This window comes from Malania oleifera, chromosome 5 (genome assembly GCF_029873635.1).
Source record: "Malania oleifera isolate guangnan ecotype guangnan chromosome 5, ASM2987363v1, whole genome shotgun sequence".
NCBI lineage: Eukaryota > Viridiplantae > Streptophyta > Magnoliopsida > Santalales > Ximeniaceae > Malania > Malania oleifera.
The window spans coordinates 16,527,706-16,599,794 of record NC_080421.1 but is presented as its reverse complement, the minus strand read 5'-3'; positions in this window follow the sequence as shown (position 1 = coordinate 16,599,794).

Below are 72,089 nucleotides of genomic sequence, written 5' to 3'. Positions count from 1 at the left end.
GAAAAAAGTTCAATGTACATGCGCAGAGTACACACAGAATTGAACTACCATCACATTGCAATCCTTCCTCCAGTGAGTGATGGCCATTGGCCATTTTTTTCTCATGTCAATCTTTGAAAATCTGCAAGAGTATCTCTCTCTCTCTCTCTCTCTCTCTCTCTCTCTCTCTCTCTCTCTTAAGCTAAACATATAGCCTATGGGGTTGCATGTATGGCCTACGGCTCCAAATGCGCCACATTAACATATCCAAGAGTATCTCTCTCTCTCTCTCTCTCTCTCTCTCTCATATTCTTCTTTCCCATCTTAAGCAAAACACATAGCCTATTGGCTTGCATATATGGCCTACGGCTCCAAATGCGCCACATAATTAACATATCCAAGAGTTGTACTGCGGCCCTGCATGATTGCTGCAATGGAAGAAAAGATGAAGTTCCCCACATAGAAACCCATTGTGCATCATTGCATTTACCTGCCCCACTGTGATTATATATATACATATTAATTCTTTTCCACATTAAAAAATGAGGCACCAAAGTGCTATCCACACTCCCACCATATACCTTCACTTTATAGTGGCAAATGTTGATACATAATCTTTTTTAAGAGATATTTTAAAAAAAGGACAGTCTGCTATATAAAGTTCCTGCAGGGTTCGAGAAAGGGATGGAACAAAAAAATAAATATTTTCCAGCAATTAATTTGATAATTAATTATAAAATTAATTGACCCTTTTAAATTCGTAAGATAAGAGAAATAACTATATTTTTTACACGACTATAGAAATTAATATAAGAAAGAATGAGATATTTTGAAAGTTAAGTAGAGGACCATTTTAGTACAAGTTATAATAAATGATATCTTTTATGAGATCTTCTTTTTTATTTTTTTGGTTTTATTAGTGGGCCTCGGCCACATCACCAAAGTAGCCCATTTACCATGCATCACATACCCCTTCTCAATTTCTTCTGAGATTTGAGATTCGGACTTACTCCAACATAAAAGTTTCAAATTTTAAGTTTGTAAATGTTTGAGATGTTACATTGGGATTATTGCTTGCACTTTACCCATTTGGAATGTTTTAAAAAATAAGTGCTTATTACAAAAGATACGTAAGTACTTATTTCAATAAGTGATGTTTGATTTATACTAAAATAAGTACTTATTTCACAACGTACTTTTCTAAACTACTTTTTTGAAAAAGAAAAAATAAATATTTTTTGAAAAGGTTTTCTCTTTTTTGAAAAACTTATTTGAAAAAGTATTTATAATGAGTAATCTCATACTACTTTTCGATAAAAAATTTTCTAATAAGCACTTTTTTTTAGAAAATTGATTTTTTGTAAATAATTCCAAATGATCCCACCATCTTCTACTAAGGGGCCATTTGGTAAAGTTAAATATTAAGTGTTGAACACTAAATTCAAATATATTTTTGTAAACTAATTCTGAATTGAACTTGAAATCGGTCACTGAATCTAAAATCTGAATTATTTTAACTGTTTGGTATCTAACATATGAATATATATTGGTTTTTAATTTAAACCTTCTTAATGCTCAAGAGTATAAATATTTGATAAAAGTAATAAGCAATTGCGAAAGGCTAAAGTTTAACATAAATAAATTTTTCTTGCCATATATTTAATTAATAATTATAAATAAAAATATAATTATTTCTATACCAAAATGAAATTTACAATTTTAATTTTAATCACTTGGATATTGAGACTTTTGTCATTTTAGTTTTTTATAAGAGATAAAATTAGAAAATGAACTTCTAAATTTAAATTAGACATATTTCCATATCTGGTTCTATGAGAGAAATTTTAGAGGTAACCTCTACTCAGAGGTCATTTAGATCAAATAAACATCCCCTAATACTTTCTCCATAAAATCACAACAATACTATATCACTAATATACAAAGCTGCAAATCAAAATCCTACATTTTTCATAAATTAAATTAAATTTCATTTAGTAATTTTTTTTTAAAAATAAAAGATAATTAGTGGCTTAATCACATGCACTCGATTAATGGTGAATCTCTCCCTTTCCCTAATGTCTATGTTTGGACCTACGAGAAATATATAAATATATATATAAGTAAAAAGTGAAGTAAATTAAGTTGGTACAAGTTAACAATTATTATTAATAAGAAAGTTTTGCCACATGCAAAACATGTAAACAATTAATGTTACTAGCTATATATTAAAAAAATATATGTTGAAGACTCTTTAATTTTTTTTAATTATCTTAATTAATCTCCTACTCATTTCACCCAGAAGCTAATCTATAGGGAATTCATATATATATATAGCCAAAAGTCAATAAAGCACATATCTGGCATTCCATATACCAGTAAGGGGAATTTAAGAGAGAAGGAAGGCATGATACATATCCACTGCTGCAGGCTCGCGAGTGAGAACAACTTGATCATTGGCCATGACGTTTCATCTTCTTCTTTTTTTATAAAAAAAATTGTATTATTTTTTTTTTAATATCCTTATGCCACAAAGTGTATATATATATATATATATATATATATATATATATATATATATGTGTGTGTGTGTGTGTGTGTGTGTGTGTGTGTGTGTAACCGATCGAGTTCGGTCAGTTCAGTTTAGTTCGATTACATATTTGGATAATTTTGGGTATGAAAGAGGAATAAACAAACATGCAGAAATTCTCAGAATATAAAAAAACTTGTGAGAAACAAGAAAGAGACAAGCACACACACGTCAAAGAAAAATTTCATGCACGCATAAGACAATATTTACGTGGTTCGTCAATTTTGTCTACGTCCACGGAGTTGTAGAGATTTTCACTATTATCAGGGAAGTATACCAAGCACAACAATTATAGAGTTTCTCCAACTCTCAACAAGAAACAAGGTGCACACACCAAGCGAACACCTTTGGATCGTGCTCACAAGAGTCTCACACTCTCTCCACGCTCCTAGACCACTCTAAGCCGCTCACAACACATAGACGAACATTAGAAATATATATCTTAGGGTTTACAAGATCATAACTTTCGAAATAGGAAAGTTTTGCCGAAATCTCGCATAGAAGATCGTCGCCGTCGACCTAGTCGTACTCTTGTTCCCCATGGTCGCAACTTGGTCAAGCCTCGCGAGAAATCAGGAATCTTGAACTTTAGCATCCTTGACCTAGTCGCACCATTAAGTCTTGTTGGTCGAGATGATAGTTGAGCCTCTTGGGATTTTGTCCTTCAAAATATCTCAGAATCTCGACTTAGTCGCCTTTCAGGGTCTTCCTGATCGAGCACTTGGGCGAGACTCTCATTATTTTTGGCTAGACCTGGGCCGTCGCTCCATGGATTATAAACATAACTAGGCTCCACAAAGCCCAACAGGGTATTCATTTTTTGGTTTGGGTATGGGAAATTTTAATTCGGTTAACCAAATTATCCGAATTACTAATTAATTAAAAATTAAAAATAAATTAATAATATTAAATATAATTTATATATTATATATTATATAATTATTTGATTTTCTTAAATTATTTATTAAATCGATGTCATTCTCCAAATTTAACTCTTAATATTAAAAGAAAGGGTAAACATTAATTTTATAATTAATTTTAAAATTTGCAATCATATTTTGTTTTTATAATTAATTTTAAATTATTTTTGTCAAATTTGGTTAACCGAATTACCCAAAAAGTTGGTTTGGTCGGGTACAGTTCGGTTATAACACTTAATTTGGTTGGTTTGGTTTGAGATTACTATTAACCAAAAATTTCGATTAATTAACCAAATTTGACCAAACCGACCATTTGCACATCCCTATGCATGCGTATGTGTGTGTGTGCACGGGTATGTGTATGTGTATATGTATTTATTTTTTATAGACATAGTGAGCAAGAAAGGTCCGATCATGCCCCCGGGCATATGGTCAGGTGGTAAGGACTTGTCCCAAAAGGCCCCTTACAATGGTGAATCTAGGATTCGAAACCTGGCGCTTGCACCGCACATCCGGATTTACCTCTTATGTGTTGCTTGTAGGCACGGTTGGCGTAGGCATGAGATTAGTCTAATATGTAAGCCCAGGAAACTTAGTGAAAATTAAAAAAAAAAAAAAAAAAAAAAGAAGGTCCGATCATCTCAACTCAGTGAATAACAATTTTGGTATGAAAATATATTAGTATAAGGAATGGTGAGAAGTGACTTCAACCATCCTTGGATGAACTATATATGAGTGAAAAACACAAGGAGAGCAAGTGAACATGATAAACGCACGAGAAATTAGAAAGTCTAATAGAGCCACTTGGTGAATCAAGGTGATTCTAATATATTAGTCAGCACAGAGGAATTACTAAGGCCTAAATGCCCTGATCAAAATATGCATCATCAACAAGGATCCTATAAAAGAATTAAGTACAGCTCAAAATAGGTGGAAAGGGCTAAGGAATTTTTTAAATTTCTTCTAATATTTTATTTTAATTTTTTTTTTTTGGAATTTTAGATATTTTTCAAAAAAAAAAAAATGTTATAGTTTTTTTTTTTGGATTTTGTAAAATTTTAAAGAATTTTCCTAACTCTTAATATTTTTATAAATTTCTTAGTGATTTCTTATATTTTGTCATTTTCTAAGATTTTTTTTTAAAAAAAATTTATGAATTTTAATTAAGTTTTTTAAATTTGAATTTATTTAAAAAGGAAAACAAAAAAAGGGACCCATGATAAGCTTAGTAGGTAATTGCAATAAGATAATGTCATTAGCTAACATCACTGTGATATCCATCCAGAGCTAATAAGGAGGTGACATGGCTTAGGTTTGACCATTCAAAACTCAACGATTGGACTATTTTACGTGGCTCAGATCTGACCATTCAAAATTAATGGCTTGATTTGTGTCACATGACTCAATTCTAGTCATTCAAAAGGAATAAATACCCAGAGGATGCCATATGACAAAGGCGTCCTCCTCTAACACATAATGACATTGGCAAATGCAAAAATGGTGACGATGGACTGCACATGTCAATGTTTCATAAGATAACCGATTTAGCCATTCGATGATTGATCAAACCAATCACCATGTCTAACCTAAACCAAGCCTAGTTGAGGGAAATTTTATTCTCTCATTTTTGTTTTTAGCCTCACAAGTACTCCTCTTTGAAACCCTTGCAACACTCCTTTATGCACTTTCCATAACCACTATCCACAAGGCTTAAATCAACACTATTGGTAAGTTGTTATTTCTATATGTTGGCACAAATAGACTAATCATTATACTTGGATTTTCATGAATGAACTAAAAATTTTTAGTCCAATAAAATTTCAAAGGATGCGGTCTCGGTTTTCCACATTGATATAGGTGAATTTATCAACTATGTAACTATAATGTAAACACATTTGTGTATAAGCTATAGATTCATTAAGAGATAAACTCATCCTCACGAACATTACATTTGCATTGTTATAAAACCATAAGAATGAATAACACACATAATAGTACTCGACAAACTACTCATCATGACTTTTTATTATTCATCGTTGAACCTAATTCATGGGATCCTTTATGAAATAGGTTAGATTACTATCATTAATATATAGTTTATGTTAAGGTCTTTGTACACTTCCCCTAGATGTTTCTTATTGTCGCTGCCACAAAATAAATGACGTACATAGATTGATCTTTAACCACGATCACTTGTAAGAATTCAAATGATAATGACTTGAAAGACCCTAGGTGTACTCCAAGAGATCACTCTGATGCTTAAGTTAAGGATTGTGGGAGGTTTGGATTACAACAGTAAGAGATAATGGGTGAGAATGAGATGCTTACATCCTCTCGAAGTACCCCTTTTATAGTAGTGGAGGTCATACCTATATTAAATTTAGTATTTATGAGGTGCATTGTTGTAGCTCCCCCGAACCAAGTGGGGCCCAGAGTGCTATTCTCCATACATATATCTCTGATACTATCATTATAACGACCTGAACCCGAAGTGGGGTCCCGGGTATACCGGTCCATAGCTCAATTTAAAAACATGCAGTGAAAGATAATTAAATCTCAAACTACATTACCAGAGTACAATAACCACCACCACAGTCACATAAGTACCTCCAAGTACCAATATTACATCCCAAGGAAATAAAAACTTAACAAACCTAGTGTCACGCAAGCACTTACAATAAATCATAAAATCTAAACCCAGCCCCGATGCTCGCTAGGCTCGATTCCTTGTAGGTCCTGAAATGTGATAAAATTATTGGGGTGAGACACTTCTCAGTAAGACGGAGATTATCATCAGTGTGTGGCTAACATGAGTTTTAGTGTAAACAAAAATATATCCATTAATTAACTTAAAATGAAATAGCATTTAAAAACTTTTCTCACACCTATATAACTTAAAAATACATACTTTCTTCTCAAAACATACTTTGGTTCCATAAATAGCTCTGTTTATGTAAATCAACATATATGCATAGAAGAACCTCCCTGATTGGACAATATCATGTATAACCCCCATGATCAGGTTGTGTGGTCTGAAAACTAGACTTAGCCTTGGCTGGCCTACCACCAAGTTAAGTCAAAATACCTCGTCTGTAAGTTTGATTTGCCTACCCAACCTGGTCTAGACTCTAGGGGGGGAACACAACCCTTCTCTGGCCAAATCGACTATCCAATTACCAACACTCTTATAATAGTGTGACTATACCGACATATCTCACTAGCTACGGTACCAAGCTTCCTTTACATATCTAGTCCATCGGGATTCTTAAACCATATAATGCAATTTATAAAATAAAACAGTAACATGATCTCATCTTCACAATTTATTATAAAACCGTCATATTCACAAATCGGTATAAAACCTGTCATATTCATAAATTGGTATAAAATCGTCATATCATAACTCGGTATGAAACCGTCATATCATAAATCCACATCATTCTCAACATTTCCTGAGATCAGTATAAAACCATACTTTTATTGTATATCATCATAAAAATATTCTAGCAGGTTTATTTATGCAGTAAAATAATCATTTCTCATGCCACACAATTTGAGTGATAATTCATAATAAATTAACTGCCAGGGAAAATATATTTTACTGAAAACAAGGGTATGATCATCTCCATAATTTTATTTAACTCATTATATAGGTTTTACAGGAATAATGAGACGATTACCCTACTTACTTTAGTTTTCCCCATATATATATATATATATAATAAACAAAAATTTCATTTTCATATGCCTGATTCATTCAAAAAATCATATATAACATTTCTATATCCAAATACTCCAGTTTAATCGATTCATATTTCAAAATAACTGACATAATCTATTCCCTTTACCTGTTCCTAAAAATCTGCCTATAACATTCCCTGGAACAAACCCTAGCTTCCTTATCCCTTGATGAGGAAAAAAAAGTCGGAAAGCCGGGAGGAGGGAGAGAGGCGATCAGAGAGCAAGAAAGAGCTCAAGAGCGCTTTAGTGAGGGAGAAACATGAGAAAATGTAGAGAGAGAGAGCGAGAGAGAGAGAGAGAGAGAGAGAGAGAGAGAGAGAGAGAGAGAGAGAGAGAGAGAACTGAAACCCTAAGAAAGAGAGAGTTTTTCTAAAAAGAATGAGCTAGAATGATAGGAGTGAGGTTTTTGTCTTGTAGCCCAGAGGCAGAGATTTTGTAGTGACTGGAAGAATAATGGTATTTAAATAATACAAAGGGATGGAATGGAAACAAAAACAGAAGGAGACAGCAGGCTTCATCGACGATGTTGCACTTTGGGTGTAATAACCTAGGAATTTAATCAAGGACTCGTCGACGAATACAGGAGATTCATCGACGAGGGTATGTTTCATCGACGAGAATATACCGAAAGACTGTTTTCTAAATTCTGAAATTCGTCGACAAGGAGATGGTGTTCGTCGAAGAAACTTCTTCGTGATCTTGTCGACGAGATGACGTGACTCATCGACTTAGGCCATAGTATAAATAGCGTTAAACGAGGATTTTTACACAGAAATTCAGCAGAATTCTTTCTCTCTCTCTCTCTCTCTCTCTCTCTCTCTCTCTCTCTCTCTCTCTCTCTCTCCTCCCTACGATTCCTCATCCCTCTCTCTTTGATTTCGGCCCCGTCATTCACCGGATCGACGATTTGAAACCACCACAATGCTCCTGGGGAAGTTCTCCCTAAGTCTGCCGGAGCAAATCATTGGTGGGACAAAATTGAATTTCGTCCCAGATTCAGGGTAAGACTTTTTTGTTAAAATTTGACTTTCCATCAATTGTACGAAATGCAGTAGACGTAGAAATAGTGATATTTTGTTTTGGGATATTTGATTTTTAGGGTATTGAGTGAGAAGCTCTGCTGGTGTAGGACCCGATATAGTAGGGAATTTTAGCAGAAATTAGGTAAGGGAAATATGTTATGCTAGGCAAGCTTGCTTTGATTCAGTATAAATTATATGTTCTTCAGTAAATTATTATTCACATTATTTATGCAGTTTCATAGCCTGATAATATTAAGGTTTAATAGTGTGGCATGAGTTTATTATTAGCCCAGTACACAGTTTCCATAATTTTCAGAATACCATGATTTTCAGTATACGTACATAAACATGAAATTTACAGTATTTTCTAGAAGATTAAGATGTACCTATTTCAAAACCATAACGTTCAGTTTATACAGTTAGTTAGGAAATTCTATTACTAAGTTGTGCAGACATTTCAGATAACCAGTATTTATAGTTTTTTCAGCTCAGAATATATAATGTTATGGTTATTTCAGCTATTGCAAAATCATGGTAAAAACAGTATTTTAGAAATATCAATTATGTATATAGTATCAGACCCTAATGGACCATATTTAGCAACAGAGCATGGTACCGTAGCTATATTCAGTTCAGAGTGCAACCCCTATTCAGATAATAGGTGGTATTTAGAAGTCGATCGTGCCTATGTTATGGACAGGCTCCCCATCAGATATGGGTTGAGGGGGCCAATCTTACTGTCAGAGTTCAGTTGACTTACCCTAGTCGACTAGCCAAGTTAGGTCCCGCCTTCGGGCCGCACAACCCTGTCATGAGGGGTTAAATCATGACTTTCAGTTATTCATCTTGGGAATTTTCTTAGCTATTATACATACGTATGATCAAATTTACAGAAAATAGTCTTACCTATAGATATTAGCAGTATTATGGAAATAATATTCAGAAAAATCAATTTATGTTAAGCAACTTAGGTATGATTTATTTTGCAGCAGGGTAACATGTTTTATTTAGTTGTGTTATTTCTGGTGTTTTTCTAAATTAGATCTTACAAGCATGTTGTAAGGACCTGACATTAAACTGGGGTTTTTTGTATTTTTTTTATACTATAACATTTATAATGCTATGATACCATACTGGATTAAACCCAATCATCAACCTAAGTAGCGAGAAGCAAAAATCAAATAAATATAACCATATATAATTATATACAATACCAGAGTGCTAAAATGTTTCCCAATATATACATCTATGACTGTTTCCTCAGAATACCCTCAACTAGCTAAGATTATACCAAAATACTTCCAAAAATACTCACTCTGATATCAGGGCAATACTGAGGCCCCTCTATCTGCGAGCCTACCTAGATCACCTGAAAAATGTTAAAGTAATTGGGATGAGCCAACGCTCAGTAAGACGAAATATGCTATGGTTAGTGTGTGGCAAATGAGTTACAATGCTATGAAAATTTGTTACTATAAAAATCATGTATAACTGAACCTGTAAATACAGTACAAGTAATAGAAACCACCCCTATTTTCATGTTGCTTAACATATCTGTATTTTAGGTTTCTACTCAAAATACTTCTGATATAAATAAGTATATTTTCTATCTCTGTAAATCTGTATATACCTAATAGTAACTGAAAACTTCCCTGTGGATAACTGTATGTCATGATTTAACCCCTCATGATAGGGTTGTGCGGCCCATAGGAGGGATCTACACTGGTTGGCTGACCAGGGTAAACCACTATACTCCCTCGGTCTGATGTACCCGTCCAACTCATATCTGATGGGGAGCTTATCCACGTCAGGGCACTATACGATCGACTTACTACCACGTATTATCTGAAACGGTGTTTGCACTCTGACCTGAATATCTATAGCGAAGCATTCGTCGACGAAGTCGGCTGCCTCCTTCTGTTAATGTTTTAATTTCTTTTCCTCTTTATTATTTAAATACCATTATTATTCAGGTCGTTACATTCTCCCCTCCCTATAATATTTCATCCTCGAAATTTACTATCTATATTTCCTTCTATCATCCTATAAAGGCAAATGGTCTACTTATTTTGTTTTTGAATTGTAAGATTGAAACTTGTGATTAGAAATTTGGAGGGTTACTAGTTCATAGTGAGGAGGAAACCTAGGTATTTTAGTATGAGAGGGTAGTGAATTTCACGATTAGTTAGTTAATGGTATTAGTCGTGTGTTGGCAGTAGGATTCTAAGAAATCATTCACTGTTCTATTTTTAGGATGGAACTCGAGAACAATAATGCAAATGCTGGAGGGAGTAGCCATATGGGGGCATCCAGCTCAGGTGCCAGTGATTCAGATCAGGTCCTGCGTAGTATTGCTTAGCAGGTCATGGCTGAGATAGCATTGAATTCTTGGGAGCAAGGTTGCTCATTGGTATACCAGGGCTACATGATAGAGTAGTCCCTTGGCCTATTTAAGAAATGCATATCTAATTATGGAAGAGAACTGGATGCATGAGATTGAGAAAATGCTGGCAGTGCTATGCAGCACTGATGAGCAAAGAGTTTTATATGCCACGTTTAAGCTGATAGGAGCAGTTGAGCTATGGTGATCAGTAGTGAAGCTCCTGGAAGAGTAGAGACCAGTACCAATAGCCTTGACTTGGGGACGGTTTAAGGAGATCTTCTTCGATCGCTACTTCCCCGCCTCTGTTAGAGATGTTAAGATGGAGGAGTTTCTAAATCTGACTTAAGATCATTTGAAAGTGCCACAGTATGCTGCTAAGTTCATGGAGTTGTCTCGTTTTCCCCATTTATGATCTCCGATGAGTTTAGGAAGGTGCAGAGGTTTGAGATAGGGCTGATGAAGGAAACATATGAGTAGGTGGTAGTGTTGCATATACGAGACTTCTTAGAGCTGGTGGGTAAAGCCACCATAGCCGAGGCGAGTCGATAGAGGGGTACTGAAGGACAGAGTCAGAGGGAAAGGCATGCGCCTACTAGTTTTCGGGTGAGCTCTAGTCAGGGTCCATGGAGGAGGAACAACAACAATATAGGCCAGAGACTAGTGGTGGAAAATTGAGCTTAACTGGGTGATTTGTCATGCCCTCCATGCCCCAAGTGTAACAAAAGGCATGTGGGTGTATGACGGCGGGAAATGAGGACGTGTTATCAGTGTAGTAGACCTGACCACCTTGCACAGGAATGTCGTGCATAGCCGATCAATGCCACCTCCATTAGTCAGTTTTGTGGAGATGGTCAGGCACCCCAAGGCAGCCAGCAAAGGAACACCGCCCCAGCTCGGGTCTATACTCTTGTGAAGGGAGAAGCAAAAAAGGCAAATGACATGGTGACAGGTAATATTTCATTTTTATCAAATAAAGCTATTGTATTGATTGATTTAGGGGCGACACATTCACTTATAGCTAGGAAGGATTATCAAGTCATATGGGGTGAAAACTTAGCCATTCGTTGTTAATCTACCTGTGGCCATGCCAACGGGGACCATGACAATGTGTAGAAGTATTTCTAAGGCTTATTCGATCAGCGTACAGGGGAGAACACTGCTGGTTGATCTTGTGTTTTTTACGTGCACAGTTTTAACGTAATTCTAGAGATGGATTGGCAAACATCTAGCTATGTCAGTATGGATTGTTATAAAAAGGAAGTAGTATTTAGACCTCTCGGGGAGTAGGAGTACAAATTCATGGGGTCGTATATACGTGCTTCGCCATCGATCTTATCAGCCATAATGCTAAAAGGCTACTCCTGGATGGGAGTAAAGGGTATATAGCTTGTGTAAGAGAGCGCCATAGGGTAATTTAAAACTTGAGGATATCCCAATAGTAAGAGAATTTCTTGATGTGCCCAAAGGAATTGTGGGGCTTACCTCCCAGGCGTGAGGTGGAGATTGCTATCGACCTATCTCTAGGAATGACACCAATTTTTAAGGCTACATACAGAATGACTCCATCAGCGTTGAAAGAATTAAAAGAACAGATATAGGATTTGTTGGACAAGGAGTTTATATGCTCGAGTATATTATAGTGGGGTGCACCGATGTTGTTTTTTAAAGAAGGACGGGTCAATGAGAATGTGCATCAACTACCGAGAGATAAATAAAGTGACAATTAAGAACAAGTAACCACTTCCTCATTTAGACGATTTGTTTGACCAACTTTAGGAAACACAGGTTTCCTTAAGATTGATCTTCGATTTGGGTACCATGAGGTGAGGGTTAAGGCAGAGAATGTACCTAAAACAGCGTTTTAAACTCGGTATGGCCATTATGTGTACAATCCTCAAAATTCTTACCATTTTTTATTTATATATATATCCATACCTAAGCAGCGGAAACATAAATCATACAACCATCCACATATATATACTATACAATACCAAAATCCAATGTATATTAACCATAACCATACAAAACCAACCCTTCTAGCATCATCTACCCAGAAATATACACAACTCTATCAAAACTCACCCTATAACCAGGGTAATCAAAGTACTCTCTATCCGCGAGCCTGATCTGCTCGCCTAGCTGGCTCACTTGAAAAATGTTAAAGTAATGGGGTGAGTCGACGCTCAGTAAGTGGAAATATACTATTACTAGTGTGTGGCAACTAAGTTAAGGATGCTTTTAAATAATAACTGAACTGTAATGCAACAAATAATCTGTAAAGCATATCTTTCTTTCTCAATTTAAAATATACTGTATCGTCAGTATTTTCTACTTTTCATACTGATAATATCATACTATACTTCTCATATACTATAAAATTGTATACATATACATGATTTGACCCCTCATGACAAGGTTGTGTGGCCCGTAGGCGGGACTTCATCTGGTCGGCCCTCCAGATAAGTCAATATACTCTACACTACCTCAGTCCGGCCAAATTGCATCCACTCCTAGGCTCAAGACTGGCTACTACCTCGTCAAACCAGCCCCCTCCACCCAGTGAATTGGGGAGCTACATACTCTCCGAGCACGACTAACGGTACCCACACACTATCTGAGATATGTGGTTGCACTCTATCAGTGTATAGCAACGGTACCGTGCTCTACAATCTATATCTGTACTGTATCTGTCAGTAATCTTTCCACAGGGGTTTGATACTATATACATGTACACAGATATACTCTTTTACTGTTTTCATCATGTTTCCAAAATTACCATAACTTTATCTTTCTGTACTGTAAATACTGTAATCTTTGTATACTGTATCTGTAGCATCTTGATGCTGCCTCTGTATCTTTGTCTGTATACTCTATCTATATACTCTGTCTGTATACTCTGTATGTTATGGTAATAGGTAACATGGCATGCTATAACTCTGTATATACTATTTTGTATAAAGCTGCAATATAAATACTGATCCGAGTAAAACTGTATGCATATATATGTATGTATATATATATATATATATATATATATATATATATTTGTTTCATGAAACTATTCATATAAGAGCTCTATATGCATGTACATTTCTCTGTATACTCTCTGTGGATATAAATTTGTATCTGTATATTCTGTGTAATCCCATATACTGGAAAAACTATATAAACTGTATATACTGTCTATATCTGTGTATTCAGTATAGTATGATACATTATAAAAGCTATATAAATTTCTTCATCACATGAAAATCTACTCAGGCCACACAAGCATTTACACTCATATTTTGCGAATACTCTATAATAATTGGTATAAATACGTGTCCATCAAATCTTTGATAACATTATGAAAACTCCTAGCATAACATATTTCCCTTACCTTAACTTTGAAAAGCCCCTATAAAACTCTGACTTTATACCCACAGGGTTCCTAACTCAACATCTCGAAACAAAATCCCCCAGAACAAAATATCAGTATTTTCTTACCTACAACATTTCTTATAACCGAGGGAGAGGCAAATACTGAATAAAATGTCTTACCTTGAGATTGGGACAAAATCCAACCCAACTTTTCCAACGATCAGCTCCGATAGACTTGCAAAGAACTTCGCCAGGAGCGTCATGGTAGTCTCAGATCTTCGATCCGGTGAGAAACAGGCCCGGAAATGAAGAGAGAAGTAAGAGAGGGACGTAGAGTGAGAGAGGATAGAGAGAGAGAGGAGCACTGGAAATGGATAAAAATCAGAGTTTTAGCTATTTATAGGACTGGATTCGTCGACAAGACACCTCACCTCGTTGACGAGTCCTTCAATAATTCCGTCGACAAACTTCCTCCCTCGTTGACAAATTTCAGGCTAACCCAAAAACCCCTCTCAATATTTTCTCGTCAATGAAACATGGCTTCGTCGATGAAGTTCCTTATGCACTCATCGACGAACTCCTTGTGTTCATCGACGAGAACCTGTGGAAAATTTTTCAAGTTATTTTTCCGAAAGGCAATGTCGTGGACGAAAACTCCTGCCTCCTTTCATTTCTGTTTCCATTTTACTCTCTCTTAATATTTAAATATCATTATTTTTCGGGTCGTTACATTATGAATTTTTGGTTATCCCTTTTGGATTGACTAATGCCCTTGCTGCATTCATGGACCTCTTGAGCAAAGTATTTCATGAATATTTGGATCAGTTCGTGGTGGTGTTGATTTTCGATATTTGGGTATATTCAAAAAGTCATGAGGAGCACGAGGATCATTTAGGGATGATGCTTCAGGTGTTGAGGGAAAGGAGATTGTATGCCAAGTTCAGAAATAACAATTTTAAATGCTAATATAAGAAGATAGATTTTATACAGAATTGTGAACATGTCAGATTTTATACGGACTTAGGAAAATGAGATCATATTACAGTGTTGTTATTATAAATTGTATTGTATGGTGCTGTATGGCAAGAGTTATGATATAATGGTTGTGTGCCACAATGGTTGTGTGCTGAGTTATGATATGACGGTTGTGTTCTGGGGTATGATATGATGACTATATGCCTAGATCTGATATGACGGCTGTATGTTGGGTTATGATATGTCGACTTTATGTTAAGACACGACATGATAAGTTTTATCTGATTATGTGAATATGACAGTTTGATGCTTTTTAAGGATATGTTAGACTCTACATTGATTTGGGAAATGTGAGATGACTATAGGAACTGTTGTGTGAAGATTCAGTATAGAAACTCTATGTGAAGTCTATTCTGATCCCGATGGGAAAATATGCTTAGTATAAAAACTCTGTGTGAAGTCTATACTAATGTCGATGAGAAGTTATGCTCAGCATAGATACTCTGTGTGAAGTTTATGCTGATGCGTCATGCATTTATATATATACCTTACTTATGGTAGAGGTAACCATTCTCACTTATGTAATTACACGTATATATACGTGTAATTACATAAGTGAGAATGGTTACCTCTACCATAAGTAAGGGTAACTAATAAACTTGGGACAGAATCGCTATGTGGGTAACTTCCAACTCTTTCTAGAGTCAAGTAAACATTTCAGTGATTCCTAGAGGAGATTATGATAAGAGTAGGTCAGCAAATTTCGAGAACGAAATTTTTATAAGGAGGGGAGAATGTAACGCCTTAGAAAATTATATGTATAGAAGTGTAATATATATATATATATATATATATATATATATTATTAATTAATTAATTAATTAATTATTATTAAACTGAATTAATTAATTAAACATTATTAAATAGATAAAATGATAAATATACATATATATATATATATATATATATATATCTGAAGCTTCAAGAATTGAATTCTTGAAATCAAAGAAACATAAGACCCCCCCCCACCCCTCATTTCACGCCTTCTCTCTCTCTTTCTCTCTCTCTCTCTCCCCTAATGCCCTCACTTTCTCTCTCCTCAATTTCTCCAAAATCTTCGGCCAAATCGGCAATCAGACACCACCACGAGGTCTTAATTTTGATTCTTCGTAAGTTAATTAGAGCGGATTTTAAGTTTGAGCTTCTTAGACATCACTCCAAGGCTAAGGTAAGGAGTACAAATTCTGTTAGTTATTTTAGAAATTCACCCGATTAAATCATGGTATATATTTATTGGAATATTGTATATGGTTTTCTGAGTAATTTTATGGGTATGAAAATTATGGTTTATTTATTAAATTGTAGTATTTGATTAAATTGGATTTTTGGAAAATTTTGGAATTAAGTTAAACTGCAAGGATTTGATTAAATTAGATTTCTTGGAATATTTTAGAATTAGATTAAACTGTGGGGATTTGATTATATTTGTGTTTTTAAATATGTTAGAAATTAAATTTAAATATGAGAAGTGGATCATACCCGTGATTTTAGAATTTAACCGGTTAACGGGAACGTATGAGCTATAGTAATTATTCCGGGATTTAGCTGAATAAGATAAAATATATGAATACAGGGATTTGTTTGAACGCCACAAGCATTGTGTTAGGTTCCTTGCGAGTATATTTTCCGGTATCATGTAAGGGGAATACATTATGTCAACTTTTTAAAGATTTTGAACCGATTAAATTTGAGTATATTATACGCATACGACGTATTTGAATTTCTATATGATTTGGGCGTATAGAATGGTCATTTTCAAGTGTTATACATATTTGGGAATAACCAGGAGGGTGGTTCGTGTGCCTCCATTTTAGGAAAAATTGCATGTTTAAATTAAATAGAATTTTCGGTGTATTTGAATTTCTGTATGATTTGGGCGTATGGAATAGTCGTTTTTGAGTGTATTACATATTTAGGAATAACCAGGAGAGTGGTTTGTGTGCCTCCATTTTAGGAAAAATTGCATATTTAAATTAAATAGAATTTTCGGAAAACAATCGGACCAGATTTTAGAAATACGCGCTTTTTCCCGGCAGATTACTTAAATGGAAATTTTAACGTATAGTCGTGTGGCATGAGATTAATTAACAAATAATTTTATATGAATTTGTTGAAATTGTTATGGTATGAGATTGTAAGTATGTGGTGTAATACTAGTTTATGGATATATGTATATAGTGGGATTACGGTGAAATTATAAAATGACAGGTTTGATATGGATATGAGGATATGACAGTTTAATTCCATTAATCACGAAATGGTAAGTTAGCTTATGCATTTGATTACAAAAATTGAAGTAGTGATAATCAGTATAGAAACTCTGTGTGAAGTCTATACTGATGTCGAATGCCTGAGTGGCGAATAAATTGAGGTGGTGATGCTCAGTATATAAACTCTGTGTAAAGTCTATACTAATGTCGAAGGCCTGTGCGGCGTTTAAATTGAAGTTGTGATGCTTAGTATAGAAACTTTGTATGAAGTCTATACTGATTTCGAAGGCCTGTGTGGCATATAGAAGTGTTATGGAAGTGTAAATTTAATTATCTGTGATCTGTCATAAACCTTACGTTAGTAGATTTATTATAAACTATTTTACCTTGTGTGTGATATGTCATAAAACTTACGTTAGTAGACTTATCTAACTGCATCATATTAATTATACTGATGTTGTGTATATTCAGGGATAATATAAGAGACATAAAAATAATTGTCACAATAGAACTCATTTGTCACACACTGATAATAATGTATTTCGTCTTACTGAGAGGTGTCTCACCCCTTCTAGAATATTAACTTTTCAAGTCCTTGAGGAAGTTGAGCCTAGAAGCTCCTGGGCCGAACTTAATTGATCACACCGAGGGTGAGTGTGGGTAGGATACTATATGGTTTATGTTAGATGTTTTTGGATATTTGGGGTGGTCATATGTATTATTTTGGGACTAGTAGATGTCATGGTTGCTTATGGTATGACAATCATGGTATCAGGGCATGCATGTCTTACCTTGGACCGCACTGGGTGCTTTATGATATGACAACCATGGTATTAGGGCATGCATGTGTTGATGGTAGTTATGATATGACATTCCGGGTATTCATGTATATGATGTGTTAAAATTTTTTGGGGTCGTGGTAAGTGGTATTAGAGCATTTTTCTAATGGCATCATTAATCATGTTATTTGGTTGTTTTAGATTTTTGGGTCGTTACTTGTGATATCAAAGCCTAGGTTGATAGGTTCTGCAAACTATAGTAGATAATACTACCGGAGTATAGGAATGAGTTAAGGGAATGATAGGAATGGGGTTTTTGTCTTGTAGCCCAGAGGCAGAGATTTCGTGACGGCCTTCTATGGTTTTCCTGAGGCAAAGGTTTTAGGAAAATTATGGCATACTAACAATGATTTTGTTTCTGAACTGTAAGATCGAAACCTGAGATTAGAAATTTGGAGGCTTACTAGTTCATGGCGAGGAAGAAATCTAGGTATTTTAGTATGAGAGAGTAGTGAATTTCAAGATTAGTTAGTTAATGGTATTAGTCGTGTGCTGACAGTAGGATTCTAAGAAATCATTCACTATTCTATTTTCAAGATGGACCCCGGGAACAATAACGCAAACGCTGGAGGGAGTAGCCATATAGGGGCTTCCAGCTTAGGTTCCAGTGATTCAGATCAGGTCCTACGTAGTGTTGCTCAGTAGGTTATGGTTGAGATAGTACGGAGTTCCAGGGAGCGAGGTTGCTCGATGGTAGACCAGTGCTACACAATAGAACAGTTTACCTGAATGAATCCCCTAGCCTATTCAGGAAGTGCAGATCCAATTATGGCAAAGAACTGGATACAGGAGATTGAGAAAATACTGGCAGTGCTGCACTGCACTGATGAGCGTAGAGTTTTATATCCCACATTTAAGATGACAGGAGAAGTTGAGCGATGGTGGTCAATGGTGAAGCTCCTGGAAGAGTAGAGGCCAATACCAATAGCCCTGACTTGGGTACGGTTTAAAGAGATTCTTCGATCGCTACTTCCCTGCCTCTGTTAGAGATGCTAAGATGGAGGAGTTTCTAAATTTGATTCAAGGTCATTTGATAGTGCCACAATATGCTGCTAAGTTCGTGGAGCTGTCCCATTTTGCCCCATTTATGATCCCCGATGAGTTCAGGAGGGCACAGAGGTTTGAGATAGGGCTAAGGCAGGAAACATATGAGTAAGTGGCAATGTTGTAGATACGGGACTTCTCAGAGTTGGTGGATAAAGCCACCATAGCTGAGGTGAGTCGACAGAGGGGTACTGGAGAACAGAGTTAGAGGAAGAGGTCTGCGTCTCCTAGTTTTCAGGCGAGTTCTAGTTTGGGTCTGTGGAGGAGGAACAACAACAATATGGGCCCAAGACCAGTGGTGGAAAATCAAGCTAAATAGGGTGATCTATCACGCCCTCTATGCCCCAGGTGTAACAGGAGGCATGTGGGGGTATGCTGGCAGGAAACGAAGATGTGTTATTGGTGCAGTAGACGCGACCTCCTTGCACAGGAATGTTGTGCACAACTGATCAATGCCACCCCCATTGGCTAGTTTCGGGGAGATAGTCAGGCACCCCATGGCGGCTAGCAAAGGGAAACTGCCCCAACTCGGGTCTATGCTCTTACGATGGGAGAAGCAGAAAAGGAAAATGATGTGGTGACTGGTAATATTTTATTTCTATCAAATAAAGCTATTGTATCGATTAATTAAGGGGTGACACATTTAGTTATAGCTAGGAAGGATTATCAAGTCATATGGGGTGAAAACTCAGCCATTGGGTGTTGGTCTATTGGTGGCCATGCTAATGGGGACCGTGGTAGTTTGTAGAAGGATTTCTGAGGATTATCTAATCAGTATACAGGGAAGAACACTGCTAGCTAATCTTGTGGTGTTTGATGTGCACGATTTTAACGTAATTCTAGGGACAGACTAGCTAGCATCCAGCTATGCCAGTATGGACTGTTATAAAAAGGAAGTAGTATTTAGACCTCTTGGGGAGTAGGAGTACAGATTCAAGGGTCATACGTACGCGCTACGCCACTGATCTTATCAGCCATACGGCCTAAAAGGCTACTCCTGGATGGGAGTCAAAGGTACATAGTTTGTGTAAGGGAGAGCTAGAGGGTAATTTAAAACTTGAGGATATCTCGATAGTAAGGGAATTTCTTGATGTGTTCCCAGAGGATTGGGTTACCTCCCGGGCGTGAGGTGGAGTTTTCTATCAACCTATCTTTAGGAACGAAACCAATTTTTAGGGCTCCGTACAAAATGACTCCAGTAGAGTTGAAATAATTAAAGGAACAGTTACAGGAGTTGTTGGACAAGGAGTTTATTAGGCCAAGTGTATTGCCATGGGGTGTACTGGTATTGTTTGTTAAAAAAGGACGGGTCGATGAGAATGTTTATCGACTACCGAGAGATAAATAAAGTGACGATTAAGAAGAAATAATCGCTTCCTGGTTTAGACAATCTATTTGATCCACTTTGGGAAACATGGGTTTTCCCTAAGATTGACCTTCGATCTGAGTACCATCAGGTGAGGGTCAAGGCAGATGATGTACCTAAAACAGCGTTTCAAACTCATTATGGCCATTATGAATTTTTGGTTATGCCCTTTGGATTGACTAATGCCCCTGCTGCATTCATGGACCTCTTGAGTAGAGTATTTCATGAATATTTGGATCAGTTTGTGGTGGTGTTGATTTACGATATTCTGGTGTATTCAAACAGTCATGAGGAGAACGAGGATTATTTGGGGATGATACTTTAGGTGTTGAGGGAAAGGAGATTGTATGCCAAGTTCAGAAATAATAGTTTTAAATGCAAATATAATGAGATATATTTTATACAAAATTGTTAGCATGTTAGATTTTATACTGGCTTATGAAAATGAGTTCATGTTAAAATGTTGTTATTATAAATTGTATTGTATGGCAAGAGTTATGATATAACGGTTGTGTGTCGAGACGGTTGTGTGCCTCATTATGATATGATGGTTGTGTGCCGAGGTATGATATGATGACTATATGCCTAGATCTGATATGATGGTTGTATGCTAGGTTATGATATGACAACTTTATGTCGAGACACGACATGATAGGTTTTATATGATTATGTGAATATGACAGTTTGATGTTGTTTAAGGATATGTTAGACTCTGCATTGATTTGAAAAATGTGAGATGACTATGGGAACTGTTGTGTGAAGATTCAGTATAGAAACTCTGTGTGAAGTCTATAATGATCCCAATGGGAAAATATGCTCAATATAAAAACTCTGTGTAAAGTCTATATTGATGTCGATGAAAAGTTATGCTCAATATAAAAATTTTGTGTGAAGTCTATGCTGATGCTAATGGGAGAATATGCTCAGTATAGAGTTTATTTGTTTGCGTATAGAAGTGAAAATCATTTTTATTATTTGTATTGCATTTATATATATATGAATACTTGTGTGAGAATGGTTACCTCCGCCATAAGTAAGGGTAACTAATAAACTTGGGATGAAGTCGTTGTGTGTGTAACTATCGACTCTTTCTAAAGTTGGGTAAACATTTCAGTGATTCCTAGAGGAGGTTGTGATAAGAGTAGAATAAAAAATTTCGAGGACGAAATTTTTATAAGGAGGGGAGAATGTAACGCCCCAAAATATTATATGCATGGAAGTGTAAAAAAAAATATTAATTATTAATTATTATTAAACTGAATTAATTAATTAAAAATTATTAAATTAAATTTATTAAATAAATGAAATGATAGATATACATATATATATATATAAAATAGTACAACCTGAAGCTTCGGGAATTAAATTCTTGAAATCAAAGAAACAGAAGACCCCCCCTCATTTCACGCCCCCTCTCTCTCTCTTTCTCTCTCTCTCTCTCTCTTTGCTCTCGTCCTCACTTTCTCTCTCCTTTTTTTCCTAAATCTTTGGCCAAATCGATGATCAGACACCACCATGAGGTCCCGGCTTCGATTCTTAACAAGTTAATCGGAGCGTATTTTATGGTATATAATTACTAGAATATTGTATATGGGTTTTTGAGTAATTTTATGGGTATGAAAATTATGGTTTATTTATTAAGTTGTAGTATTTGATTAAATTAGATTTTTGGAAATATTTTGGAATTAAGTTAAACTGCATGGATTTGATTAAATTAGATTTATGAGAATATTTTGGAATTAGATTAAACTGCGGGAATTTGATTTTATTGATGTTTTTAAATATGTTAGAAATTAAATTTAAATATGGGAAATGGATCAAACCCGCGTTTTTAGAATTTAACCGGTTAACGAGAGCGTATGGGTGATAGTAATTATTTCGGGATTTAGATGACTAAGTTAGAATATATGAATGCAGAGATTTGTGCAAACACCGCAGGCATCGTGTTAGGTTCCTCGCGGATATATTTTCAATAATCAGGTAAGAGGAATACAGTATGTCAACTTTTTAAAAATTTTGAACCGATTAAATTTGAGTATAGTATATGTATATGCCGTATTTGAATTTCTGTATGATTTGGGCGTATGGAATGGTCGTTTTTGAGTGTTATACATATTTGGGAATAACCAGGAGGGTGGCTCATGTAGGGGTGAGTAGACGGTCAGTTCGGCCAAATTCGGTTATTTAACCAAATTAACCGAAATTTTCAGTTAATGAGAACTGTTAACCAAATTGACTGAATAGAGGGGCCTCACCAAACCGAACCCGACCAAATTACCTTTTCGGGTAATTCGGTTAATCGAATTTAACTGAATTAATTTAAAATTAATTAATAAAAACATAATATAATTGTAGATTTTTTTACCAAATACTAATTAACAAATTAACATATACTAATTAACATATTAACAAACTAACATATTAACAAATTAGCATATACTAATTAATATATTAACAAATTAACATATACTAATTTATATTTAAATTTTAATTAATTATTAAATTAGTTATTTCGGTTAACCAAATTAACGTTCCTCTTAACCGAATCGATTAACCGAACTTTGAAAAACCATAACCGAACCGACCGATCTTGCGTTCTTAACCGAACTGAACTGACCAATTTCGGTCGGTTAATTCGGTTAATTCGAGTTTCCTCGAATTATGCTCACCCCTAGGTTTGTGTGCCATCTTTTTAGGAAAAATTGCATGTCTAAATTAAATAGAATTTGTGGTGTATTTGAATTTCTATATGATCTGGGCGTATGGAATGGTCATTTTTGAGTGTATTACATATTTGGGAATAACCAGGAGAGTGGTTCATGTGCCTCTATTTTAGGAAAAATTGCATGTTTAAATTAAATAGAATTTTTGGAAAATAGTCGGACCAAATTTTAAAAATACACACTTTTTTTTCTGACAGATTACTTCAATGAAAATTTTAACGTATAACTGTATGACATGAGAATAAATAATTTTATACGAATTTGTTGAAATTGTTATGGTATGATATTGTGAGTATGTGGGGTAATACTAGTTTATGGATATATGTATATAGTGGGATTACTGTAAAATTATAAGATGACAGGTTTGATGTGGATATGGGGATATGACAGTTTAATTCCATTAATCACAAAATGGTAAGTTAGATTATGCATTTGATTATAAAAATTGAAGTGGTGATGCTCAGTATAGAAACTCTATGTAAAGTCTATACTGATGTCGAAGGGTTGAGTGACAAATAAATTGAAGTGGTGATGCTCAGTATGGAAACTCTTTGTGAAGTCTATACTAATGTCGAAGGCCTGAGTGACGAATAAATTGAAGTGGTGATGCTCAGTATAGAAACTCAGTGTGAAGTTTATACTGATGTTGAAGGCCTGTGTGGCGTTTAAATTGAAGTAGTGATGCTCAGTATAGAAACTCTATGTGAAGTCTATACTGATGTTAAAGGCCTATGTAGTGTATAAATCGAAAGAGAAGGCCTGTGTGGCATATAAAAATGCTATAGAAGTGTAAATTTAATTATCTATGATATGTCGTAAATCTTACATTAGTAGATTTATTATAAACTGCTTTATGTTGTATGTGATATGCCGTAAAACTTACGTTAGTATACCTATCTAATTGCATCATATTGATTATACTGATGTTGATTATATCTAACGATAATACAAGAGACATATATAAATAATTGTCACAATAGAACTCATCTGCTACACACTGATAATAATGTATTTTGTCTTACTAAGAAGTGTCTCACCCCACTCGGAATATTAACTTTTCAGGTCCTTGAGGTAGTCGAGCCTAGGAGCTCCAGGGCGGAACTTAATCGATCAAGCCGAGGGTGAGTGTGGGTAGGATACTGTATGGTTTATGTTAGAAATTTTTGGATATTTGGGATGGTCACATGTATTATTTTGGGACTGGTGGATGTCCTAGTTGGGTTAGTACTCTGGTAGGTATGGTTTCTAGAAAATATTTTCTTCCGTTGTTTGTTTAATTATGTTATGGATAGTGGTACCTTGGACCCCACTGGGTGCTTTATGATATGACAATCGTGGTATCAGAGCATGTATGTGTTGGTGGTAGTTATCATATGGCATTCCGAGTATTCATGTATATGATGTGTAAAAATTTTTCGAGGTCATGGTAAGTGGTATCAGAGCATTTATTTGATGGCGTCATTAATCATGTTATTTGGTTGTTTTAAATTTTTAAGTCGTTACTTTGGTAATCTGTTAACTAAGAAACAAGTCATACTCATCACCCCAGCCCAAAAATTCATAGCGAGCCCAGCATTCAACCTGAGACACCAAACCCTTTCAGCTAGGATTCAATTCATCCTTTCTGCCACACCATTTTGTTGTGGTGTCTTGCGTAATATAAAATGTCTCTTTATGCCATGTTGCTCGCAAAACTCCCTGAAGCTTGAATTCATGTACTCAGTTCCATTGTCTGTCTTGAGGAACTTAATCTTTCTCCCGGTCTGGTTTTCCACCTCAACTTTCCATAATTTAAACTTAGCAAATGTCTCTGACTTGTGCCGCATGAAGTACACCGAGACCTTTCGTAAGTGATCATTGATGAAATTCATGAAGTACACTTGTCCCCCTCATGACGCTACTCTCACCGGCCCCCAAACGTCCAAATGAATGTAGTCCAGTATTCCCTCCATCTTGTGTGTGGTTGTCATGAATTGAACCCTATTATGCTTCCTGAGCACATAGTACTTGTAGAAATCCAACTTACATGATTTGGCACCCTTCAAAATATTTCTCTTGTGAAGTTCTTTCATTCCACGCTCACCCTTATGCCCTAATCTCATATGCCATAAAACAGTACTGTCAGACTTAGACTCTATGGCTGCAGCTCCACCTATAATTGTAGTACCCAGTAGTGTATAGATATTTCCTAGTACTCTTAGTGTCATGTCCCGAACCCAAAAATGGGACCCAGGGTGTGATTAAGTAACCTAACATGTCGCTGTATCATACAACATTCGTGATACTACACAATATAAAGGTCCGACCCCGTAGGGTTCATGTACACCCTATCCATCATATCATACACAATATATACATAGCGGAAAATTCAACCTAATACATTCATAAAACCATACCAAAGTCTATACAACATCAGGATATAGTCGCATAATACAAAACATAAACCTCGGGTATCTACATAACCCAAAACGACAACCCGACCATAGTACAATACTTACACAAGTACTAGACAGCTAACCAACAACCACTCTCTTGAAAATCTAGGGTGCTAGTGTCAGCTACTCGAAGGACCTGAAAAACATTTGTATGATAGGGGTGAGACACCTCTCAGTAAGAGAGAAACAAGTTATATCAATGTGTGGCACATAACTGTTATTTCAACCGTAAAACATAAACATTTCATAATTCTAGTATTTTCACAATGCAGTTCCAGTATAGATCTCACCAAAACACCTTGGTCTAGTGTCGTCACACTCTTCGGCCAAAGCCAGCCGCACAACAAGGCGCCCTCGGTAATCTAGCGTAGCCTAATCCCCACAGTGTTCAACCAGTGCAAACATGGTACAAACTCATATCCTTCGGTGACCAATCGGAATCATAGGTTTTATTTCACACCCTCGGCCTCAAGCTGGATATCGCCGCCTACGGTATTATTCCGGCACACCTCATATCTCAACCTTTGGTTGTTAATCGGTGCGCTTTGATTGTCCTAGGCCTTTGGTTTTATCCCGACTCAGCATTTTCAAAAAACCTAGAACATTTTGGAACTCACATTCCTATATCTCATTTCAATTACTCACAAACTACGGTAGTTAATTGGCAAGCTTTTCCACAAAATACATCATCTACAGCCTACGGTAGTTAATCGACACACTTTTCCACAAAACATATCATTCAATAAATATCAGTTCATTCTCCACTTATTTGGGTAAACAAACAATCTCATATCAGGTATTCCAAAAATAAAATTTAAAATAATCAAAGGTACGATCATCTCTATATTATAGTTTAACCAAATATATAGTTTTCCAATAAAAACAGAGATGATACCCGAAATCCCCAATTTTCCCAAAAATTGTAAGCCCAAAAATCCCATAATTTTACTCGATAGATTTTTCCAAATAAGTAGCCAAAAAATTTGTATAGTCGTAAACCACAGTTTCACCGATTCAAATTACAAAATAACTTATACAAATAGAAATCCCTTACCCTTCCCCAAAAACCAAAACACGAAACTAATTAATCCAAAACAACGATACGGGATCCCCAAAACCTAAAAATCGAAGAACAATACATTAATATAATCCTACCTACTACAAATCCACCGAACCAAAAATGAAATCAGACCCTTATCTCAATTTTATGCTAAAACCCGAAAATCCTCGAAAAGAAATTCTGATCCGCTATAAACGTAGAGATTCTCCTCTTGATCCACGTGGTAACGTCGGATCGTCGATTCAGGAAATGGATAGCCCAAATCTTAGAGAGAGACAGAGAGTGAGAGAGAGTTGGTTCGAGTTCTAGAGAGAGAGAGAGAGAGAGAGTTTTGGTTTCTTCTCCATTAAGCAAGTGATTTAGATATTTATAAACCTTTGACCCGGCCAGCCTCGTTGATGAGACGGTGTCAAGCACAAGAAAGGAGTTCATCGAAGACGGAGTGGCCTCGTCGACGAGCCTGAGATTTTAGATTTCCCAAAATCTCTCGGCATCCTCTCCTCGACGAACCTCTGAATTTAGTCGCCGAGCTGTCAAAGGGACTTCATCGACGAGAGAAGGAGCCTCTTTGACAAGCCCTGCTGATTTTCCCTTCTTAAATTTCCTTCCCCTTTCTTATTTATTTAATTCAAAATTCTCAGGCCGGGTTCTTACACTCAGCCCTTTCATCACACTCAAAACTCCCTTACTCACCTTCATGACCCCACCTTCGGAATTGTAACTAAACTCGTTACAATTTAAGGTGCCTAATGAAATCATATTTTTCTTCAACTTCATTATGCACCTAACATCACATAATGTCCCCACTACACCATCATATATTTTGATTATGATATTCTCCATCCTGACAACTTTGCAGGCAGCATCGTTTCCCATCAAAACGAAACCAAAACTCACCAATCTTTAGGTGGTGAACCAGTCTTTATTAGGTGTTATATGGTAAGAGCATGCCGAGTCTAAGTTCCAAGAATTTGCTAGCTCATCTGACCCAGATGAAACCGAGAGCATGTCATCATCACCGCTCATAGAGTCTCCTTCTTCCACTACATTCGTTGTGTTTGATTATCCTTTTTTGTTTTCAACATTCTCCTTCTTCCTTTCTGAACAATTGGTTTTTATATGCCCCTTTTTCCCACACTTAAAAACACTGCACGTTCTTCCTCATCCTGGAATGGGACTAAGCCCTATTGTTACTCGGTCCACCCCAAAACTTGCTTGTCCCACGATCCTAGTTCCCCTTTGCCATGAGCCCTTCACCATGAGTATTTTCATCACTGACCTTCTTCCTTTGATGGAAACTCAATAAGGCACTCGTGATATCCTCCAACTCCAAAGTCTCTTTCCCCTATGTCAGAGTCGTAACCAGATTCGCATATGTAGGAGACATAGGTAGGGAATTTAGCAGCATTAACGCTTTGTCTTTATCCACAAACTTCACATCCACTTGCTTTAAATTGCTGATGATATGATTGAATAAGTTGATGTGTTGATTCAGATTTGAACCCTCTGCCATCTTAAGCCCATAGAGTCTTTGCTTAAGATACAATTTGTTTTATAAATACTTAAACATGTACCAGTTCTCCAGTTTTAGCCAAACTTCCACTAGCGAATTCTTATCCATGACATGATACATCACGTTATCGACTAGACAAAGCTTGATAATAGTCACAACTTTTTCTTCCAACTCCTTCCAACTTGTGTCATCTATGCCCTTCGACTGTTTTAAGTATCGTGCCTTCACCATACCTTACTGCACCAAAACGTCCTTAACGCTCCTTTGCCAAAGTCCAAAATTTGTCGTTCCATCAAACTTACCAATATCAAACTTCGCCAAATAAATCTTAGTCATTGCAACCAGCAACTCTGATATTAATTATTGATTCAAATGGATAGCGAAAACACACAACTCAAATCCGGGATAAGTAATGCAAGCACTCAACGATGAATGTACTAAACAAGCAATCACAATGAGAATAATGTAAAGTAATAAAATCAAAGACACAAGAAATTTACGTGATTCGAAAATTTGCCTATGTCTATGAGAGCAAGCGGTTGATTTTGACTATCAGATTGTAAAGTTTACATCAAGGGTTACAAATATTGTTTATATATCAACCCTATGCACACAGAATACTTATAATACATCTAAAACACTTCTATAGCAATCCCCAGAGGAAAAACCTCTGAATCCTCCAATCTACCAATCTCCAAATTAAAAAATTCATAACACGTGTCGAACGAAACCGTTGACGGTTTCAGGCAAATCGTCAATGCTTAAATACTGAGAGTGGTTCTTGCTGCAAACTAAAGTCATTGATGGTTTGATATTGAGAGCAAACCGTCACTCATACCATCGACCAAACAGTCGATGATTGATCTTGCAACTAACTTCCTTTTTCTTTGCATCACCATGCTTTCTCGGTCATCCATTCCACTCAATATGAGCTACATCTCCAACATAGTTTAATGGAATGGACAACCAATAAGAGCGAAGTTAAAATAGATTCCATACTAAGTTAAACTAATTTATAAATGGGGTGAACGAATTAAATTTTTATGCTCATTTTGATTAAGTAGTGAACTGCAAAAAAATATAATTTATATGTTAGGCCTATACAAAAAGTGAATTTAGGTGTATCATATTGTGCTAGACTGCATTTTAGGACATAATAAGCGAAAAAAAAAAAAAAACAGAAATTGAACATCGTCATGTCTTCTTTTAATTAATACTATAGATTAATATAGTATCATTGAATCTGTCAAAAGAAATGGTCCATAATCGCATAAATTGGCGGAAAAGGATTCATATAACCAACCCTACCTAATGGGACTTAAGGTTTGGTTTTGTTGTTGTTTATAGATTAATATGCACCAGAAAAAGTGTTTGTGCTTTTTTGTCCAACCAGTTTAAGTTAAAAAATTATAAGAATATGGTATATGGCACTGTGTTTTACTTTAATATTTTAAAGCAAGCAAAAAACTTGGATCATGTATCTGATTGACATGATAATAAAATGCACATATTTAGAAACGATGTTCACAAATCAAATGTGTCAACTCAAGGCCTGAAAATGAATAACATGATGAATATTGTGCCTTGAAATCTATGCTCCCCAGCGTGGGGTAAGAGAAAAAAAAATTTTTATTGCCTCCTAGTGATTTTCATTTTATGAATTCACAAAATGTGCGTATTGATCAAGTAAGACAAAGAAGATCGACATCAAGTGGGTCGGATCCCCACTGGTACTTATAGAAAATTTCTTACTTCACCCAAACTCGGAAGATCAAGTTTGATTCCTCATCATGATTAACTCAAAAAACCCAAAATATGAACCAAGCCAACCAAACTCGCTAACTCAAGAAGAAAAAGACCAGGGTAAAACTACATGGCATGTTAAATTTGGAGGAGGGAATAAAAATCTTTCTTGATGCGCACACATTACAAGGGATACAAGGGTATATATACATGAGATAATTGAAAAATGGAAACTGTATATTTTTTTATATAAAAAGGGTATATTTCTCTAGTACTCCCCCTCAAGTTTGAGCATGGAGATCCGTAATGCCCAACTTGCGTGATAAATCTTGGAAATGTTCATGACCCAAAGCTTTGGTGAAGATATTGGCAAGCTGACTGTGGGTAGGAATATGCTTAGTAAAAAAAAGGCTAGCCCGTAACTTCTCACGAATAATGTGACAATCGATTTCTATATGTTTTGTACGTTCGTGGAAAACTGGATTCTGGGCAATGTGAAGAGCCACTTGGTTGTCACAATATAAGAGCATAGGCTGGGAATGTGGTACTCCAAGATCAGTTAAAAGAGTTTTGAGCCATGTAAATTCACATGTAGTGGAAGCAAGTGCACGGTTCTCAGTTTCAGCGGAGGAGCGAGACATGGTAGTTCGTTTCTTAGTACGCCAGGAAATCGGACTAGTGCCCAACTGAATGAAAAAACCAGTGGTGGAGCGGTGAGTGAGGGGACAACTAGTCCAATCCGAATCAGAATAGGCTGAGACTTGAAGAGTGTTGGCAGTAGGAAAAAATAAGCCCTGTCTTGGAGAATTCTTAATATATCGAAGAACACATACAACAGCATCATAATGTGGTCGTCTAGGTTGGTGCATAAATTTACTGAGAATGTTGACTAGAAACACAATGTCAGGACGAGTGATGGTGAGATAAAGCAAACATCCAATGAGTCGCCAAAATGAGCTTGGATTGGAGAGAAGAGCACCATCAGTATTATTGAGCTTGAGATTTTGTCCATGGGAAAGTGGGTAGGACGAGCACCAAGATGACCGCTATCAGCGAGGATGTCAAGAGCATATTTGCGTTGATTAAGAAATATACCATTGGGAGAGCCAGCAACTTCGATGCCAAGGGAATATTTCAATTTTCTAGGATCCTTTAATTTGAATTTTTGAGCAAGCATGACTTTGAAAGTGCTAATATCGAAGAGATCATTACCTTCCATGAGAATGTTATCAATATAAACAAGAATGAGAGTAAAAGACTGATCCCGAAAGTGAGTGAAAAGAGAATGGTCGGCCTAAGATTAGGTGAAACCCGCAGCAAGTAAAACAGAAGATAATTTAGAGAACCAATTACGAGAGGCTTGGTTAAGACCATAAAGGGATTTCTAAAGATGACAAACATAAGTCTCCCCCTGTTTGCAATAACCCAGTGGAGGGAGCATATAGACCTCCTCATCGAGGTCACCATGGAGAAAAATGATGTTGACGTTCAATTGAAGGAGATGTCAATTCCGAGTTGCAGCCACTACAAGAACACGCCTAACAGTAACGAGTTTAGCAACATGAGCAAAAGTGTCATGATAATCCAAACCTTCTACCTGATTATAGCCCTTGGCCACCAAGCAAACTTTGTGTCGCTCTATGGATCCATCAGCCCAAAGTTTTGTTTTGAACACCCATTTACAGCTAATTGGTTTTTTTGCAGGTGGAAGGTGTTGAAGAACCCATGTATTTTTGGTTTCTAAGGCTTAGATTTCACAAGCTATGGCATCACGCCAATGTGGGTGCAACACAGCCTGAGAATATGAGGTGGGTTTGGGATATTGGTACATGACAGAAAGAAAAGCCAAATGGTGATTAGAGAAACGACGATAAGATAAAAAAGAGGAGAGACAATTAACCGTACCTGAGGAACATCTTGAAACTTGTGAAGCCGTGGAAGACTTTGGTAAAGTAGGGCAGATATAATCAGCCAAGTAAGAGGGATGTGTGACAACTCGTTTGGGCTGTGAGGAGGTGAGTGGAGGGGGCGAGGGTGAGGGTATCGGGGAGGATACCAAGGGAGAAGGAGAGAGAGGTAGGGGGCTAGGGGTAGGTGTGTAGGAAGGTTTTATATCAGGAATAGGACGGGAGAAGATGTAGGAGGTAGAGGTATGGGATGATAGGGAAAGATATGTTCTTAAAAAGTGACATCATGGGAGATAAGAATTTTTTTGTTTTCAAAATTGTATACACGAAAAGCCTTATGATGAGCAGGATAACCCAAGAAAACACATCGAAGAGCACGAGGAGAGAATTTATCGCGATGTTGGTGAGTGGTTTGCGCATAGCACAAGCACCCCAAACACTCGCAAGTGTGTATACAATGGTGGTTTCTGAAAAAGAAGTTCATAAGGAGACTTATGATTGAGGCTGGGTGAAGGAGTGCGATTAATTAAATAGGTGGCTGTTAGAATGCATTCACCCAAAAAAGAAACGGGAAGATTGGCTTGAAAAAGTAAACATCGAGCCACATTAAGAAGATGACGATGTTTACGCTTAACAACACCATTCTGCTGAGGTGTATCCACACATGTGCGCTCGTTAAAAATGCCTTGATCATGAAAAAATGTTTGAAGTAGGGTGGATAGAAATTCTTGAACATTATCAGTGCGTACATGCTTAACAGTGCAATTGAAATGATTTTTGACCATGCAAGTGAAAGTATCAGATTTCATGCACATAAGATAAACCCATGTAGCACGTGAGTAGTCATCCGCGATTGTTAAAAAATAGTGTGCACTAGAGAGTGAAACTATAGGATGACCACCTCATATATCATAATAAATCCGATTAAAACAAAATGTGCTATTATGTGTAGTCAAGGAAAAAGGTAAACGAGTGTGCTTTGCTTTAGCACAAACATCACAAGGCAAATGAGAAGAAGAAATATTTAAGGTTTTCGGAATACATGAAATGGAAGGGTGACCAAGACGTTGATGCCAAATAGTAGTGTTAGAAACACGTCGAGAGTGGAAAACTGAGGCGGAGGGAGGTTTAAAATGGTAAAGCTCTTCCCGTACTTCACATGTTCCAATCAGCTTCCTCGTTGATAGGTCCTGAAAGACACAAAAGGTGGGAAAAAATATAGCAACACAATTGAGATCCTTAGTAAGTTTGCTGATGGATAATAAATTAAATTTAAATGAAGGCACATAAAGAACATTAGAAAGAGAGAAAGTTAGAGAAAATTGCATAGTGCCGGTATGAGTTACAGAAACAATGTCACAATTTGGAAGTTTAATGTGGCATGGCTGGTTAAGAAGTTGAATATTATCAAGAGAAGACAAATTGGAAGTCATGTGATCGGAGGCACCTGAATCAAAAATCCATTCACTGTTAGAAAGCGAAGCAGAATGACAAGAGACGAGGTTACCAGTAAAATTGGCAGAGTTGGTGTTCGATGGCAATAGAAGATCCAAGAGTTGACGGTATTGTTCGCCGGTGAGACCAGGGATAGCAATCTCAGAAGAGGTTGAAGAATCTGTGACATTATGTTCAACCATTGAAGAACCAGATGCTTCCATAATGGAAGATAGTTCACTAAATTTCCCAGAATACATTGCACTTCTTAATTCCACAAAATCATCAAATAACCACCCAAAGTGCAACAAATTTAGAACATAATTCTTCGAATCAGCCACAAACTTGCAACCGTTTCTCCAGCGAAAATGAGTCAAATCATCACTTATCAAAATCGAATCAAACAATCCACATATGTGAAATCTTCAGAAATTTTCAAGGAACAAAATAAATACGTTTAAACACAAAAGGATAGAAAACTAATCCTCTGGTATATGGAAGTTGCCACAGATGAGAAGTTGCCCAAGAGACGATGGAGACGACAAGAGATTGTCAGAGCAGAGTGCCGAGAGTTGCAGCAGGGAGACGCCAGAAAGAGAGAGAGCTAAGACAACGCCGGAACGAGAGAGTTCCGAGACACAGCCTGAGACTGAGAGCCTGAGACGCCGGAAAAGAGAGGCAACCAAGAGAGACTGAGAGCCTGAGAGAGGTAGTCTGCCAGTGACGAGTGACGAGGACAAGTTGACAACAACGAAAGAGATTAATCAGCCAAGGATGAGTGGAGACAAATAAGGTGGAGCGAAAAGCTGAGACGTCGTAGGGAGCTGCTACTGCTCTTCACCGGAGAAGATGACGTTGGGTGGTGATGGCTATCAGGAAGCAAGGTCGTCCGCTGCTATCTGTTGTAGAGAAACAGAAGAATCGAGACGACGATGAAGAACCGAGAAGCTGCGAGAGGCTGCGTTCAGAAATGTGCGCGAGGCTGGCTCTGATACAAGAAAAGACGAGAGACGGCCGGATGAATTGGGGGATACTGCTGAGAGCTAGGATTCCGCCGGAGCGTTGAATGAACCACCGTTAAAGAAGAGAGGAACGAGCATGAACTACCGGAGAAGGAGAAACAACCTGAAGGATACGGATGACAGAACGACGGAGAACCTGAGCGTCGGCCCCGAACTGAGGGCTTGTAAATCGGACGGGAAAAAAAACATGCCCAGACGATGACGGTGGCAACAATGTAGAACCGGCGGCCGAGCAGAGAAGAACTAGATGGATGGGACTAAGAAGCCGAAGACAACAACGTGTTCTTTGATACCGGAGACGACAGGATTAGTGTGAAGCCTGTTGGGTGTGCGGCAGCAAGGTAGATTAAGAAAAAAAAACTAGGTTAAGAAAAGAAAAAAAGTTTCAAGCTCTAATACCATGTTAAATTTGAAGGAGGGAATAAAAATCTTTATTGATGCACACATATTACAAGGGACACAAGAGTGTGTATATATATATATATATATATACATGAGATAATTGAAAAATGAAACCTGTATATTTTTTTATATGGTAAGGGTATATTTCTCTAATATGTCAAATACCCGAAGCGCTTACATTAAAATTTATATATATTAAATCTTCCAAATTTACACAAATCAAAATTCATACTTTCAAGCACTATCTTTTTTTTTTTTTTTTTTTTATTACATAAAAACTCCAACCACCAACGAACCCTTCGGATCCCCTGGTGCAACACAAAACCTATCTTAATTATATATAAGTTATGTATGTGATTTTATTTATAAATTTTTATAATAATATCAAAATTAATACGAACCTAGCTCCAAAAGTCCTATGCAATTATTTTTATTCGGGAAGCATAAGCATGGGCAGAGAAGGGACACGGTTAGGACGGAGACATGTCAAGCAATTGAAACGGCTAGCGGTTGGTTCCGCCATTGTGGGACGGTGGCCGACTGCCCGAACACTCTCGACCCCCCACCACGGAGGCGCTGCCACGTGTTGCTTCCAGCTGGCTTCGACCGCCAACAACACCTGACGTCGTAATCTCCGCCCCTGGATACCCAACGTCGTCTCGCGTACGAAATACGAAGGCTGGGCCCCATGCTCGCGAACCTTCGAAATCTGTCCCTTCATCCGCGCAGATTCACGTGGGCCCGCCGATGCGACGTTACAGGCTGGCCGTCCGATCTGGAAGATTGGAGATCGCGGTGGGCCTCAGTATGAGCTGGATTGCAACGCCGAGCCACCGGGTCCCGGTCCCGTCCCCTTCACCTTAAAGTTTCGAATACGTGCGCCGTCTGGGTCTCAAATTAGGTTCTCAGATTCTCCTCTACAATGCTAATCCAACCTTCACCCCCTATTGGATAACAAATATTATCAATTTCAACATTTTTTTTAAGCTCAATTTTTTAATTTTTTAAATGGTTGTGTATTTATTTGAGTTTTAAAATTAAAAAAATTAATTAAAAAATAAAATTTTAAAATTTTATATATATATATATTACAATCAAGAATGTATTTACTCTTACCCCCAGGATGTGGTTCAGGTGGTAGTGCGGGTTGCGGGAGTGTCTCTTATGAGGTAAAGTGTTCAAACCTTCTCGGATTCATTTCCGTTCTTAAACTCCTGAATTTACTCTTTCTTTTGAGTTGTGGGGTCAATTTCAAGAGGCACAGGATTAGTCACGTGCCTGAATTTACTCTTTCTTTTGAGTTGTGGGGTCAATTTCAAGAGGCATAGGATTAGTCACGTGGACCGTAAAACGGACACGTAAATACCCGGTGCGTAATCCAAAAAAAAAAAAGTATTTACTCTTTTTATAAACAGATATTAAACATTATTTAAATTAATACAATTTTTTTATACAAATAAATTAATTAAAATTTGATTTTTCATTATACTTTTAAGAATAAAATTTTATTCAAATATAATAAAAAAAATTAGAAAAAATAAAAGTTTAGTGATGTGTAAAAATAAGTTTTCAATTGTTAATTCACCACAGATTTTTTTTTTTCCTTACTTTTCTTTATAACTAAATGGAAAAAAGTTAGTTCCTTCATATTTTTTTTTTTCCAAAAAAAGAAGATTTTCAAATTTCAAATGGGGTATTAAAATTTTAATTTCCTTTTTCAAAACAAGGATGAATATATAGTTCAGGGTTTTATCTCAAGTATACATATATATTAGAAGAATTTACTTAATTTATAATATGGTGTAGAATTAGGATCTAATCCAAAGTTAGGAATGAAACCATGAATGCACGTAATGTTTCTTTCAATCATGTATGATTGTTTGATTATATGCATTGTTTATTTATTTATTTATTATATTCAGTTTAAACTTTACTTCTTTCATTGTCGGTTTATTTATTCATTTATTAGTTTTGATGCTTTATCTAGATGATTCCATTTATTTATGAATGAAGAATTCATGTATGCTTATTTAATTTATAGTTAATTTCGGTTAATTTAATTATTCTTTTCAGGAATTAAAATTATGAACATTTTTAAAAAGCTTATTGAAATGGAAAATTATTGACCTTATTGCTCACACCCGGTTTTGATAATGACAAATACTCTAGTATTTGATAGTTTTCGAGTTTGTGTGCAGGTTTATATTAACAAATCAATTGATGATACATGAAGTAAAGTTTCAAGACCCTGAAGATTATTTCTTATTGTAATTTATATTATTTGGGTCTATAATAATTTATATCGGTCTGTAATAATCTCTGAATGTCATGTATGTAGGTTTTGTAAACTCAAAAATGACCGTAGATTGACCATAGGGACTGAATGACCTTAGGGCACCCTTCGGTCGACCGAAGTACGACCGACACCGAATTTTTGGGACTATCTCAAAACGCCCTTTGAAAAGACTTTAGTAAGACTTTAGGTCCCCACACATATGCACTAATATATCCCCACAATATTTTGTCAAACAGGGGATCAATTTGAAATGGACTGAACAAGATAGACATAAAATGAGAGGGCTTGGGCGACCGAACCTCAGGGGCTCATTTTACCTCGGGCGCCCGAACTGTTGGGAAGTCAACAGTTTGACTTGGGTTCAGGTTGCCGAACCAAGAAAGACTCTATCTCCCTCGGATAACTGAACCCTTAGATGTGACCTTTTCACCAACTCAGGTTATCGAGTAGTTCAGTTCAAAATAGGCCCCGGTTGACCGAACCTCTGTGTTTGGGCTACTGACCCACTGACCGGGCACCCGAATCTATGCTACTGACTTTTATTCGGGCTACCGAACCTACACGCGGGCAACCTAACTATTTAAAATGAGTTTTTCAAGATGAGTCTGGTTGGGCGACTGAACCTCGATTCAGCCACCCGAACCTTCCCGGGTTATTTTATTTTAACTGAGGTAAATAAGGGTTAAATGGATTTAATATTTCCTAAGTATTTTAAAACTTTTCTAAGAATTCCCTATAGGTCGTACACGGTTATATTTTGGTCTTGACCTATAAATATGGGTTCATTTGTGAAGATTAACATGAAATTAGCCAAAATCATTAGAAAATTTTCTTTATCTCAAAATCTCATTTTGGCCAAAATACTCTCAAATATTCATTCCCTTGATACATCTTGATATTGTGAGAATTTATTGATTGTTCTTGTGTTTATTAGATAGTGCTAATACTCCCATTTATTTGGTTGATAATTTGATATAATTTTGAGGGGTTAAGCAAGAGTTTTCCCACAGATTTTTATTTGATAAATCTAGTGTTGGGAAAAACTCATCAGCTTAAGGATCTTTGCATTGTCATTGCAAAGATTCCTATAACTTAATTTTGTTGTGCAAATTATTTTTAACAAGCTATTAATTTTTTTCAAACAACTCTTGAGCCTACTTTCTTGAAGAAAATATTTTGAATTGTTCTGAATATTTGCAGCATCTTTGAAATCCTGATTTATTATTGAAATTTGATATATACAGTTTCAAAGAAATAACTTGATTAGAACACTCTTTAACATATTAATGATAATACCTTGTTGAGTGTTGCTTGCATAAAGATACACATCACTGAGCTTACAATTTCCTATATTGTTGATGTGTGGTTGATTGAGTATACTGTGCGTATTGTAGTACATACCTGCTTGTGTAAGAAACGTATTTTCGTGTACAAAATTTGTACACATTTGTTGTATTCCAGGCGTGGGCCTAAAGATGGAGACTAGCCCTGTGAAATAGTCCCGGACTGGCTAAAATTCAGTTAGGAAAGTTAGGTGCGCCATCCTAGTAAGGCGTATTGGTTGAAGTTAGCCCCTTGAATTGATCTGATTGTAACCGGTGCTACTCCACCCCTTAAGTGAGTATTAGTGTAATCTTCGGACTTGCGAGCTGGAGGCGGGGGACGTAGGCAGTATTGGCCGAACCTCGATAACATATCGTGTGCGCACTCTTTATATTTCTGCAATTTATATTTACTATACATGTATGTTTTATTGTGAATGATTGAGTTTATTATTGCATACACAAACTCAAGATTGCATAATACTGCTGATCTAATTTAATCTAGGAAGTAATTTTTAAATATCAAATTCACCCCCCTCCCCCTCTCTTGGGAATATACCAAAGTTAACAGAAATTAAGATATTTAATTGTTAACTAATTAACAATTGTAAACATTTTCTTTTACTGTCTTTTCAACTTAGGAGTCAAAATTAAGTCTTTCTTTGTTTTCATAAGATGGTGACAATTAAATTAGATTCATATTGTCTCAATCTTTCATCCTTGTGCATAGCAAGTAATGTAGACTTTTTAAATTAAATCACTTAATTTAAATATAATCTCTTATTTTATCTTTTAAAAGTGTGAAAAAAAAATCTCAATTTATTTTCACTTAAGAGAAAATTTGGATTTGGATAAAACGTAATACAAAATTATATTAAAATTTATCCAAATCCACTCAAATCCAAATTTTTTTCTAAAAAGAAATAAAAAATTTTAAAATCTATGATTTATGACTAATTTCTGGATGATGGTGTGCTAAAGATAAACTTAATTTCATTTCTATCTTGTTTGTGGTCCTTTGGAGTATTTGGAAGGCTAAAAATGGTTTTGCATTTTGTCAATACCCTTGGAACCCAAGCTAATTTTTTTTAAATAAAAATTTTAAGCTCATCATTTCACAATTGGTCAAGCATCCTGTCCCTTTGGTTTGATCATTTGCTTGATTTTATCTAAATACTAAAGAAAGCCAAAATAAAAGTATTCTCATTTTAATTCCTCTTGAGGAGTCAAATTATAATGTATATTTACCCAAGTTGATTTCAAATTCATTCGACATTTTATATGAACTTGCGTCACGCATAAAAATATTTTTTGAATAATTTAGGTAAAATTTGAGAGTTTGAAATTTGTATCTTGAATTTAGATAAAATATAGTATAAATTTTATTATAATATAAATTTGATAAGCATCTTAACTTAATAATTTCTCTTAACTTGTATGGGTTCGATTAAATATTAACATAACATTTTACAATTATTTGTGATTCTAAATCTTACGTGAAGGAACCATCTCTTACAAGTCTTTTTGATTTTGTAAAGTAGTATTCTCAAACTATCTTATATATATAGTCTTTGCTACTACCCTTTTTTTTTTCCTAAAAATTGTTTGAAATAAATATTTGCAAAATTTTATGCTGAAAAAAAAATAATATATATATATATATAGTTGAAAAAAAAATTTAGAAAAAAAAAATCACTTCCTTTTTTGGATTAGAATTGCCCCATGTTGAAATCTGTCCAAAATTGTGCTTAGGTCCCCTCTATAGAAGATTTATGCCATGGTCCCAATAAAATCTTCCAGACAGATATTGTCCAACACTTCACCTCATGACATCATAGCATCCTCAGCTTCTAAAATTCTCATAGTAACTAATAGATAAAATGATAAATAGATACTCCTTATCCTTTTGCTTCCATAATAGAAGATTTATGTCTTAGGAGTTTCTCGTTGTGTAATTCAAATTCAAATTGAGTAGATCGAAAGCCAGGGAGAGAAAAAGAGTCAAAGTAAGACAGAAAAAAAGTCAAGAGTGCCTATATAATTAACAATGTCCTATCTAATTTAGTGCCGTCTTGATGGGTCTAAAGGGTTTACTCATATTAGAGTTTCAGGTTGTTAAAAAAATAAAAAAAAAAACAACTTACAATGTCATGTGTGTGGGCGTGCGTGTGCAATTGAAGATAGATAAGCAATTTATATTTTTCAAAAAATAAATTAAAGTGAAAAACTTCGGTTTTGCTGAAAATAGAAACTAGAACTCTTTTTCATAACAGAAATAATAAAAATTCTTTTAAAGAATATCATAATTTTTTAAACTTTTCTTTCAATAAAAAACAAGACTTTATAAAAATTAAAAATAAATGATTGAAAAAAAGTGTGGACCCTCTTATACTAGAAAAAAAAAAATCTATTATAGTCCAAATTTAGATATCTTATTGGTCCACATATATAGATTTCAAAAAAAGAATTATTCAAATTTTTGTAAAAAAAATTATGTTCGATTTTTTATTTTCTTAGTTTTTTTTTTATTATTTACTTTCTTATGTCTAGCTAGTATTTCCTTTTCTTCTTTGTTAATCATATATATATATATATATATATATATATATATATATAAAACAAAGAAGATTTGTGACTAGACTTACATACACATGCATACACATACACATTAGTACTCTTATGAGTTAGCCCAAGAGTTGTGTCTAGAGGGGAAGTGAATATACTCTTTTCGCGGCTTAAATATTTTTCAACAAAACAATAAGACTTGACAAGATACAAGTAATTTAAATCACAATAATTGCAAATAAAATAACATAAGTATATAAGGGAGAAGAAAGAGAGAAAAGCTTGCCACCATGATTTTAATGTGGTTTGGCACCCAACCTACGTCCATGTCTTGAGACACACTCAAGAATTGTAAAATCTACTATTCGAACTCCTTTCAAGACTGAGAAGTCTTTACAAATCGGGAACCAATCCCCGATACTCACCAAGAGCCAATACGCGAAGTTCACCAAGAACCTCCTTTGATACAGTTCACCAAGAACTTCCTTGATACGGTTCACCAAGAACCAATTTACAATCATAAGAATGTAGATGATACAAAGAGTGCTCCTTCTTGAGCTGATATTACAATATAAAACCTCACACTACTTTCTTGAGTAAATGATACTTCACAAGAATAAGAAGCAAGAGTAATTTGAGCAAATGATAACCTACAATGCTTGCAACAACCAATTGATCACTAATCAATGTGTTTAATAAATGTAAGTAGCTTGCATTTATGAGCAAAGGGACGAGCTAGCTGTTATCTGGTCGTTGGGCATTTAATGCGACAAGATGAGTTAAAAACTATCCATTTTAAGCTCGTTGTTTCAGGTTTCTCAATGCAAATCATTGACTATGTGACTCAAATCATCGACGAGTTGCCTCAATTTGTTGACAACTTTCTCAATTAGTCAACTAATTACCCGGGCAGAAAATACATTAAGCTACTGGATTAATTCGTCGACAATATGCTCCAATTCATCGTCGAGTTACCGCTATTAGTCAACGATTTGACTGGGCAGAAAATCATGTTTAGCTGCTGGTTTATTTTGTCGACGAGTAGGGTCAAATAGTCAACTAATTGCCTTGTTTTTCCATACTTATATGCTTTCTATTGAATTAAACTAATCTAGGAAAAGTGTATATGAAATATATCAATACCAATGATAATTAAGACTTGTCCTTATGAAGTTCCATTTGAATATAAAATATCTAATATGTGAAAATACATTTGAAAACTCATTTTAATATCTTATATATATTAGTATGCTTATGAAAACTCATTTTGATATCCTATACACTAGTATTAACTAATATGCATATGTATTTGCTCAACTCTTGCTAGTTATTCTTACTAAGATCATAACCACAAGAGTTACAAGATATCCTTACCTCACACACAACCCATTATACATGTAAGACTTTATATAGCTTCAGTTGGTTGTGTTTGGGTATTCCTTGAATAAGCTTTTGATCATTGCTTCATCGAAGTTCATTTGATCCTTGTGTTTGATCCAATGTTGTCATGTTGTCCTGTACTAAACTCGATGTACAAAGATTAGATAACTTGAGGATCATGAACAGATTGTTATCACCAAAACATACTACATTGGGATACTTTAGCCACTAAGGATAACAATCTTTCCCTTTTTAATGATGGAAAACCATTGGCGTTTTTGTAGGATATATCTAAAAAACTCCCCCTCAAAATATGCATACGATTCAAAGTTTAAAAAAACAATACTCCCCTTACTGTATGCAGTAAATGCATGATAAAAGAATATACATCTTTATATTTCACGATCATGCCAAATTTTGAAAGTTCAATTAATATAAACCAGCACGCAAATATTGAATTTTCATTGAGAGTCAATATATCCAAAAATTTAACAGTATATCCAACAAGTAAACAATCAATCCAAAAAGTCTTAACTCAAAATGAATTTATGTATACCATAATGCAAATAACCAGTTCATATAGTGGCAAGCTGTAGTACACGACAATCATATATGCCATATGTAAATAACCTGTGATGAACTTACGCATCATGACCTATGAGATAACAATATTGTTCAACAATAGTACTCAATTACTATCAAGTTTCATCATGCGATAATGTTAATCAAATATAAATAGGAGTTAAAGTTCAAAAAATCCATGCAATCATAAATATGTATCAGTACCAGCCAATCAGCAAAAATATACATCAATCAGTCAATATCCAACACCTATTTCCAACACCAATATCTCTTTGACCGTCATCAAAAGAGGGGTCCTAGTTATTTCGGCGAAGGTGATCAAGAATCGTTGCTAGATTAGCATTGATGTTAGCTAGATGACTATTTGTTCCCTGCTACATGGAGTGTTGGCTTTTTGAGTCTGATTTCTATTTTGATGTTGACAAACACAAGTGTCTCATGTGTGTGTCCAGCGTTTTGAACAAGTCAACAATTCTAAATGCACACACAAAAGAGGAAGATGGAAGTCATAAAGAACTTAAAGCTCACATCATACTGACGTATTCCATGAAGAGAAGAGCAAAAAGAAGAAGACATGTTTTGAATTGTACTGCATTTTTATCTTTGGTCTATAATAATGCATGCATCGGCATTGTAGTGACCTGAAAAAAAAAAGATTATAATTAATCAATTAATTAAATATTATTAAATTAATTAATTAAATAAACAAATAAAAGGAATAGTATGAAAAAAAAACTAATTGAAATAAATATATATATATATATATAAGATTAATATAATATAAGTTTTATATATATTAGTTAGTAAAGCTTCTTGAAGAAGCTTCTTCATCCAAATTGAATTTGGATTTCTCCCTGCGCCTCACAGTCTCTCAGCTTTCTATGAGCTTTCTCTCTCCTCATGTCTCTATACTCTCTCTCTCTCTCTCTCTCTCTCTCTCTCTCTCTCTCTCTCCTCATTTTCTCAGCAAATACCGCTTGGTTCCATTCTTCGCCATCGTCAATTTAATTGGAGTGGATTTTTCGTAGGAGCGTTGTAGGCACCACTCCTGGGATAAGGCAAACCCACTCTTTATCCTCAATTTCCCTCAAATCTTCAGCCTAATTGACGATCAGACACCATTTCTAGGGCCTAGCGTCGATCCTCATCAATTTAACCGGAGTGGATTTTTGAATTGGGTTTTTTAGGCACCACCCCAAGGTTAGGGTAAGATTTTGGAAATTAAACAAATTTGATGATTTTGGTAGTTTAATTATTTATTTGGAGTTTATGGGTCTAATAAATATTCAAATAGTATTTTACCTGGGGTTTAGTTGATTAAATTAAGATTTATGAATTCAAGATTCGTATGAGTGTCGCAGACACAGTGTTGGGATCCCTGCAGGCGTAACTTTAGGAAACCAGGTAAGGGGAATAAATTAGGCCAGTTGTTTTGTAAATTTTACCTGTTAAAATGGAAATTATATGTGTATGTATATGATTATCATGCAAGTTTTGAAATCAACCATTTAAACTGAGGGTTTTGAGCCTAGGGTTGAGTTAACAACTATTATTTTTGAAAATGAACCAATTAAAATAAAGAAAAAGGCTACAGGATTTAAGTAATGGATTCTCTGGATAATTTGACTAATTGAAATGATTGGTCAAAATTGTTTTAAATTTTCTAAAATTGGTCAAGGTGAGTAGGGTTAATTATCTATGTTTTTCTTACTAACGCTTATTTTGAGTATTAGATAAATTGTGGAGATAATTTAATCGATATTTTTAGTAAAGCGATAATGAACATGGATTGATTTATTATTTTAGTAGGTATATAAATATGTGTATTATTCAAATTGTGTGGCATGAGGAAAAATGAAAATACGACTTCTGCTTCGCCCGTTTAAGTGAGCAGAGATAGTGTAATCCTTGGGGGGTATGCCCAAAGTGGGGACATAGGCTGGTTGGTCGAACCTCAATAACAAATCTTGTGTCGCTAGGGGGTATGCCCAAGGTGGGGACGTAGGCTAGTTTGGCCGAACCTCAATAACAAATCTTGTGTGTGTGTGTGTGTGTGTGTGTCTCTCTCTCTCTCTCTCTCTCTCTCTCTCTCTCTCTCTCTCTATATATATATATATATATATATTTATCTATCTCTCATTTAAATTTTCGTACTTCAATTCCCGCATGTGTATGCTTTCATTTAGTTATAATTATTTGCATGCACACATTTGAGTTAAATGAGATATGTCGTACGTGTATGTTTGAACGTATAATTTCATCATTTTTCATACACGCTATTACATTGGATGAGATATGATCTGTGGTGAATTGACAAATGTTTAATTTAGCCAAAATGTTTTTAAAACCCAATTCATCCCCCCTTGGGATCACACCATTTCCAAAATGGATTCAAGATGAGTATCGAACGCATTGAAGTGTTCTCCCATTTCCTGTTCCATGGCGTTAATGCGAGCATTCATCCCTAATTCTAGCTAATCAAGGCATTGCAAAATGGGGTCATCTGAGTGTTCCCTAGCCTCAAGAATATCCATATGAGCTTCAAGGAGGTTGTGTTCTCCAGCCACCGCGGCTTCTTCTTCCTCCATAGCTTCTTCTACTTCATCCACGGGTGCCCCAACTGGTTGGTCTGGTTTCATCCAGACTGATGACCGTTCATCTTGGGTGAAGTGCTTACGGCACAGGGTTGCCTCGGAATAAATATTGTCATTCGTAGGCAAGACCCCTTATATGCTTGCAAGTAGAATGTCAAAGTGCAAAAATAGTTGTGTTAGCAGGCGGGCAAATGGCAGACACCAATTCTTGCATCTCAAATTATCCTCCATACGGTTTACGATGATGGAGGGCAAATCAATTCCTCGTCCATGTCATACATAGAATAACGCAAATATGTCTCTGAGGGTAGCAAGTCTCACCCTTTCTTGGCGAGATATTAAAGGTGATAATGTGGTGCAATACTCTAAACTCAACAGTAAGTTCCTTAGCCTTAGGTTTAGCCACCTTTGGTATATTAGGGTTTCTAGTTATGAGCTTGAGGGCCTTGTGAGGGTTAAACCATGGAAGGTCCGTAGGCCACATTTTGATAGGGATGTTGTGGATTGGATATCATTCACAAGAGAAAATAGCATTGAACGTAGCACGATTGAACAAAATTGTTTTCCCTCTCACGGTAGAATATGTTGTGCATTCGGGAGAAAAGGGCACAAAATTTGCATAAAATTATTTAACTAAATCAAAATGGGTAGGCTCATTCAAATTTAACAGTGGTTCCCAACCTATAACCCTGATTTTGTCTACAAGCATTGGAAAATTATCTTTTAAGAATTTGATTGGAACAATATTACCTTATACTACACTTCATTTGGAGATAATTTACTTGTACCGATTTTGTGCTTGAGGAGACACAACTCCCTTCTTAAGAATCTTTTCAGATTTTTTGTGGGAGGGGCCTTCTGCAAGGTCGAGTTTCTTGGAGGAGCTACCGGCCTTCCTCTTATGAGCCATGAGAATCGGTGATTGCTGAGGAGAGATATGGCTTGAGAGTGTTCATGTGTGAGGAGAAGAGAGAAAATGAGTGTGCTTGTGAGTTAGGGTTCGAAAATGAGTGTTGTGTTGTGCGATTAAAAGTTCTTCCCTGACTGAATTCGTCTACTAATTCACCCTATTTGTTGACAAACTAACCCAACTTGTCAATGAATATACCCTATTCATCGACTAACTGGAACAGAACTAAAGTGAGAATTTTGCTGATTTAGCCAACTAAGATATAACAATTTAATGAAAATTCTTCACACTTTTAATATAGATCCTAAGGAGTACACATTCCCAATTCATGTCTTATTTTGCAGAAGCTATCCTCGTTTAGGGGTTTTGTCAAGATATCAGCCAATTAGCGTTCAGTATTAATGTATACAAGTTCAACGCCCCCTTTTTGTACGTGGTCTCTAATAAAATTGTAACGATTCGAAAATATCACTATATTTTATTTATTTATTTTTCATATAAGATAAATCTGCTCTGATACCAAACTATACTGTCCCAATCCCGAAGTAGGGTAACAGGTAAACCTGATCATAAACCAGTCCATGAACTAAACAGCAAAAACATAGATATAAAATTATAGATACAATACTAGAATTCTACAACTATCCATCAACACATAAGTATCTTCCCATACACATATTTACAAACCATAGTGTACAAAACATCACTGCATAAATATTAGAACTCATAGACACTTACTTCCAATAATATTATCTAGATCCTGCCTCGAAACACTCTTACCTTGATTCCTCGTATTTCCTGTAATGTTTAAATTCTTGGGTGAGACACCTCTCACTAAGAAGGAATAGATTATTATCAGTGTGTGGCGCCCCAATTTTCATACCATTTTTTACAATAATAATTAAATCATACACATCAAACATCACATCAGCCATGTTAATAACTCTGATACCACTTACATGACCCAACCCGCATTGGGTACCGGGTAAACATACATTTTATTTATATTAACCTAACAGCGGAAGACATAATGTACATATCATTCAAAATACTTTAACATTCTTATTGCAGTATTCACATCACAATATTTACATTTTCGTATTCACATTTTAGTATTCATATCTCATCTCATAATGGTATATATCACATTTCAATATTCACATCATTTTTTATTTCTTTCTCATCTTTTCAATACCCATTCCATTCTCACAATAGTATATATATCTCATTTCACAAATTTCCACATTTCTTAATAAAACATATCATATTCTCATACTTCCCCATTTATTATAGAAAACATTTCTATAATCATATTTCATATCCCAAAGTATCACAATTCAGTATTACTCATATGCCACACAATTTATTTGATATTTGTATCATAACAATTTCAAACAAAATATCATATTCTCATTTTCACATACTAATTCATCCAGTAGTTCTCAAAATATCTGTTATAATTTATTCTCCTTACTTGACTTACTGAGAGGTCCACTAACACCATAAATCCTGCGCTCCATAGCGTTAGCAGCTCAAAAGCCTGAAATTTACATTTCCCCAAATTAATCAAACCAATTCCCAAAATAATTCTCATTTAACACTTCCTGGGTTCCAAGTACTTCAAATAATATTTAAACCCTAAAATACCTCACGAACCCTGATTTTGGAGTAGTGCCTCGAAATCCCAACTCAACAATCCTCTTCGGCTATCTTATAGAGAATCACCCTGGGATCATCATGGTAACTTCTGATCATCAATTCAGGCTAAGATCACAACAAAATCGTAGAGAGAAAAGAGAGAGCGAGAGAGGAGAGAGAGAGAGAGAGAGAGAGAGAGAGAGAGAGAGAGAGAGAGAGAATTTTGTTTTGTTTAACAAATGCAGCTCGCAGGACTTTCTTATAATTGGCACTATAGAGAAAATCGTCGCCGATTTTCTCAAGCTCTCAAAAAACCATCGTTGGTTTTCTCTTTAATCGGCTCAGTTTTTACCGTTTACCCACTAACCCTACTATGGTAAAACCATATAACTGTCAACGATTTTCTTAATGCTCCAGAAAATTGTCGCTGGTTTCCCCTTCACTAACCCATTTTCCATCCTTTTCTTATTTATTCTCAATATTATATTTTTTGGGCCTCTACATAATTAACCTGGAGGAAGCACATTGATCCCTTTATACAGTGCACCCTAGAAGTACTAAGATGTACAGAGATCTTCGGGAGTCCTTTTGGTGGAGTAATATGAAGAAAGAATTCACTGAATTTGTAAAGCAGTGTTTGACATGCGAGTAGGTGAAAGCTGAGCATCAGAGACTGGCGGGAACGTTGCAGCCACTCTACGTTCTAGAATGGAAGTGGGAATACATTTCGACAGACTTTGTCACAGGGTTACCGCTGACATTGCATGGATAGGACGCCATCTAGATAGTCGTTGACCGATTGATGAAGACTATCTATTTCCTTCCAATCAGAGTTAACTACTCCATGAGTAGATTGGCAAAGTTGTGCATACAGGAGATAAATAGATTGTATGGCGTGCCAGTGTCCATAGTATCAAATCGAGACCCACGGTTCACATCTCATTTCTAGAGGAGTTTGCAAGGAGCCATGGGTTCTCAGATGATGTTCAGCACATCATTTCATCCTTAGACCGATGGACAGACAGAGAGGACCATTCCGACCATACAGATACTAAAGGGTATGCTGTGAGCTTGTGTGTTAGACTTTGGAGGTAGTTGGATACAGTTTTTGCCATTAGTTGAATTTGCATATAACAACGACTATCAGACTAGCATTGGGCTGGTACCATACAAAGTTTTGTATGGTCGAAGGTGCCAATCTCCATTATATTGGGATGAAATTAGTGAAAGGCGGGTTTTGGGGCCAGAAATTGTTCGGCAAACCTTTGAGAAAGTTAAACTTATTCGAGACAAGATCAAGATGGCTCAAAGTCGACTAAAAAGTTACACTAACACTCACTAACAAGAGCTGGAGTTTGGTGTGGGGGTTCATGTATTTTTTAAAGTTGCATCGATGAAAGAAATTATGAGATTTGGGAAAAAAAGGTAAACTAAGTGTAGTGACCCGAAAAATAATAGTATTTTAATAATAAAGAGGGAGGAATCCGTGTTCATTGACGACATCACACTTTGAAGGTAATAATAATTTCAAGAAATTTTCAGGCCTCGTTAACGAACACAGGGGTTTCGTCAATGAGGTTCCATTTTTTCGATGAGAAAATACCGAGAGAAGAATTTGGGCTACTCTGAATTTCATCTACGAAGGGTAAGGTTCGTCGATGAAATTACTTAAGGACTCGTCGACGAGATGACGTGGCTAGTCGACGAAGCCCGCAGTACAAATAGCCCTAAACTGATTTTAATCGCAGAAATTTGGCCGCAAACCCTCTCCTCTCTCTCTCTCCTATGGCCCTTCCCCCTCTTCTCTTTGATTTCAACCCCGTTGTCAGATCGACGATCTGAGACCACCACGATGTTCTTGGAGGAGTTCTCTTCAAGTCTGCTAGAGCGGATCGTCGGTGGGACAAAGTTGGAATTCATCTCAAATCCAAGGTAAGGTCTTTCATTCGGAATTTAACTTTCTAGCAGTTGTAGAAAATGCTGTAGACGTAGAAATAGTGACATTTTGTTTTTGGCGAAAATGATTTTCAGGGTGTTGAGTGGAGAACCCTGCGGGTGTAGGACCCGTCTCAATAAGGGGATTTTAGCAGAAATCAGGTAAGGGAAATATGCTATGCTAGGCAATTTTACTATGTTTCAGTATAAATTATACGTTTTTATCAGATGATTATTCATGATAGAAATTTATACAGTTTATCATTTATGTATAATATGTTTAAAATTTCTGTGTGGCTTGAGAATATGGGTATAGTAAAGAAACATGTTTTGCAGTATTTTCAGGATATGTTTTACAGAATATATAGTTAGTGGTTATGTTTTATGGTAATTACAGAATACCATGATTATACAGTTTTTGAGTACCATAATTATACAGTTTTCAGTACCATGATTATACAGTTTTCAGTACCACGACTTACATATTACAGTTCAATTCATAAATACAGATGATACAATTACAGTTTATTACAGTGTCATGGTTAATACAGTTATTATAGAATCATGGTAAAACAACTAGTTGTATATAGAAATATATTATATAGTATTAGACCCTGTTGGACCATACAGCAGAGCACGGTAATGTAGCTACAGATATTCAGTTCAGAGTGCAACCACCTATTCAGATAATACGTGGTAGTAGGTTGATCATATAGTGCCCTGACGTGGACAGGCTCCCCATCAGATATGGGTTGAGGAGGGCAGATCAGACCGAGGGAGTATAGTGGTTTACCGTGGTCAGCCAGCCAAGGTAGATCCCGCCTACGGGCCCCACAATCCTGTCATGAGGGGTTAAATCATGACAGACAGTTATCCACATGGAATTTTTCAGTTATTATTATGTATTTACAGATTTACAGAGACAGAGAATATACTTATGTACATTAGAAGTATTTTAAATAGTAACATAAAATACTAATATGTTAAGCAACATGGAAATGGTGGTGGTTTCTATTACTTGTACTTTATTTATAGATCCAGTTATACATGATTTTATAGAAACAGATTTTCATAATATTGTAACTTATCTGCCACACACTAGCAATAGCATATTTCGTCTTACTGAGCATTGGCTCATCCCAATTATTTTAACATTTTTCAGGTGATCCAGGTAGGCGAGCAGATCAGGCTTACAAATAGAGGGGCTTCAGTATTGCCCTGACAATAGTGTGAGTATTTTTGGGAGTATTTTTGTATAGACCTAGCTAGTTGAGGGTATTCTAGAAAACAGACATATATGTATATTTTGGGAAACACTTTAGCATTCTGGTATTGTATATAACTACATATGGTTATGTTTATTTGATTTCTGTTTCTTACTGCTTAGGTTGATGATATGGTTTAATCTAGTGTGGTATCAAAGCATTTTAAATGTTATAGTATAAAATAAAATAAAAACCCAGTTAAATAGTAGCTCGTTACACTGAGTCCTAGGTTTATTGGACCATTTGAGATATTGGAAAAAGTAGTTCCTGTTGCCTACAGGTTAGCATTACCACTGGTGCTGTCCAGAATCCATAATGTATTTCACGTATCTATGTTGAGGAAGTACATCCCAGAACCCTCCCATGTAACCACGGTATTCCTCCGCCATAAATGAGGGTAATTAATAAAATTTCGATGTTTTTCCTTAAGGTTGGTAACTGTGATAGACAACAAATTTCGAGGACAAAATTTTTTAAAGAAGGGGAGGATGTAGAGACCCAGAAAATTTAAATAATAAGAAAAGCTTGAAGATGGTTTGGTGTAGACCAAACCGTCGATGGTTTGGTGGGAGGCCAAAAAACTGTCGATGGTTTTGTGTAACCGCGGCCCAGTAACGGTAAAACAGTGAAAAACGAAAGGGTTAAAATCCCAAACTGTTGTCTGGAAGTGCTTAATAAAATAAATCATGCATCTTGTTTTAGTTTAAACAAAAATTTATAATCTCTCTCTCTCTCTCTCTTTAAACCATGGAACCCTCTCCCTTCTCTCTTTGATTTCTCTCCAATTCCATCCCAATTCGACAATCAGACACCACCACGGGGTCCTAGGAGCCACCCTTAGCACGTTAATCGGAGTACATTTTCGATTTAGGCATTCCAGGCGCCACTCCAAGGCTGAGGTAAGGGAGATGAATTATCAGTTGATTTACAGTTTAACTAGTTATTGGAGTGTGTGGGCCTAGGAAAGGTGAATATGATTATAATTCTAGGGTTGAGTTATTGAATTGGGAAAAAAAAAAAAATGATTTTAGGGTTTTGAACTCCAAACTTCGCTGGTGTGGGTTTAGGATTTTCGCAAGAATTCTCTCAGCAAAGGTAAAGGGAATAAATTATAACAGATATTTTTGAGAAATTTACTAGTTGATTTAAAATATGTGAAAATGAGAATACTATATATGGTTCTAGAAAAACTATGATATGGATATTTTTCCTATGATTATTATATTGTGAATAACAGTTAAAAATTGTGTTGCATGAGGAATATAAAATAACAGTGTTATAGTGGGAATATGAGTTATAATTTTATACAAAAATGATGTTATAAAAAAACCTAGATATGTATTTATATAGAAATGATGATACGTGATATACATATATGTTTTACATAGAAATGATGATATATGAGATATACAAATGAGTTTTATAGAAATGATGAAATGAGAAATATATATATATATATATATATATATATATATGTTTTACACAATAATGTTGATATATGTGATATACACATAGATGTTTCATTCAGAGATGTTTTATTCAAAAATGTTAAATTGAGTTATACATAGACATGAAATGAAATGTATACAGAAATGATGAGAATTATACAGATAAGATGAGATATACATACGTGATGAAATAAGATTATAGAATTGTGGAAATGAGAATCCTGATGGACCATAGAAATATAGAGAGCACGGTATCGTTGCTAGCATATGTGTTAGTTGTAATAACCCCAAAAATGGCTATACAAGATTAGTGGGGTGATTTAATTAATTAAATTTATAAAATAATAATAATTAAAATTTATTTTTATTTTTATTAATAAAATATATTATTATTAATATTAATTATTATTATTATTATTAAACACCATCCACCTGAAGCTTCAAAGAAGCTTCAGAATTTGTATCTACGCAGAAGTTCCCCCCCCCCCCCCACTGAAGCTTTGCTGCTCTTAATCTCTCTCTCCCTCTCACCTCATTTTTCCGGACGAATACTCGCATGATTGGGAATCAAAAGATACCACTGGACTCTGTTTTCCATCGCCATCATTTCTATCGGAGCGGATTGGTGGTAGGAGCGGCGTAGGCATATCTCTTGGGGTAAGCTAAATTTCCGCTTTTATCTCAATTTCAATTTTTTGTAAATTTTAAGCCCAATCGACGACTGGACACTACCACAAGAATCTAGGGATGATTCTCTACAAGTCTAGTGGAGCGGATTTCTCGTGGGGTCGTCGTAGGCATAATCCCAAATTTAGGATGAGGGTGTTATTAAGGGGCTAATTGTTATTTAATTAGTGTTGATTTAGAAATTCAGGAATATTGAGCATTTGAAGTTGAAGTAGGATTTTGAAATTTAGGGGCCGGGTGAGCGTCACAGGTGTAATTTCGAGACCCCGCAGGCATAGTTTTGAAAATCAAGTGAGGGTATTAAATATTATTTTAAATGTTAATTTGGGGTATATGGAGCCTAGGGAAGATTATATGGGTATTATTTTGGGGAAATGAATTAATTTATCTGAGAAAAATGTAAATTGCAAGATTTGAGTTTTGGGCACCAAGGGCGTAGGATTTGGGTTCTAATGAGACTCTCAGTAAGTCAGGTAAGAGGAATAAATTATAACAATATTTTTAGAGCTACTATTTGAATTAATATGTGAAAATGAGCATATGGTATTTTGTCTAGAAATTATTATGATATAAATATCAGATAAATTGTGTGGCATCTGAGTAATATTAAATTGTGATATTTTGGAGTGTGAAATTAATATATTATGAATATTAGATCAAATCTGTGTGGCATATGATGTATATTTAAAAATGTGAAATATAACGATGAGTACTTTCTGAGAAAATATTGAAATGAGAATTATTGATGTGATTAGTGGAAAATAATGAAATATGATATTTATATGTGAGTAGAAATGATTTGCATGAAAAATGAGATTTTGTGAATTACTGATATGGGTATTTTGAGAAATGTTGAAATATGTGAAACACGATATATACTATTATGAGATGATGAAATGTGCACCGAAAATGATGAGAACATTTATATTAAGATGAATTGAGATATACTGATATGAGATTAATGATGTATATTGATATAGAAATATTGAAACGTGAAAATGAGAACGTGAATTCTGAAACGTATATACTAAAATGTGAAAATGGGAAATATGAATACTGCAATATGGAATCGAAATGTGATTGATGAAATGTCAATACCACATAATGATTGCGAGTATGTGGTAATGATAATCCTGATGGATGGTTATGGAAACCCTAATGATGGGTTGTGATACTGAGCACGGTACCATTGCTAGTGCTATAGTGCAACCACAAGGACTCTCGGAGCATGTGGCGTGATAGTCGACTGAGCTATTTAGTAGAGTTGTTGTGCCCCCTGAGTCTCGATCGTACTACAAACGTGAGATATGTGATATGATATTTTGATCTAACCGAGTCGGCCAACCGCGGTTAGATCCAACCTTCTGGCCGCACAACCTTGACCATGGGGGGAAACATGGCGTGAAAAGAAAGTTCCTCAGGGTAGCCATGAGTTACAAACATAATGTTAGTACTAGATAGGATACTTATGAGCTGGATAGTGAAATGGAAATGGAAAGTGAAAGAATGATAAAATGGGTTAAAATGAGAAATGAAAGAAATAATGGAAAATGAGAAATAAATAATGATAAAATTGAGAAATGGATCTGTGTGAGTTAATAATATAAATAATTGAGGCAAAATGAAACTCTCTGCCTGAGGGCTTACTAAGTAAGATGAGTACCCTGATAGTTATTAGATATGGTCATACCTGGCTGCATAATGTGTTAGGGTAGAGGGAAGCTACCTGTATGAGCGGGTAGTCTTCCCTATTCTCAGGAACTTCGTCGGTAAATATGTATTGGAAATGATTGAATTTGAGAAATGGTTTTAAAGCTTATAAAAGCTTGTGTTGTATATCTATATGATTATGAGAATATATTTATCAGTATATTTTTCACATATAAACTGTTGATTTGAAAAGTAAAGTGTGCTATAACTAAACTCATATTACTACGCATTATAAATAATTTATTCATTTTTACTAAGATGTGTCTCACCCAAATTATCTAAATTTTTCAGTGAATAGGGATAGGCCAGGTGATAGAGCTCCGAGACCATAAGGAGCTGGGACCCTAACAAACAGGGTGAATTTTTGGACTAGGGAGGTGTAATTCCCCTAGGATTGTGTGGTTTTAGGTATGCAATGGTGATGTATATATATATGTATGTTGATACTCTGGGTATTTTATTCTAACTGTTATCTATAAATCGTCTTCCGCTGTTAGGTTGTATAAATAAAATGACTATTTACCCGATACCCAATGTGGGTCGAGTCATATGGGTGGTAACCGGGTTGTTAACGTGGCCGATTTGTGAATGTTGTTGATGACAAGTGAATATTTATTTATTATCATTTATAATAAAAAAATTATACGAAAATCAGGGCATCACATTAGTGCAATCACGCATCTCGTATAGAGTGTGGCGAGACAGTTGATCGGGCTTGAGAAGGGTTGTGTTACCCCCTGGGGTCCGGACCAGGATTGGGTAGGCCAATCGTACTATAGACACGTTTATTTTGATTTAACCTGATAAGCTAGCCACGGTTAGGTCCCACTTGCAGGCCGCACAACTTGGTCATGTAGGGTGAATACATGACGATGTCACATGAATATTGCAACGACCCCAAAAATAGTTATACTTGATTAGGGTTATGATCCTAATAATAATAATAATAATAATAATAATAATAATAATAATAATAGTAAAAAAATAAAAAATAAAAAATATTAATTAAATTAAATAATATAATAATATTATAATATAATATTTTATATATATATATATATATATATATATATATATATATAAGCTTAGGATGCTTTGAGAAGCATCTTGAGCCATTTCAACCCCCCATCTCAGTCTCTCACATCTCTCTCTCTCTCTCTCTCTCTCTCTCTCTCTCTCTCTCTCTCTCTCTCTCTCTCTCTCTCTCTCTCTCTCTCTCTCTCCCCCTGATTTTCTCGTTCAAACGTGTGCTGATCGAAGAACAAAAAATACCCTTGGGTTCCAAGTTCGACCACCAACATTTTAACCAAAGTAGATTTTTTGTAGGAGTGTCATAGGCACCACTTCTAGGATAAGGTAAGGGGAATAAATTATGTCAGAAAATTTTATAAATTAACCGTTTAAATTGTAATATGAGATTACAAGAATTATACACATGTTTTTTAGAATATTCTAGCTTATGGAAATTGGATTTTGGGTTATTATTATTATTATTTTTATTATTAGTTGATTAAACTGGTGTTTGTCAACCTAGGTAATTTTATAGTAATTGTATTTCAAAGTTTAACCGATTTAATTAAAGTATTTGATTTTTGGATTATTGTTGTAGATTTTCTAAATGATTTGACCGGTTAAAATTATTGATTTGATTTATTATATAGATTTGGTAAAGAATTAAAGTGAGTAGGGTTGGTTATCTCCATTTTTCCTTTAAATACATCTTTTGAGTTAAATAAATGGTAGAGATAATTAAACCAGTGTTTTCGGTAAAACAAATATTGAAAATAGAATGACCGATTTTCCAGTAGTTTATATAATTATGAGAAACACTCAAATCGTGTGGCATGAGAAATAATATTATTATTTAACTAAAGTTATGAGTTTATAGTATGATATATTGATATACTGAAATGTGTGGGTATTATACTATTTTTGGAACTGTGGAAAAGAAAGTAAAGTATAGAGTATTATTATTGTTAAATTGCAATGTATGGTTTAAGAACTCCGATGGACCATAGCACGCTCGGTACCATAACTACAGTAATGAAGAGTAGAGTGCAACCACACGTCTCGAGGAGAGTGTTGGTATTGAATAGTCGATTGAGCTAGTGAAGTGTAGAGTTCCCCTTGGGGTCTAGACCAGCTTGGGAAGGCCAGTCGTACTAGTAGAGATGGAGTACAGTTGGCTTAACCTTGTGGTAGGTTGGCCAGGGCTAAGTCCAACCTACAGGCCGCACAACCCGTCATGAGGGGAAGCATGTTGTTTATCCATTCGAGGGTGAGTTCTTATATTCATATTTGTAGATTTAACCAAAGTATAACTGAGTAGAGTATATGAAAATAGAGCATATTTAATAGAGTATGACAGAGTATTCTAGATATTACAATTCACAGAATATAGTTGCAAAATATTTATAGTATACAGCTTATAGTTGCAAAAGTATTAACAGCTTACAATTTATAATATTTATATAGGTGTATGTTATAGTTTGCAAATGAAATTTAATTATAGCAAAGTATTAAATGTAATTTATTCTATAATATTTCGTGTAAATGGGGTGAAGTAAACTCTCTGCCGAGGGCTTGCTGAGTAAGGCGAGTACCATAATAGGTATCAGTTGTAGCCATGTCCAAACTAAATGGGCAAGGTTACATAAGGTATCAGAGAAAAAGGGCGTTACATGTATGGGCGTGTAATCTCCCTAATCCTTGAGAACTTTCGCTTATAAATGATGTTGCATGTGTGAATATAGTCTATAAGTATCTTAACAGATGTTGTTTTATTTAAAAAATGATTATATTTTGTATACATTAAATTCATTGGCCACACACTGATAATAATTTATTCCATCATTACTGAAACGGGTCTCACCCCATCATACAACTTATTTTTCAAGACCGTCTTGTAATCGAGCCTAGCAAGCTCTAGAGTGGGGTGATAGTATAGCTTAGAGTGAGTGGTTGTAGAACTCAAATGTATTTATTTTATTTTATTTTCTGGTTATATAATATGGATAGAAGGATACATCTTTTTGGGTTGTATAAATTAGTACTCTGATATTTTATTTGAGGATGTTTAATTATATTTTGCTGCTTGGATGATATTTATGGTATCAGAGATAGGTGGATGGAACACATAACACCCCGAACCCCACTTGGCGAGTTCAAGGCATTACAAATATCCTCAGGTGGTTCCTTCATTATAGACGCGATAAATGAAAAATGAACAGCCATGAGTTACAGACGTGTTGTGTTATATGCTGATGGATACTCATGGGTTAGAATATGAATATGAGAAATGAAATGAAAAATGGACAACCACGAGTTACAGACGCGTTGTGCTATATGCTGGTGGATACTTAGAGTTAAAATATGATTCTGAGAAATGAAAGCTTATGAAAGCATGTTGAAATATGATGAAAGCTTATGAAAGCATGTTGAAATATGATTATGAGAAATGAAAGCTTATGATTATGAATACATTTGTATGTTTTTCATAGTTGATATAATTATTTAAATGAATGTGTTATGATATAACAAAACTCATGTTGCCACACATTGTCAATAATTTATTCTGTCTTACTGAGAGGTGTCTCACATAGAATTTAAACATTTTAGAAAACCAAGACAGAAAAGCGGAGAGAGCTCTGAGATAGAGGAGATTTAGTACCCTAGTATTCAGGGTAAGTGGTTTAGAGTTGGGGATATGCTTTGTATAACTCCTAGATTATTTTATGAATTTTTGAGGATGTATATGTATCTGTATGGAAGATATAACACTCTGGTATTGTATATAGGACTTAAACTCTTTATGTATTCCACTGCATAGATAGTATGTTTTGATGGACAGTTTTCCTAGTACCCCACTTCGGGTCGGGTCATGTTGATATATGGTATCAGAGATATTTGATAAATGATTTATTATTATTTATATAAAAAAAATGGTAGAAAATCCGGTCGTCACAGAGTGGTGCCTCAATTGTATCCACCATTTGATCTTTGCCCTCTAGAATTTACTTTGATAAGTCAAGAGACTAGCTCTAATACCACTTGTCAGCCCAAGAGTTGTGTCTAGAGAGGGGGGGGTGAATAAACTATTTTCGCGGATTAAATATTTTTCGACAAAACAATAAGGCTTGGCATGATACAAGTAATATAAATCACAATAATTGTAAATTAAATAACACAAGTAAATAAGGGAGAAGAAAGAGAGAAAAACTTGACACCGTGATTTTAATGTGGTTTGGCACCCAGTCTACATCCACGCCTTGAGACACACTCAAGGATGCAAAATCCATTATTCAATTTCCTTCAAGACAAGGAAGCGTTTACAAACCAGGAACCAATCCCTAATGCTCACCAAAAGCCAATACGCAAAGTTCACCAAGAACCTCCTTTGATACAATTCACCAAAACCCTCCTTGATACGGTTCACCAAGAACCAATTTACAATCACAAGAATGTAGATGATACAAAGAGTGCTCCTTCTTGAGCTAATATTACAATACAAAACCTCACACTACTCTTTTGAGTAAATGATACTTCACAAGAATAAGAAGCAAGAGTGATTTAAGCAAATGATAACCTAGAATGCTTGCACCAACTAATTGATCACTAATCAATGTGTTTAATATATGCAAGTAGTTTGTATTTATGGGCAAAGGGATGAGGTAGTTGTTATCTGGTCGTTGGGCACTTAAGGTGACAAGATAAGTAAAAAACTAGTCGTTTTGAGCTCGTTGTTTCAGCTTTCTCGATGCATATCGTTGACAATGTGACCCAAATCGTTGACGAATTGCCTCGATTCGTCAACAACTTTCCCAAATAGTCAGTGAATTACCTAGGTAGAAAACATATTAAGTTACTGGATTAATTTATTGATGATATGCTCCAATTCATCGACAAGTTGCCCTAATTCGTTGACGATTTACCCCTATTAGTCGACGATTTGACTGGGTAGAAAATCATGTTTAGCTACTGGTTTAATTCGTCGATGAATAGGGTCAATTAGTCAACTAATTGCCCCGATTTTCATACTTATATGCTTTCTATTGAATTAAACCAATCTAGGACAAGTGTTTATGAAAGATATCTATACTAATGATAATTAAGACTTGTCCTTATGAAGTTCCATTTGAATACAAGATATCTAGTGTGTGAAAATGCATTTGAAAACTCATTTTATCTTATATATTAGTATGCATATAAAAACTAATTTTGATATCCTAAACACTAGTATGAACTAATATGCATATGCATTTGCTCAACTCTTGCTAGATATTCTTACTAAGATCATAACCACAAGAGTTACAAGATATCCCTACCTCACACACAACCCATTATACATGTAAGACTTTATATAACTTCAGTTGGTTGTGTTTGGGTATTCCTTGAATGAGCTTTTGATCATTGCTTCATCAAAGTTCATCTAATCCTTGTGTTTGCTCCAGTGTCATCCTGTTGTCCTATACTAAACTTGATGTACAGAGATTAGATAACCTGAGGATCACGAATGGGTTGTTATCATCAACACATACTAGATTGAGATACTTTAGCCACTAAGGCTAACATTATGTATAGGATAACTACAGTCCATTGTGTTCCTATATTATCGTATATTATGATCTTCTCCAACGAAAACATATCTCTCTAAAAAGTCAATGATGTTATTTAAAGACAAGTCAATATGAAAAAAAACTAATATCATTCTTATTAAAAACTTAAATTATATCTTAAAAAATTAAAACTTCATCTGGTGCATGTGAAACTAATTTTTTGACATCAAGTTGTGCTCACCCAATCTATAATAAAAAAAAAAATTTCAAAAACAAACTCTTATTAATTATTTTAATTTTAGTGTTTACTATTTAAATTTCCTAGTACCAATGGGAGTTGTTTCAACACTAGCAACAAGTATACACAAGTTCTATTATAACCTACTAAATTGAAGTGTGGGATATCATTGCAAGTGCATGATCTACCTCAAGATGGATAATGTCATAGAGTATCGCTCCTAAAAATGTACTTTCTCTAAGCATTCGCTTTGCCCCTTCATAGCTTGGAGATATTTCTAAGTAGGAATAGGTGAATGACATCCTATAAAGCACTCCTAGTAGACAACACATTGTGCTATCTTGCTAATGAGCTTGCTTGCTATCTTTAGTCAATATGTAGTACTAATTAAAGTTAGGTGATTATGGGTCCACTCAGATTGACATTTGGTACTACATCGATCTAAAAAAAAAATGAATATTGTGTGCTACTATTCTGAAGGTAATCTAACCACACTATTTGATTGGGTGTTGATGGCTACAATATTAGCCATACTAGATGTGTGTATGTGTGATACACACACAAACACTACCTTGTTCAAGCAATTTTTTTATGTTTAGATCATACGCTTGATAAGTGCCTTAGACCTCATTTATCACTAATTGGGAGTCATTAAGTGCCTTCACGGGTTCTACACCAATCTCCTTTTATAAGTTGTTATTTAAGAAGCTTCAACAATCACTTGATCAACCCTCCTAAGGTACTTGGCTTTCAAAATACATTACTGTGATGGTGTGAACCACCACGTAGCAAGCTTATGACATCTTTATTGCAAGGAGATTGAAGTGATTAATTGATTTTTTTTTTTTCCTAGACTACTACTAAGCTAATTGTCCACTCAACTTCATTTTATAGTGGCTAAGGCTTTTGGAAAGCTTCCTCAAACTTAGCAATGGCTTAAGCTACTCCTTTACTTGAGACAAATATTATCTATTGATGCCTCCATATTCAATCTAGCCAACCCACTCCTTAGGCACCTTGTCACAAGTTGTTGCTATGTTCTTGAAATCAACTTAGGCACCTTGTCACAAGTTGTTCCTATGTTCTTGAAACCAACAGACATGACCTCATTGCAGTAAATACTTTAATTTTAAAATATGTTGTGGAGAAGGTATTCTCTTATTTTGATGGATGCTTATGACTTTGGATGTATCTTAATTAAGAAGGTATGAATGAATTTTAGTAGCTCGTGACCTAGTATGACTTCAATAAGAATTGATCAAACCTAGTTAAAATATAGTTGTCTTTAAGGCATTCCTTGTTTAAAATGGTGACGTCAATGAATATGTACTCTCCATTTCTCTAACATTCTTGAAACCAATTAAGAAAAATTATAGTCATTCCTCCAAATGGACTGCATTATTTCACATATCAAAAATTTTGTAGTTTACACTTTTTTTTTTTTGAATTCCACTATGATAAGCATATCCATTGATGTTGATTTCTGCCCAGTGTGCTTATATATCCCTAACATTTAGGTTCTTTATATAAAGAGCATGGTGTGGCTTCTATCTAATGTGTGCGTTGTATTATTTTATTGGACTAACTTGTGAACAAAATCCATAAATTTTATTAGCCATGACATATAGTTTCAATCAATAGCCCATTCAAAGCTAAAAAAAAAAAAAAGATGTTAGCATCCTTGCCTTCAATCTTAGATTTGGGATCTAGAGTAATTAGATGTTAGATTTCCAAGCATAGTCCTTAAAAGAGTCATGATCCTTTTATCTAATTGTCGTCAAGCTAACTAGAGTCTTTTGATGTTTTCAACTACTTACTAAGTGAGCGTCAAAAATCTTGTATGATTCGAAATACTAGCCATCTAATTTTGATGGGAAATAGACATATTAGGAAAGAGCTACTTCTCGAAGCATCGTGATAAAGGCTTGACACATAATATCATTCAAGACCTTGTGGAGTATTGCGATAGCTCAAAAGTTATCTGCGTAATCCATAGAAGCATTTTTACTATAATAGGCTTTAATATGTAGCTATGTGATACTCTCAAGGAATATGAGAGCAGCCTATCTAGGATCTCATTAATAAATTGAGTTTTCTTTTATGACTAATTTTGCTGCCCAAGATTTGACATTATCTACTTTTTTCTTCTCTTTCATATTAATTTCTTTTTCCCCAATCCTAAGGTAGGACCAATATGACGAATATGCAATGCTAATAGTGCTCTTAAGCTAAGATTTTCATCATTCACATGCCATTGTCCTCACCAAATATGGTTTGGTAGGAGTGATGGTCTGACTAAATAGGTCAAATATTCAACCTCATTGAGATTGGTCATCTTTCTTATGGTCATCGTTAGCCTTTTTTCCCATGCATCCCAAGAGTCAAAAGATAAACCATGACATAATTTATGATTCAGGGAGAAAATCTCTTTCTCATCTAGGTGTAACGACCTGCTTATATACTCATATAATAAAAGCAAAATAAATAAAATAGTCAACCCGAACCCATGGGTAGCGAGGACACCTATCATACATAGCGGAAACCTAGGTAGTAGTAAATGTAAACCATAAACCTCATTACCACAAAATACAAAATACTAGAGTTAACTATAATCTCAAAACACTGTATTTACATACAATCTCCAAAAATACCAAAACACCAAAAAGTATTTCCTAGGATCCTACCACAAAAACCGTTGATCCTAACACAACACTTACCCTCCTAGCGGGGTAACTTAATCATTTCAACGGCGGCCACGACCCGCCAGTCCTTCTAGGTTTCCTGAAAATCATTTAATTTTCGAGGGTGAGACACTTCTCAATAAGGGAAAATAAACTAAATACAACTGTATGACAACATGAATATTTAATGCAGTTATACATATTCAGTACATTTCATATATCTAAAAACATACATCATAACATAATGAATAATCATATACTTTCATATTTTCAAATAATTCATACTGATCATGAAATGTCTATTATAGCTTATAATACTGAAAATATACCCAAGATGAATAGTTAGCTAATTTCATGTATTACCCCCCATGACGGGTTGTGCAACCCGAAGGCGGGACCCGACAATGGCTGGCCGACCACTACTGAGTCAAAAATGTCTGTAAGTACGATGGGCCCGTCATACCCTGGTTTGGACTGCCAGGTGAACGTCTACAACTATACACTGAAAGCCACTTCGACTATCCATCTCCCACCCCCTCGTGAGGTGGTTAGCACCAATCTGATCATAGATATCTGATTTATATAGCTACGATACCATGCTCCTAAACTGAACTAAACTAACATCCGGGTTCTGATAATACATAGTACATGATAATATAGCATCTAACAAAAATGGATTAATAGCATTTCTATACTTTCATGAATACGACCTTGCGTCGAACATTTCATAAATACGGCCTCACGTCGAACATTTCATGAATACGGCCTCGCGCCAAAAACGTATAACATACACGGCTTTGCGCCAAAAATCTCATACATATCATTCTGTCTAAATAAGCCATTTATTATGTACTTCAAAATTATCATATACTGCATTATTTCATAATTCTTAAAAACATGTTTATTCATAAAATTGTCATATCATAATACTTTTTATGAAAATAATATTCATGCCACACAAAACTGAGCAAATCCGTGCATTTTATTCTAAAATCACATTTTCTATATATCAACAGTATTTTCCCAAGTATGCATTTTTACCATAATATACCAATATACAACATGTTTTCTTGGAAATTAATTTGTTGAAAAATTGTTGGCCTAATAAGGCTTACAATTCTTATTTTGATGATAACAAATCAAATGATATATTTAATATGTTTCAAGTAAAAGTGTTCAGGAAAATAACAGAGCTCAAGTGTATAAGAAAGTTCATGGATTACAAAGAGCATGAAGAATAAAGTTATATTGTGAAAAGCTCAAAGGAAAGAATGCAACTACAAAGATGGTGGAAGAACAAGTTTTGAAGACTAGATTATACTTTTAAGGATATTCTCAAATGTAAGTACTTCAAAGTAAATCTAAAGTATAAAGAAATTTGAAGCTCATAAAAATTTAAAAATATGTTTTTATATATATACTCTAAAGAATATTTCTTAAATCTATAAAAAGAAAGGGTTTAAGAAAAGAAAATTTTTTGAAATAATGAAGTTTTTAAACATATTTATTTCAAAATATTTGGAAAATCAAAAATATTTTTTAAAAACATATATACTCTAAAAAGTATTTTTTTTTTTTTTATATAAATAAAAAGGGCTTAAAAAGAGAAGAATTTTTAAACCATGTTTTTAAACATATTTATTTCAAAATATTTGGAAATGAATTTTAGAAATCTTTGGGAGTAATGGATGATTTCAAAAAACTCTATAAATAGTTCTAATCTCAAACATTTTATATAAGAGAAAAGAAAGTACAAAGAAAGAGAGAAAGAACTTTGATGAAATATTCAAAGAATTTTGAAATTGAGAAATCCTCTAAAGTTTCCAGATCAAGTGCTTTTCAACAACTTTTCGTATCCAGAGACATTCAAAGGCTTTTAGATCAAAGTAAGTTTTTTTTTTAAAAGGTTTTAGATCAACTAATCTTCAAGTATTCAAAATTTTGTTTCCAAAGGATCTGAAATTCTTTTAAGATAAACTCTCTGATCTGAAATCGATTTACATTCTGAAATTAAGTTTTCCAATGATCAAAATTTTTATCTTCTTTGAAAAATTATTTGATAATCCATACCAAGTAATTGAGCTTGAAATTTCTTATATTTAAATTATTTTGAGGTATAAAGTGAGCTGATTGGTGTATTAATTCACTCTACTGTGAGAGTTTTCTTTTGTACACATATTCCTTCGTTATCTTTCTTAAACGATTCTGAGTTGTTGAATCATTGAACCAAATAAGGGGTTGTTATTTGGAGAGGCGGGCTCTAGCCTAATTGAAGAAGTGCATTGTAAGTTGGTATTGTTCCACCAGGTAAAGGAATTGAGATAGTGAAATCCTTTGGTGTTTTTGCCAAAGGCGAGTACGTAGGCTGTGTTGAAGCCGAACCTCGTAAAAACTCTTGTCTCCTTCTCTCTACTTTAATTTACATACTTTATTCGCTTTTGTTATAAAATTTATGAGTGCAGGTTGCAGGATTTAAATTAAGTTCTTGATCAATAGAAAGTATGTTTTGATTAATCTTTTGCGGAAACCCAAAAGGGGAGTACCTTGATTAATTTGCGGAAATCTTAATCAAGTAAAGTGAATAATAAAAGGTTACAGGGAAAGCAACGGAAACCTAAATGTTATTGATTGATTGATTACATTGATTGAATTATTATTTTAAATTCCAGTTTTCTTAAGTGTTGTTATATATTGTATTTTTCTAGGTTATTAAAATTAGAAAACTTAAAAATCAAATAAAATTAAAAGATTTCCAATTCACCCTCCCTCTTGGGAAGCTATTCTTCATTTCAAAAATAATAATAAATTGCATGAAAAAATAACTGTTTTAGTTTATTCCTTTACCTGGTACTGAAAAGAAACCCCCTAATTTAACTCAGCCTGCACCCGCAGGGTTCCCCGTTCAATACCCTATATTCAACAATCCTTAGAACTAAACTTCAATATTTTCATGTGAATATTATTTCCTATAACTATGAAAAGACCAAATTCGGCATAAAAAAGTCTTACCCCAACTCAGGGATGAATTTCAACGAAGTTCCACCGACGATCCGCTCCGATGCAGAGAACTTCTCCAGGAGCGTCGTGGTGGCTTCAGATCCTCAAACCGACGGAAATTCGGCCCGAAATTGAAGAGAGAAGGGAGGAGAGAGAGAGAGAGAGAGAGAGAAAGAGAGAGAGAGAGAGGGAAAGAGAGTTCTGCACCGAAAATTAAGCTTAAAAATGAAGTTCGGGCTATTTATACTGCGGGATTCGTCGATGAGTCACATCACCTCATCGACGAGTCCTGTAGAAAGTTCATCGATCAACCTACACCTTCGTCGATGAATTTCAGACTTCCCAAATTTCCTCTCTCAATATCTTTTCGTCGACGAGACGGGACCTCGTCGACGAGATCCTGAAGAAGCCTCGTCAATGAAACCCTTGTGTTCGTCGACGAGGCCTGGAAAAATTTCTTGGATTACACCCCAAAGTGCAATATCGTCGACTGCCTCCTTCTGTTACTGTTTCCATTTTCCTCTCTCTTATTATTTAAATACCATTATTCCTCAGGTCATTACATTCTCCCCTCCTTATAAAATTTCGTCCTCGAAATTTACTATTCATACAACTCATCATCCCTTGAAGACAAAATGGTTTACTTATTTTATTACTTACCCTCACTTATGGCAGAGGAGTACCGTGGTTACATTTCAAGTTCTGGGAGATTACATATACAAAAGAAAATTTTCCCCCAAAACTAAATTGTCATTTACTAACTAAAATATTACATGTACCTGCAAAAAAAATACTACATATTTATTTATATTTCCTAATTACATTTGAACTTCCTGGAATAGTTGTGGGTTTTTTTGTCTGATCTGCTCCTCGAGCTCCCAAGAAGTCTCTTCTATTGCGTGATTCCTCCATAGAACCTTTACCAGAAGAATCTTTTTATTACGTAGTTCCTGTTCCTTTCTTTCTAGAATCTGCACTGGTACCTCCTCATAAACTAGTGAATCACTGAACTCTAATTCACCATAGCTGATAATATGAAAAGGATCTGGGACGTATTTCCTCAACATAGATACGTGGAATACGTCGTGCATCCTGGATAGTGTAGGTGGCAAAGCTAGCTTGTAGGCCACCGGTCTCACTTTCTCTAAAATCTCAAAAGGACCGATAAACCTAGGGCTAAATTTACCCTTCCTACCAAACCTCATAACCCCTTTTAATGGGGCTATCTTCAAAAATACATGATCTTCCACATCGAACTCTAAATTTCTGTGGCGATTATCGACATAACTCTTTTGTCGGCTCTGAGCTACACTGATTCTATCCCTAATGAGCCGAACCTTATCGTAAGCCTGCTGCACTAGCTCTGGTCCGACAACTCGCTGCTCACCCATCTCGTCCCAAAATAAAGGAGATCGACATCTCCTATCGTACAGTGCCTCAAACGATGTCATACCAATGCTGGTCTGAAAACTATTATTATACGCAAATTTCACCAGCGGCATGAACTAATTCCAACTACCCCAAAAAGCTAAAACACATGCTCGGAGCATATCTTCTAGTATCTGTATCATCCTCTTAGTCTGCCCATCTGACTGAGGATGGAATACCATACTAAACGATAGTTGAGACCTTAGAGCTTTCTACAAACTTCTCCAGAAATGTGACGTGAAACGTGGGTCTCAATCTGACACAATAGATACGGGCACTCCATGAAAACGAACTATCTCTTGGATATAAATCTCTGCCAAACTGCTAAGGGGATAGTTGATCTTGATAGGGAGAAAATGAGTGATCTTATTCAACCGATCTACTATCACCCAAATCGCATTCTAGCTATGAGATGTCAATGGCAGCCCTACAACAAAATTCATGGATATATGATCCCACTTCCACTCTAGGATAAATAGTGGCTGCAACTGACCTGCCAGCCTCTGGTGCTTAACTTTTACCTGCTGGCACGTCAAGCACTAGGCTACATACTCGACAATCTCTCTCTTCATACCACTCCACCAATAAAACTCTCGCAGATCCCTGTACATTTTCGTACTGCCTAGATGAACTATATAAAAAAGATCTGTGAGCCTCCTCCAAAATAGTCCTCGTAATGTCAGCATCAGCAGGAACACATAATTTAGAACGGAATCGTAAAGCTCCGTCATCTGAAATGCAGAATTCCTCACCCTGACCAATCTGCACTCTATCTATCACCTCTGCTAATTCTAGGTCTTCCTTCTGTGCAGTTTAATTCTTTCCTGCAGAGTAGGCTGTATCCATAAATATCGCAGGAGCATTCATCAGATCAAATGGCATAACAAGGAATTCATAATGCCCATACCTAGTTTTGAAAGTCATCTTTGATACATCCTTTACTCTCACCTTTACCTGATGGTAACCTAATCTGAGGTCAATTTTAGAGTATACCCGTGTACCCTAGAGCTAATCGAATAAGTCATCGATACGGGGTAGAGGATACTTGTTCTTGATGGTCACTTTATTAATCTCCCTATAATATATACACATCCTCATAGACCCATCTTTCTTTTTCACAAATATTACTGGAGTTCTCCACGGAGATACACTAGGACGTATAAAGCCCTTATCAAATAAATCTTGTAACTGATCTTTTAATTCTGCCAACTCTACCGGCGCCATTTGATACGGTACTTTAGAGATCGGCGCTGTACCTGGAAATAGATCAATGGGAAAATCTACCTTACGATCAGGTGGCAAACTCAGTAATTCATCTGGAAACACATTAGTAAACTTCTTTACTACTGGCGTACTAGTGAGCTTCACTTCATTCCCTGTTGTTTCCTTCACGAACCACAAATCCCTGACAACCACTCTGGAGTAGTTTCCTCGCCTATACAGCAAAGATCATCTGAGGTAGAGACTGCACTTGTGACCTTGTAAATCTTAATTCTGGTTTCCCCGGAGGTCTAAATATCACTTCTCTTGCACGACAATCTATAACGATAGAATTAGCTGCTAGTCAATCCATGTTGAAGATGATATCAAACCTATGCATATCCAATACTACCAAATCAGCAAATAGAATTTTTCCCTGAATATCAATTGGACAACCACTACGTATTCTACTACACCTCACTGTTGACTCAATCGGTGTAGCCACTAACAATCCAACATCTAGTAACTGTGTTTCAGCCCCACACAATTTAACACATCCCAAAGATACAAATGAGTGCGTAGCCCCTGAGTCAAATAATGCAATAAATTTAAATGAAAACATATTAATCGTACATGTCACCACGTCACCGGCTGCCTTAGCATCACCCGACGTCAGAGCAAAGGCCCTAGTTGGAGCCATATTCCTCCACTGGCCTCCACGTGGTGCCTGGTAGCCTCCTCGAGCAAGTCTAGGAGCAGGAGTAGCACTAATCAGAGCCTAAAATCCCTCATCATATGTCCTGGCTCCCCACACCTGTAGTAGACACCTCGCCTAGCATGACACTCCCCTAGGTGTCTCTTCCCGCAAGACGGGCAAGCTGGAGATGGCTGCACACCCTGAAAACCGCAATTCCCAGTCTCCAGCCTCCGATCTCTATAGTAGCCACCTCTCTTCCACGAACCACGACTGACTCCCAACTGGGAACCAGAAGGTGTGGATCTCTTTGTCGGCCTCTGCTCCTCAGCCTCCAACCACTCCCCAATCTCTATCCACTAGCTCAAAAAAATCCTGCAGCTTTAGAATCGACACCTATTTATGTATTTCTCTCCTCAGACCTCTCTCAAACTGTCGTACCTTCTTTGCTTCACCTGGTATGATGTACGGGGCGAAGCAAGATAATTTGATGAACCTCACCGCATACTGTTGTACGCTCTACTGTCCCTACTTCAAATTCAGAAACTCCTTAATTTTCGCTTCCCTAGACGAAGCCGAAAAATACTTGTCAAAGAATATCTACTTGAACTGCTCTCATGTCATCTCCATGGGTACCGTCCTCTGCTGCTCCAAGAGTTTCACCGCCTTCCACCACCTCTCAACCTCTCCAATTAGTCTGTAGGTAGCAAATAGCACCCTTTGCTCCTCTGAACACTGCAGCACTGCAAATATTTTCTCGATCTCCTGCAACCAGTTTTCAGCGACTGCAAGATCTGTTCCCCCTGAAAAAGCCGGAGGATTCATCTTAATGAATTTCTCAATCGAGCTATCGTGGCCTGCCAATAGACCACCCCGTTCCCTCGAACTCCAGACAATTTTGGCTATAACTTGTTGTGCCACGCTGCGTAAAACTGCATCTGAATCATTGCCCACAGTGCCTGAGGGTGCAGCACCCTCATTCCCACTAGTGTGGGCACTATTACCAGTTGGGTCCATCCTGAAAAATAAATAACTTAACTCAGAACCCCTTCTCTATACATATCATCCAACTCATATAATATATTCTCTTAATTAATTCTTCTCTCATGATCTTAATTCAAGGTTCAATCCTGCAACCCAGATACCCAACCCGACGATAGTTTAGCATGACTTTCCTGAAATCGTCACCCTAGGAAAATCACACAAACCACCACGAAAGTCCTGCATTCAGACTACAAAACGAAACCTCAAATTCCCTTATCCTGTACTCTGGTATTATTACTGCTACATTCTAGAGTCTACAAAACCTAGTATCCTAGGCTCTGATACCAAACTGTAATGACCTGCTTATATACTCATATAATAAAAGCAAAATAAAAAAAACAGTCAACCCAAACCTGTGGGTAGCGAGGACATCTGTCATACACAGCAGAACCAAGGCAGCAGTAAATGTAAACCATCAACCTCATTACCACAAAATACAAAATACCAGAGTTAACTATAATCCCAAAACACTGTATTTACATACAATCTCCAAAAATACCAAAACACTAAAAAGATTTCCTAGGATCCTACCACAAAAACCGTTGATCCTAGCACAACACTTACCCTCCTAGAGGGGTAACTCATCAACTCAACAGCGGCCACGAATCGCTGGTCCTTCTAGATTTCCTGAAAATCATTTAATGTTCAGAGGTGAGACACTTCTCAGTAAGGGAAAATAAACTAAATATAGTTGTGTGGCAACATGAATATTTAATGCAGTTATACATATTCAGTACATTTCATATATTTAAAAACATACATCATAACATAGTGAATAATCATATACTTTCATCTTTTCTAATAATTCATATTGATCATGAAATGTTTGTTATAGCTGATAATACTGAAAACATACCTAGGATGAATAGTTAGCTAATGTCATGTATTACCCCCCATGACGAGTTATGTAGCTCGAAGGCGAGACCCGACAATGGGTAGTCGACCACTGCCGAGTCAAAAATGTCTATAAGTATGATGGGCCCGCCACATCCTGCTCCGGACTGCCAGGTGGACGTCTACAACTCTACACTGAAAGTCACATTAACTATTCATCTCCCACCCCCTCATGGGGTGGTTAGCACCAATCTGATCATAGATATCATATCTATATAGCTACGGTACCGTGCTCTTGAACTGAACTAAACTAACATCCAGATTCTAATAACGTATAGTACATGATAATATAGCATCTAAC